This window comes from Monodelphis domestica, chromosome 4 (genome assembly GCF_027887165.1).
Source record: "Monodelphis domestica isolate mMonDom1 chromosome 4, mMonDom1.pri, whole genome shotgun sequence".
Lineage (NCBI taxonomy): Eukaryota > Metazoa > Chordata > Mammalia > Didelphimorphia > Didelphidae > Monodelphis > Monodelphis domestica.
Window position 1 is genome coordinate 399,917,250 of NC_077230.1, and position 69,741 is coordinate 399,986,990.

General features: G+C 46.4%; 4 protein-coding genes across 5 annotated transcripts in view; 1 reads left to right on the forward strand and 3 right to left on the reverse strand.

The window, feature by feature from the left end:
* The window catches only part of PEX14 (peroxisomal biogenesis factor 14), a 152,781-nt gene extending 147,751 nt beyond the window's left edge, over window positions 1–5,030 (reverse strand). Inside the window, exon 1 of one of the 2 annotated variants that reach the window (XM_056795781.1) lies at window positions 4,912–5,030. In XM_056795781.1, coding sequence (XP_056651759.1) covers window positions 4,912–4,947 — 36 coding nt within the window. In that variant the 5' untranslated portion in view covers window positions 4,948–5,030. The remainder of the gene's footprint in view (window positions 1–4,911) is intronic. The other variant, XM_056795782.1, reaches the window with a different exon arrangement.
* A 5,383-nt stretch (window positions 5,031–10,413) lies between these two features.
* On the forward strand, window positions 10,414–19,703 carry DFFA (DNA fragmentation factor subunit alpha). The gene is made up of 6 exons (XM_007491586.2): window positions 10,414–10,693; window positions 12,986–13,147; window positions 14,713–14,858; window positions 16,928–17,117; window positions 17,507–17,646; window positions 18,770–19,703. The coding sequence occupies exons 1-6, from the start codon at window positions 10,579–10,581 to the stop codon at window positions 18,968–18,970; spliced, it is 954 nt and encodes a 317-aa protein (XP_007491648.1). The 5' UTR covers window positions 10,414–10,578; the 3' UTR covers window positions 18,971–19,703.
* Window positions 19,704–39,844: 20,141 nt separating this feature from the next.
* On the reverse strand, window positions 39,845–43,134 carry CORT (cortistatin). Its single transcript, XM_007491587.2, has 2 exons — window positions 42,828–43,134; window positions 39,845–40,266 (listed from the first exon to the last, which is right to left on the reverse strand). The coding sequence occupies exons 1-2, from the start codon at window positions 42,942–42,944 to the stop codon at window positions 40,051–40,053; spliced, it is 333 nt and encodes a 110-aa protein (XP_007491649.1). The 5' UTR covers window positions 42,945–43,134; the 3' UTR covers window positions 39,845–40,050.
* Window positions 43,135–55,607: 12,473 nt separating this feature from the next.
* On the reverse strand, window positions 55,608–67,113 carry CENPS (centromere protein S). The gene is made up of 5 exons (XM_056795798.1): window positions 66,959–67,113; window positions 60,854–60,977; window positions 60,443–60,476; window positions 57,764–57,830; window positions 55,608–56,051 (listed from the first exon to the last, which is right to left on the reverse strand). Exons 1-5 carry the CDS (start codon window positions 67,019–67,021, stop codon window positions 55,914–55,916), a joined length of 426 nt encoding a protein of 141 aa, XP_056651776.1. The 5' UTR covers window positions 67,022–67,113; the 3' UTR covers window positions 55,608–55,913.
* Window positions 67,114–69,741: the final 2,628 nt, after the last annotated feature.

Genomic DNA, 69,741 nt, shown 5'->3' on the forward strand with positions numbered 1-69,741 from the left:
TATACTTTGTATGTACCCCACTGTTTACATGTTGCATCTCTCATCAGAATGCAGCTGCTTGAGGGCAAAGCCCATTTGTGCCTTTTCTTAGATTCTCAGCGTAATAGCTGGTACAGTTGTCAGGTACTGGCTGCCTGATATACCCACCCAGACAATGGGCCCTCAAATCAATTCTCCTATGTTTGAGGAAAGACAGCATTCCTCCTTCCTATGAGCCATGACATTTTAGGGGGAAAAAGGCTTTGGCACAGACTGCCCAAGCTGACTGGGTCAAATAAAGAACAAAATGCTGAAGCAGTAACCTTAATAACTCAAGCAAATTATTGTAATGAGAGACCAAAAAGATCTCTGATTTTCAGTCCTGAAGAAGAAACAAAGTCTACAAAAGCCCTATGAACAGGAGTGACAACTAGAAAGAGAGGTAACATACTTAGAAGCATCCTTTAAGAGAATCATTCTAAGACACATAAAAGGAAGAAGTTTATTATAGAGAATGGAGCTAGGTGATGTAGCAGATAGAGAGCCAGACCTGGAGTCAGGAAGTCTCATCTTTCTGAATTCAAATCCAGGCTCAGACACTTACTGTGTGACCCTGGACATGTCACTTCACCTTGTTTGCCTCAGTTTCCTCATCTGTCAAATGAGCTGGAGAAGGAAATGGAAATCTATTTCCTATATATGCCAAGAAAATCCCAAACAGGGTCACAAAAGGTAGGACATGACAGAACAACAAGTAGATAAAGAAAATTCTTTATTCCCAAATGTGCAATGTACAGAAAACATCAAGAGGCTTTGGAGGAATTTTAATCCATTTAATGTGTAAAAGATCCATAATTTGTTAGTTATTAAAGAAAAAAAGAGATAATTCTAGCTTGAGACATGATTCTTAGCCTGGGTCATTTCAAGCTGTCCCACAAATCTCCTTAACTGTCACTGTCAGAAATAAGACCATAGATAAGACAACTAATAATAATCACAGCAAATATCTCTATGGTGTTTTAATGTTCATTAGACCTCTTACCTGGTTTTCTTCATGTCTCACCTAAAATCTCAACTTCTGTATGAAGTCTTTTCCCATCCCCTGTAATTCTAGAGCCTTTCCTATATTCATTGTCTTCAATTTTATCCTGCAATTAGCTTGATTGTACACAATTATTTGCATGTCATCTCCCCCCCCAAACAGATTGTGAGTTCCTTGAGAACAGAGATTTACTTTTCCATGCATCCTCAGCACCTAGCAACAATGCCTGACACATAGTGGGGGCTTAAAAAACATTCGCTAATTGACTGCTTGACCTATATTTATAGATCCTCAGAACAAATTATGGTCTTGGTTGAGCTATGCTGGAAAGAGGAAAAGTGATTTAATGCCTAAGGGCAGTGATGGCAAACTTTTCTGAGACTATGTGCCATGTCCCCCCCTCCAGACTGAGTTCCCCCCTCCCTTACCCCAGAGAGGGGAGGGAGAAAAGGAGAGAGGTGGACCCAGTGCTCTGCTCGGGGCAGGAGGTGCAGTAGAGAGGGGAAAGGGAGCAGCATCCCCCAAGTACCTCTGCTTTTCTAGTAATTAACTCTGGCCAGGGAGAGCGCATGTACCCACAGAGTGGTCTCTGCACACCATCTTTGAACGCATGCATAGGTTCACCATCACGGGCCTTAGGGTCTCTTACCCAACAAGCATTGAGGTAGGCGTCAGCCTACCATTAAGTCATCCTACTGTCAACTATTCTGACCCTCAACAGCAATGTCTCAAGTCCAAAAGAAGACTGATGTCCAAAAAACCTTACTGTATTTTAACTGGGAAGACCAGGTCAGATCATCCAGTTCCAGACGTGGGCTATGATTTTTTTCTTAAACCCTTACCTTCTATCTTAAAAATCAATACTAAGTATTAGTTTCAAGGCCAAAGAGTGGTAAGGCTAGGCGATGAGAGTTGAATGACTTGCCTAAGATCACTCATCTAGATCTTGATTTTCCAAAGTGAGACCTCATCACTTCTCCATAGCAAGGAGATGCCTAAGGATTGGGAAAACAACAAGTTAAAGGGACTTTGAGGCACAGCCTGAGGACAAAGGCTACAGAAAGCACTTCTCTCTCAGCACCTCCAATGCGGGAACCTATCCATAGAAGCGCACCTTTACTAGCGGCTCCCCACCCCCCAGGCAGCCTGCTATGATGCAATCCCACCTCCATCATCTGTGGAAAGAAGGCCAAAGGAGAAGTAGGTTTTCACAAAAGCAATCAAGGGCATGTATTTCTTATATGGCAAAGAGAAGAGGTAAAATGCTTGAACTCAATGGATTCTACAAAGGCTTCCAGTGCCAAGATTCTCAGATATCTCCCAAGATACTTAATATCAATTGCACTGCTGTCTAAAGTAGCCAAGAGTTAAAGGCCCAGCCTGTGACATTCCAAGGCCACAGACATTGGAAAAGGCTGGACTCCAGGAATCTTAGCCCTTCAAAGAACTCCAAGGGCGGGGTGTCAGGGAGCCCTGCCTTCAGACCACTCCTCAAACTCCAGAAATTCTGGCTAAAGCAGGCTTGAAACTGCTCTAAGGAAACAGTTATTTCCCACTTTGTCCAACTGTCCATTTCCCTCCTTCCTGAACATTCAGCACTATTGCTACAGTGACATTTCTAGTGAACAAGCCTAGTCTAGTGATAACCAGGCCTTGTGCTTTTAGAGGAGTAAACAGGGTCCAGGGACTGCACTTACAAAATATAGTAGCCCATGAATGAAGAATGGTTTTTGCATGTTTAAATAAATTTAAACTTGAAAATGTAAAAACCATCCTGAGCTCCCTGAGTTACAAAAACAGGTAGAGGCTGTCCTCAAGCTGTTTTCTGTTCACCCCCATCTTAGGAGATTGGGAAGAAAGTCCTTGCATTACCAGAGCAATTCACTTAGCCTCTCCTCAGCTATTTCTTCATCCATAAAATAAGGGCACTGAACTACATGATCATTCTGGTTCTTATTTCTTAGCCCTTTTGAGTCTATGTTCTCTCTGATCTTTGGTTTCTCCTATCAATAAGTGGAGGGCTTGTATTGGATGGTCTCTAGGAATCATACTGGTACAATAAAAGAGCTGGATTTTGCACCAGAGGGCCAGGGTTCGAGGCCAGGTGTACAACTTTGGGCAAGTCTCTCCATCTCCTTGGGCTTCATTTCCCTCACCCGTAAAATAAGAGGGTAGATCTTAATCAACTCTGAGGTCTCTTACAGCTCCAAGTCTAGAAAGCCAAGATTCTCGATGTCCAATAACACAAAATGAACTGGAACTCTTCAGACTGAGTGAGATCCGGGAGTGTCCCCTTACCAGAGTTCTCCAACTATCCAGGAAGTTTCCTGGCCCCAGGGGTCAGGAGCAAAGGCCTCAAAATGCCTAAAACTCCAAAAGCCTAGCTGGCAAGAGTTCCTCATAGGAGGATCATAGACTCCTGGAAAGTTAAAGCTCAAAGGGCTCATTAAAATCATTTACTTCCACCCTTTTTTGGTGGCTGGACATACCATGGGACCAGAGTATTAGAAGTAGAAGGCACCTTAACTGTCACCTAATCCAACTTCCTTATTTTACAGACAGGGAAACTGAAGCCCAGAAAGACTATACAGACTTCATATTTAGGGCCAGATAAAATAAGCATGGTTCATAAGGAGCCACAAAAGAGCACTGGTTCCTAGGTTCAAATCCCACTTCAGCCTCAGGCTACTTACACAGACCACTTATTTTTCTCACCTGTAAAATGAGATCAGAGAGGTAGATGATCCTATGACCCTGAGGCCCAAAGACCTTCGGGATCTTAAGATTCAGAGCTTGGAGAAGCTTAGAAACCACCTAGCCCAAGCCCAGAGAGGCCACAGTATGGAAGAGAGCTTGGATCCTGCTGGGCTGTTCCTAAAACTGAACCTGCCATCTTCAGACTAGAGGCATTCCCTCATTTAGAATGCTCTCCTTCCTCCTCTCAGGCTCCCAGCTTCCCTCAAGTCCCAGCTAAAAGCCCACCCCCATAAGAAGTCTTTCCTGACCCACCCTAGTGCCAGGACCTTTCCTCTATAGCTCTCCAATTTCTCCTGCAGGACTCCTGTGCCTACATGGATGTTTGTCTGCAAATTGTCTCCTCAGTGAGCCTGAGTCTCTTCAAAGTTTGGCACGGTGCTTGGCACTCAGTGGGCACAGTGTTGGCTGCCTGCCTTTCTGTCATTAGCATGTTCGCTCCCAGAGACAGGAGCTGTCCCGGCCTTTCTTTGCACCCCTAAGTAGAATTCTGCACAGTACGCAGTGGGTGCACGATAAATGCTTGTGGACTTACTGAGGCCCAGGAAGGCCACAAGCACAGGGAACTGCCCGAGACCCCAAACCCATCATTTTGCAGAAGGGGAAACTGAGAGGCAAAAAGGCCCTGGAATCTGGAGCTGGAAGACAGTTTGGAGCTTATGTAGCCCGAGGCTGTGCGGTTACAGAAAGGGAAAGTGAGGCCGGGCAGAGGAAGGCAGAGGTGGTGCTGCTGGATCCCTGGGCTCCAAGAAAAACGCCTCTCCTGTACCCCGGACCCCAGTCCGGCCGCCCACGCGCCGACTCTCACAGGAGCTCAAGACCAACTCCGGGGGCGCGCGGTCGCCCTGGGCTGTGACTGACCCTTCTCGGCCCTCGTCAAGAAGCGGGAGTGCGCGGGAGGGGAGGCGGTGTGAGGGGGCGGGGCTGCGGGCTCGAGGGGCCCAGGGAGTTGGGGGGGTTCGACAAGGGGTCACTGGGGGAGGGGCAAAGGCCCCCACACACACTCCTACCCCACCCCCGGCCCCACACGCCCAGCAGCCCAGGCCCGCCGCCCTCTAGATCCCCGACCCCAGCCCCAACGCCCCCACCTGCCCTGGTGCCGGCTGCGGCGACTCGGCAGCCCGGCTCCCCCTTACCTGGCTCGTCGGCTCTGCCTGCTCCGAGGACGCCATCTTTCTGAGGCCTGACTAGTCGATAGCCGCCCCGCGAGGCTCCTCCTGAATGCCCTCACTTGCGGACACAGGCCAGAAGGAGCAAAAGCAGAGTGATCGATAGGAAGGAGTGGGCGTGGTCGGAGGTGGGGTGGTGGGGCGGGGCCATAGGAGAGTGGAAAAGTTCTACGATCCAACTTAGAAAATTAATAGTAATAATAATTATTATTATTACTATAGGTCAAAGACATTCATATAAGGCAGCACAATGGGTAATGCTCCAGGCCTGGAATCAGGAATACCTGTATTCAAATCCAACCTTTTACTAGCTGTGTGACCATGGGCAAGTCACATCACCCTGTTTGCCTCAGTTTCCTTATCTTTAAAATGAACTGGAGAAAGAAATAACAAACCATTTCAGTATCACCACATCCTTTCCTGTCCTTAATCCCTTGGCTTTTTGCCTGAAATTCCGGCACAAAGGCAGAAGGTGATTTCCCAAGTGCACAGGGGTATAAATAGCAGAGCCTTGCTAGGAACTCAGACCCTAGCAACCCCCACAAACTCCAGAACCCACTCACTACACCACATCCTGGCCTCATTCTACTAAGCTATTATTAATGATTTATACAGTGTAATTTCTTTCTACTCTGGGCTAAAATTTGGGGCAATGTTATAGCTCACCATTTTGCTGTTTTCCCAAAACAACTCTTTTCTAGCTGCCTCTTCCAGAGATGTGCAGCCTTTCTATTGGAATGTAAATTTATTGAGGGCATAGAATACCTAGATTTTATAGTTTCATTCCCAGTAATTATGCAATGCTTCACCTGGTTTCCCAAGATTCCTTCAAGTGCCAGCTAAAAATCCTCCCTTCTACAAGACTTTCTTTATCCCCCTTCCCTCTGTTGATTATTTACAATTTAACTTGTCTATATCTTAGATAGTAAGCCAGTTGAGGGCAGGAACTGCCTTCTGACTCTTTCTATTCCCAGGGTTTAGCACAGCATCTGGCACCTTTTGTTCAGTCATTTCAACTATGTGCAACTCTTCACAATCCCAGTTGAGGTTTTCTTGGAAGAGATTCTGAAGTAGTTTGTCATTTCCTTCTCCAGCTCATTTTACAGATGAGGAAACTGAGGCAAAGATAGGTAATTTGCCCAGGGTCACTCAGTGTCTGAGGTAAGATTTCCTGATTCCAGGCTGTGCTTACCTAACTGCCCCAGCCTAGCATATAGTGGGCACTTAATTAATATTTATTGAGGTGAATTGTTGTACATATGTGTTTGCTTTTCTTCCTTTCTTCTCCCATTACACCCTTGACATCAAGGATTTGACTTTTGCCTTTCTTTCTATCCCCAACATTTAGCCCAGTGACTGGCATATATACTAGGTGCTTAATAAAAGTTTATTGACTGACTGACACTGTAAGCCCTCAGTATAAGTTTTTCCATCCCTTTTATAGTGACCCCCCCATGGGAGTCCTATATTATTTATCTGTGGGTGATAACCTGAGATGGAGAAGGGAGACTAAGGAAATGAGTGAATAATAAAGACTCAAAGACAGCGATTTATAACACATGGGGAGTAACACGAACTCCGAGGAAATATGAGGAATAAGAGAATAGGTGGGAAGTACCAACTCCTTGATACTCCTATAAACAAGAGAGTCTGAGCATTAATAGGAAGCTTTGGGGGTGACAGCGTCACTAGAAAAGGGGGGAGTCACAACTCCTTGGTGCCTCCTATAGACAAGAGAGTCTGAGCATTGGTAGGAAGCACTTTGAAGATACAGGAAGTAAGAGAAGAGAAGTAAGAGAAGAGGAGTAAGAGATGAGGAGGGAAGAGAGGGAAAGGAAGAGTAAGAGTAAGAGTAAGAGAGTAAGAGAGAGTTACGTGCTGGTTCCCCACCCCAGTATTTATTGGAGGTTTTTGGAATGTGTATTGGGAGATGATCCACAAATACCATGACATAGGTTTTAACATTGGTTGAATTGACAATGATGAGATCAAAGAGGTTAATCCAACCTGCGCTTTGCAAATGAATATACTCGGAGCCAAGGCAACATGGCCGTGGCAGTCAAAGCCTAGCCCATGAATTTGCCTGTCCTATGCTAGTGCTTCAGACTGTCCCTTTCCATACAATGAACATCAAGAGGTCTGACCATGTGTCTGGTAATACAATATCAATACATCAACCATACTTTCCAGATGCTAACATGCCTGGTATGCTACACCTTCGTTTCCCTTCTCCCCACCTATTAATTCTATTCCATCCTCTAAATACTTTGTATTAACTCTCTTTTTTTAAATTTATCCGTATACCTGTTGTTTCCTGCCCAATGCAACCCCCAAGAGAAATTAATGTCCTTGGCTCAAAGACTAAATTCATTTGTGTCTTTATAACCCCAGTGTCCAACATGGCAGACTTATGGAGTAGCCATTCAATGAATGCTTGTTTGTTGGAATTGTTAAATTTTCTAAAATTTCCAGTTCTTTTACCAGAAGTTGTATTCAAACTGTGCTTCCTGAGGAAACCAAAGCAGAAACACTTTAGAACTCTTCAGTGGAGTTCACTTAGTTCTCTTCTGAATATCTTTATGGAAAACTCCACTGAAGAAGTCACCATTGGGCAGGTTTGGTTCTCATTTAGCCAATGTACTATCAACAGGTGCTTCTCCATGGTCCAACCTGGTGAAACTTTTCAGGGCTTCGGTCCCACCAGTAGAGCCTCCAAGTCTTCAGGGTCAACTCTACAACATGACATGGCATCCAAATAAGACTTTAGTGGAGGGAGCTTTCCATGATCAGAAAAATGGGATATAAGGATACATCGAGCTTCAGGGAGTATCAGTTGCCAAGTACAAGTATAAGATATCCCCTTTTCATTACCATTTCTTCTTGACTTCCCTCTATCCCCACTCCCTCCAGGCCTTATCAAATTAATTTGTATGGTTGAATTTAGGTATTGATTTCTTTGAGTCCTTGGCTTAAATACCTATAGGATTAGAAACTCCCGCCCACACTGGAAAGACCATTCTTTTTAAGGGTAGCTCTAATGAAAAAGGTTCTTCATTAGAATTAAAATCTGCCTCCTTGTGGCTTTATAAGAAAGCATACACAAATCTGGCCTCAGACACTTCCTAAATGTGTGACTCTGGGCAAGTCACTTAACCCCATTTGCCCAGCCCTTGCCCTTCTGTCTTAGAGAGTTGTAACTAAGACAGAAAGTAAGGGTTCAAAACAAAATAAGAAAGCATACAATTTAGAGCGAAAGAGTCATTGCAGGTGAGAACACTGAGTCCCACAGATGTTAAGTGATATGTCCAGTGTCATACCAGCAAGAACAGAGCAGGGACTCAATCCAGTTCTGACTCTAAAACCAGCACTTTGGCCACAGCATAATTAGTTGTAGGTATATTCTCTACAATTAACGCAGAGTACGTTTGAACCCCTCTTTTAGATGTAACCCCTTCAAAAATGTGAAGGTAGCAAATATTTCCACATTAATCAGCAAGGTGGTGCCATAATGCATAGAGTGCCAGGACTGGAGTCAGGGAGACTCATCTTTATGAGTTCAAATCCAGCCTCAGCTACTTCCTAGCTGGGTGACCTTAGGTAAGTCACTGATCCCTATAGGCCTCAGTTTCTACATCTGCAAAAATGAGCTGGAGAAGAAAATGACAGACCATTCTAGTATCTTTGCCAAGAAAACTCCAAATGGAGCCTCAAAGAATCAGACAACTAAAACAAGTGAAGAACAACAACACATCCACCTACATCTTTTTTTTTACATGAGAATATTAAAGAACTTCCTTGTTAAACTATTTGTCCTAATGCTAATGTGGCATGGCTTGAGGTTCCCTTTGTAATTGGTTCACCCTTTTGTGTCATCCCCACCTCAAAATGCCTCCATAATGCCTTTTTTTTAAATATTTACATTTTTTATTGGTGTTTTTATAGATTTTTCTGCATCTCTGCCATTAGACCCTAAGCTCTTTGTGGGAGGCATCTCCAGTCCTCCCTCATTTCTTTCTTTTTTTCATAATGCCTTAAGGAAAGATAAAAGTGAAAAATTCAGAGAAACATGGGAAGATAGATACATGGCAGGAAGCCAATGGAGAAAGAAGGACCCAAAGAGCAACTTCTAGAAGGAATACAATGCAGACAAAGTCAGCCTGTAGCCAACTGTCCAAAGATGGGTGAAAGTGTCTGTTAAAGGGACCATCCCTCCTTTATAAGAACAACCAATAAACTTTAATGGGAAATGGTAAGGGTGTTATTTAAATGTTTATTGACAAGTGTCCTGTCAAAATGTGCCAAGATATTTTGTAAGGGAAAAGAGAAAAGATGGCAGCAGGAACCAGACACATATTCCAGGTATGATCTGACCAATGGAGAATACAGTGGGACAGCTATTGCCTTTGATCTAACTGTAGGTGTCCCTGAGGGCCCTCTCCTGGGCCACCTTCTCTTCTCTTTATCTGTTTCACTTAATGATCTTATAAACCATGGATTTTATTACCATCTCTATGCTGGTGGCAACTGGCAAGAAAATGGAGGCTTAGGGAGACCAACATCTTTCCTGTTTCAGTCTTTCTTGACTTCTCATCTCCCATCTCCAACTGCCTTTCAGACATCCCTGACCAGATATCTTAAACTCAACATGTCCAAAGCAGAAGTCATTATTGAGGGCAACAACACTCTCCCAGTGCCTCAGACTCATCTCAAAGCTCCTGGACTCCTCACTAGCTCTCAGCCCTCAGTGCAATCTGTTTCCAAGGCCTGTTGATTTCACCTTTGTTACATGTACTCTCCAACATGCCCTTCTCTCCTCTGATGAGGACCCTCATCACCTCATACCTGGAGCTATTGCAACAGTTGCCGGTGGGTCTCCCTGTCCCTTGTCTCTCTCCAATCCAATCCAATCCAATCCAATCCACCCTCCCGTCCAGCCACGAATGGGATTTGTCCCCATGTTGTCTCCTCCATTAGATTGTGGGTTCCTTGAAGACAAAAACTGTCTTTTGCTTCTTTTTGAATTCCTTGCCCAGCACAGGATAGACTCTTACTAAATGTTTATTGAAACGAAGCTCAGGGAGCCTTAGTGAGACCACGAAAGTAGTAAGCATCTGCGTTGGAATTCGAACCCAAGTCCTTTCTCATTCCCACCATATCTAGAAGAGCCCTTTTCTAGTGAGGAAGAAACATAAACAAATTCCTGAATTAATCTTGGAAAAGTGTACAGGCATCCAGTAATAAGCAAATTGGAAACAACTATATTATGCAATGCATGTAGGTCTGCAAGCAGGAAGACTATTAGAATTCAAGGCGTATGATAAATAAACTTGAGACCCGAAGTGTATTTTTGAGCTCAAGGAGCAACGTGCAGACTCATGCATAGTTCGCGCTCCTGTCTCTTTAAGATGACTCTGATGGAATCCGCAGTCTTGCTCGGGAGGGGCGACTACAAGTCCCAGTGTGCTTTGGGGCCGCCTGCGTGCCCTGAGACAGCCAGAAACTACCAGTCCCGGCGTGCTTCGGTTGGGAGCCTAGGCACGTGGGTGGTGCCGGGGGGAAGCTGCTACCTCTCGCTTCCCGGACACCAGGTCCTCCCAGAGTCCTGACTCACACTGTGGCTTCCCGCGGCCGGAGATGGAGTCTTCAGAGGAGACTACGGGCACCTTGAAGCCCTGTCTGCTGCGCCGCAACCGGAGCCGGGAGCACCATGGCGCGGCGGCCTCCTGCCTGGAGGACCTGAAGCAGAAGGGTCCGAGCGGGGTCCCGGGATGGGGGAAGGAATTCCTGGAGGAGGGGTGTGAGGAGTACAGAGTTGAGAGGGAGGGAGAGCTCCGCCTGGACCCATTTCACAGAAAAGGAAACTGAGGCAAGGGGGGAGCCCCGGTCTCTGCCCTCTTGGGAGACTAATACCCACTGTATCATGCTGAGACTTTCTGAGTGCCCCGTGAGCCCTGGGGGTTGGGTAGCGGGGGATATGGGGAAGTGGGGTGAAAAAGGAGATGGTATCACTTTGGGGCTCAGCCCGGAAGGATTCCTCCGAATCCGTCCCTGACAGCGTCTCTGGAGGCCTTGGATGGCCTCACCTACACTTGGTCCCTATAGATGCCGAGCCCTGGGGAATTGGCATCCAAACCAGCGCCCAGTTTGCAGCCCTGGGACCTGGGCTTGCACCCCTGGGAGCGGTCACTTGCCTACTTTAGCTCATCCCCCTTACTTAACAAATCATCTCGATGCTGGCTGCCTTACAGTCTTGGCCCAGACCGGGCCTTTTTTTAGACCGAAGGGGAAGCCAGGCAGAGCTCATGAATGCCTCCCTAATGGAGCTTTGGCATTACTCAGATCGAAATTGCAGGTTGGCATCAGGGCTCCATAAGTTCCATTAGCATGTCCTGGCCTTGGGTGGTTGTGTAAGAGGCCTCTGCCCCCAGAGCTGGGGTCCCTCCAGCTTTTCTTCCACTTAGCCTGCCCTGGGATGTGGAAGGGCAAAGTTGGGAGAGCCCTTCAGTGGTTTTTATTTATCCAGGATTTTTTATCTTGGGTGTTGCCCTGGGGACAGCCTCTTGCCCAGGGAGAAAGGAGGTGAGAGTTACTAATACCAAGCCCTCCTCTTTCTGTTCAAGTTTTTAGAGTGCTTCACAACCAAAGATACTTCCTTGGAAATGACACGTCAGACATAAAGAAACAGATTTGGGGGCCTTTGGCTCAAATCGGGCAGACTTGCAACTTCCTCAGTCTGTGAAATGGGGATAGTTTTATGTAGACTAATCACCCTGCAGGGGTGTTACAGAGAAAGCTTTTTAATTTTAGTTGGCAGCTATTACAACCTGCAATGCCAGTGTACTTGGAGAAGCATTTATTAAGCTTCTCTGTTGTATGCTAGGATAACTAGGAGGTAGCAGTGGTGGATAGAGTCTGAGGCCTGGAGTCAGGAAGACCTGAGTTCAAATTTGGCCTCAGACAATAGCTTTGGGACCCTGGGTAAGTCATTTGACCCTGTCTGCCTCAGTTTCCTCATCTATAAAATGAGTTGGAGAAGGAAAGGGCAAACTGCTCCAGTATCTCTGCCAAAAAAAAAAACAAACCCCAAATGGGGACACAGAGACACAGCTGAAATGAGACTGAACAGCACAAATTGTATGTGAGAGACACAAATGAAACTGGCTTGCCCTAAAGAGCTTATGCTCTACATGGGGGATATATATGATAATTTGCTAGAAGGCAGAGGATGGGTGATAAGAAAAGTCTTCCCATAGTGAGGATGGCAAAAGGAGCTGAGATTTCTTAAGAGGTGACATGAAAATAGTTGTGTATTTCAAGAATAGGCAGCAGCCTTTGCAAATGTGCAGGTGTTGGAGATAAAATATATCCTGAGTTTGGGTAACAAGGAGGCCAGTCTGGCTGAAATTTAGAATTTTTTTTTTTAACCCTCACCTTCCATCTTAGAATCAACTTCTCTGTATGGGGTTCCAAGGCAGAAGAGAAGTAAGGACTAGGCAATGGGAGTTAAGTGACATGCCCAGGGTTACACAGCTAGGAAGTCTCTGAGGTCATATTTGAACCCAGGTCCTCCCATCTCTGGGGTGGACTCTCAATCCACTGAGCCACCTAAATACTCCCCAAATTTAGAGTATTTAAAGTGGAATCATACAAGGTCAGCCTGAAGCCAGACTATGGAGGGGTTTTTTAAGTGCCAGACAGAGGCTTTTGTAGTTTGTTTTAAAGGTGTTTGAGAGCCACTGAAGAATAAACAGTGTTGTTCAGTTGTGCCTGACTCATTGGGGTTTTCTTGGCAAAGACACCAGTGTGATTTATCCTTTCCTTCTCCAGCTCATTTTACAGATGAAAAAACTGAGGCAGACAGGGTGAAATGACTTGGTTAAGGTCACACAGCTCATAAGTATCTGAGACTGGATTTGAACTCAGGTCTTCTTGACTCCAGATCCAACACTCTGCTACTTAGCTGTCCTAAGGAATAATGAAAAGATGGACTTCATTCCCTTTGTAGGCCTGTATTTAAGGTGTCTTGTACTGTCTCCCTTAGCATGTGATATCCTGGAGATTGACAAGTCTTTGGAGCCCATCACTTTGGTCCTGGCAGAAGATGGCACCATAGTGGATGATGAAGATTACTTCCTGTGTTTACCTTCCAACACCAAGTTCGTGGCCCTCACTTGCAATGAGAAGTGGACATACAGCAATACAGGTGAGAAGCTCTGGCCCACATCCATTGTGATGGTGTCCATACGCGCAACCCAGACCAGTGAAGCATTTTAGGAGTGATGTATTATTTTGAGACCCCATTGGAATCATGTTTGCAAAGCATTTTGCAGACCTTCAAGCACTGATTCCTGTTGTTATTATTTGGGAGTCAGGAAGACTTCTCTTTCTGAGTTCAAATCTGGCCTCAGACACTTCCTACTGTGGGACTCTGGGCAAGTCACTGAACCCTGTTTATCTCAGCTTCCTCTTCTGTAAATTGGGCTGGAGAAGAAAATGGCAAACCATTGCAGGATCTTTGCCAAGAAAACCCTAAATGGGGTCGTGAAGAAGAGTCAGAAATGACTGAACAACAATTATTGAGTGGCTCTATCACTACCACTTGGTGGTAGGAACTTTTTGGTGTAAGAATCCTTTCTGCTGGGACAGTGGGGCACCTATCTCTAATTTAAGAGATTCTCCCATTAGCCCAGAGAGTGTCTACCCAGGATCACACAGCTAGTAAGTATCAGTCTAGGATCCAATTTCTTAAGCTCTTTGGACCTCAGTTTCCTCTTCTGTCAAGTGAGGAGGTAAGACTAGATGACCCCAAGGTCCCTTTCAGCCCTACATGATTCCAGTATGGAGCTGCTGTTGTTCATTTGTTCAGTCATGTCCAACTTGTTTGTCCATGAGGTTTTCTTGGCAAAAATAACTGGAGCAATTTGCATTTCCTTCTCCAGTGTGTCTCCATTTTATAGATGAGGAACTGAGGCAAATAGGGTTAATAACTTGCCCAGGGACACACAGCTAGTAAGTGTCTGAGGCCAGATTTGAACTCAGGAAGACTTATCTTCCTGACTCTCTCCACTGAGCCACTTATTTGCCCCTGTTGGGGTAATAGTGGGAAGCAAATATTTAGGCCACTCAAAAAGTTTGGTGATGCGAAGTCTAAGCCAAACCTACATGTATAGAGCATCTTTCTTCAGAGTAATTAAAAATAGTTTCTTGTATCAGCAATTTAAGAGCCCTTTCTGGTTTTCTCATGAATCAGTGTTTTCTTTTTTTGTTTGTTTTAAACCTCTACCTTCCGTCTTGGAATCAATACTGTGAATGGATTCCAAGGCAGAAGAGCAGTCAGGGCTAGGCAATGGGGGTCAAGTGACTTACCCAGGGTCACACAACTGGGTGTGTGCAGATTTGAAACTAGGACCTCCTGTCTCTGGGCCTGACTCTCAATCCACTGAGCTACCCAGCTGCTCCTGAATCAGTGTTTTCTATACCATAAAGAAAATACTCCCAGAAGCTCTAAGTGAGTCCCCTGTACAGTGTCCCACCAAGGGGCCCTCTAGACTCTGCCTGGAGCCCTCTAGAGGGGAGCTCACCCCTCAGCCCCTTCTCTTGGACAGCTCCCACTGAAGAGAGATTTTCCTGCTGTCAAGCCTTCAGCTTCCAGCCAGGGGACTGTTGTCTCTTCCACAGTTTGGGGCTGTCTCTTGTTTTGGGGTGTATCAAGCCCCCCCCCCCCCCGCTGTTCTGACAAGTCCAGCCTTTTCTCTTCCTATGGGTCAGATGGGGGCACAGCGTGGCTCTCCCAGGAGTCCTTCGAGAGCAGAGACGAAGTGGACAGCAGTGGGGGGTGCAGGTGGAAAAACCTGGCCCGACAGCTCAAAGGAGATTTCTCCAGCATCGTCCTTCTGGCTGAGGAAGATCTGCAGGTAAGGCTCCTTCCTCAACCCACCCACAGCCCTCACCCTCCCTCTGCCAGCCCAATACACCCAAGGCTTTCCCTGCCTCTTCTGTTGGCTGTCAAAAACCATGACGTCATCTATGTCGAGAACCATGACGTCATCTATGGAAGAAATGTCTCACACCAACCCAGGGGAGGAGTCAGAGGCAGGAGCCAGGCTTTCCGGCCTCCAACACTGCTGTTTCTCTGGGGTCCGTTTTTTAGAAATAGGGACCAATAGGTTTTGTCATTCATTTAGAAATCCTTCCTTTACCAGAGGCAAACCTGCTCAGGTCTTCCCTTTGCATCCACCTCATCCTCCTTTTCTTTTCTTCTGTTTTTTACACTTTTACCTTCTGTCTCAGCATCACTTCAAAGATAGAAGAATGGCAAGGGCTAAGCCGTGGGATTAAGTGACTCTCCCAGGGTCACACAGCTAGGAAGTGTCTGGTGCCAGATTTGAACCCACTGAGCCGAGAAGCTGCCCCCCCTTCCTTTCCCCAGCCTTTTACACACAAGAGACCCTCAGTAAATGTTCTCTGAGTGAATTAGTACTGCTGTGCCTCCTTTTAAGTGTAAAACTGAAAATATCCTTGACTGGTTATCTTTTCAGCACTCAGACCACAAGTGGGAAGAAGTCTCCCCCGCTGAGTGCACTCAGACTTCTTCTGAAAAATGGGGTGTAGATCCTTCTTCCCTGGACCATTTAAAGTGTATTAGGTGGGGGGTCCCAGAGCACTGGCCTTGGAGCCGGGAAGCCTGGCTCCTGCCTCTGACTCCTCCCCTGGGTTGGTGTGAGACATTTCTTCCATAGATGACGTCATGGTTCTCGACATAGATGACGTCATGGTTCTCGACAGCCATCAGAAGAGGCAGGGAAAGGCTCCCTCATGAGCCCATTCACAGATCTTTTAGTCATCGGAGAGTGACTCATCCATCACCCACTTGTTTTTCTGTTTGGTTTGATCTGTGTAACTACAGATTTGTGGGCATCCCGCTTTGGGTTTGTGCTCTCGTGGAGTACACTGATGTTGCTATTGGCCTTGGAATGTTTTCCTTTGGGCGGGGTGGGGGATTAGACCAAAGTGAATTTAGGGACTTCCCAGCGTGGAAGCCCCCTTTACCGACACAGACTGGTAGGGGTCAGAAGCAAGACTTAGCCGCGGGTCCTCCTGACTCAAAGGACAAACCTTCATCCACTCTGCTAGGGGGCTCTTCTCTTCCTTTATTCCAGACCTGTGATCTCGAGCAGGATGAGGGAGAAACTCCCAAGGAGGAAACTACGTCAGCCGATAAAAAGTAGGGAGGGAGAGCAGGGGCTCATCTCTCGGGGGCAGTGTGGGACCGGCACCCGGGGCACGGAGAGATGCGCTGGCTTGCCCACAACCCCACCCCTACAATCAGAATGAGAATTTGGATCAAGGCCTGCCTACCTCGAAGGCTGGCCTTCTCCCTGCTCTCCCACCCGGCCTCTCCCTGGCATTATTAGTTACTCCTTTTTTTTCATCAAAGGGAAAATGGGCAAAGATTAATTTTTTTCTTTAATTTTTAAATTCTAAAATAGAAAAATTAAATTCTTTGTATAGCTGGGTCTGAGGGCAACTGGGTGGCACAATAGAGAGAGCATCAGTAAGATCTGAGTTGAAATGTGACCCTGGACAAGTCACTTCACTCGTTTCCCTCAGTTTCCTCATCTGTAAAATGAGCTGGAGAAGGAAATGGCCAGGAACACCCCAAATGGGATCCCGGAGTCAGAAACAACTGAACAGTGTTTACTGGTGTGGTGTACATTTTTCTCCCTCTCTTACCCAGCCTCTCCCTGGCATGATTCCTTTTCTTTTTCCTCAGTCAGGCTCGGACAAATTAAATCCACCGTAGAGCAGGCTTACTCGTCTCATACTTTCTCTTCCCTAGCCAGAATGCTTCCCACGGTCGTTCATTAGCTCCTGGAAAAGGTTCAGGTGACTCACTGAAGCTGGGGAAATTGTAGTTGATTTGATAAGACCTTTTCCCTATAACCTTATTTGCCTCTCGTTTCTCCCTTCTGTTCTGTGCCAGGTGCTCATTGACGTTCCCTGCCCAGACTTGGCTCAGGAACTCTCCCAGAGCCCGGAAAAAACTCAGGACCTCCAGAATACACTCCAGCAGGTGCTAGACCAGAGAGAAGAAGCCCGGCAGTCCAGGCAGCTCCTGCAGCTCTATCTCCAGGCCTTGGAGAAAGAGGGTGGCATCCTGGCCAAGCAGGCAGGTGAGGCTTCCTGGCTGGAGAGAAGAGCCCCCAAAGAGAAGCCACACACACACAGGGCCACCAGCCACATCTGAGCTGCTGTGAGGTGGGACTTCCCTGTTGGTGGCAACCTCCCCCCTGACCCAGGTCTAGGCCTGTACTGGGCCAGCTGTCAATCACTGTCTTGGGGGCAGCTGGGTAGCTCAGTGGATAGAGAGCCCGGCCTAGAGACTGGGTTCAAATGTGGCCTCAGACACTTCCCAGCTGTGTGACCCTGGGCAAGTCCCATGACCGCCATTGCCCAGCCCTTCTCTTCTGCCTTGGAACCAATGTACAGTACTGATTCTAAGGCAAAAGATGAGGGTTAATAAATATATCTATCTATCACTATCTGATGGGCTGCCTTGCAGAGTCTGAGGCTACTTTGGATGAAAAGATGGACGAAGTGGACTCAAGGGGTGCCGGCCACATCACACTGTCCAGTCACGTCTTAACAGTGCTCAAGGAAAAGTCCTTCCCAGAGCTGAGCTTGTCCAGCCAGGATTTAGAGGTAGGTGGGCAGATATCTGTTTAAGGCATCCTGTCAGGCCTGGGAGGGGGACAGGACTTGGCACTTGCAAGTCCATGGCACGTTGTCCTTAGGAATGGCTGGGCTTTTTTCCCTCTTAAAGGCCTGGTTGAAGATTGAGTGTGGCTAGTTGTGTGACCCTGGGCAAGTCACTTCACCCTCATTGCCTGGCTCTTCTGCCTTGGAACCAATACACAGTATTGATTCTAAGATGGAAGGTAAGGCTTTAAAAAAAAAAGATTGCGTGTGGGAGACATGTCTTTTAAATTAAAAACAATCTTGAGGGCAGTTAGGTAGCTTAATTAAAGATGGCCAGGTCTGGAGACAGGAGGTCCTGGGTTCAAATTTGGCCTCAAACATTTCCTAGCGCTGTGACCCTGGGAAAGTCACTTAACCCCCATTGCCTAGCCCTGACACTCTTCTGCCTTGGCACCAATACACAGTATTGATTCTAAGATGGAAGGTGAGGGCTTAAAAAAAGACTTTTTTTTTTTTTAAGATACATTTTGAGTATCAGTGGAATTGTTTGTCCACTCTTGGAGAGGAAAGGGAGACAACATGCACGAATCATATAACTTTGGAAAACTTATTTATAAATTTGTTATTGGAATATAATAAAGATTAAAAAAGAAAGAAAAAGTATAATTGTAGATCATAGGAGCAGAGCATAAAAGCTGGAAGGGATGTTGGAAGCCATCAAGTCTTTTTTTCCAAAAGAGAAACTGAGTCAAGTGATTTGCCCAGAAGCCAAAGCCAGGACTTGAAAACGGGTCTTCTGACTCCAAATCCAGCATTCTTTCCACTGTAGGACTCTTGCTTCCCCTAAAAACCTCTACCACCGTCTCCCACGGTTGTTGTGAGGCTCACGGGAGGAGATAAGGCCCAGGAAGCGCTTGGGAGGCGTTACAACATGTTGGCAATGTAAATCAGGAAAGATCAGATGAAATCCTATGTGAAGCGCTGAGCTCGGGGCCTGGCACAGCAGCGCTCTCTTCCCTTGCTTTCCCAATCATCATTTGGGCTCCTGATAAACCACGGATCCTCAAGGCAGAGCGGAGCCGGAGGCAGAGCCAAAGTCCTGATTTTTTCCCCCTTCTGCTTGCAGTTGGTGACCAAGGAGCCCCCAGAGGCGCTGGCCCGTGCGTTAAGCTGGGACCTCGAGAAGGCCGAGGCAGTCCAAGGAGCCTGTGAGCAGCAGCTCAGCCTGCGCCTCCAGCAGGTCCAGAGCCTGAACTCCCTGCACAGTCTTTCGGCCAGGAAGAATTCTCTGACCGAAGAGCCCGGGAGCCTCAAACGGGCCAAGTGAGCTCCTTCCCGCCCCCGGCTCGTGGCCGAACAAGGGCGGGCATTGGGCACTTCCTCAGAGACTCGGAAGGGCAGGACCTGGGACGCCCCTCATTCTCCCTGTCCACCCCTGTCTCGGGGCGGCTGCCGAACAGGCGACCACGTCTTGTATCCCTTTCAGAAAGCGGTCCTCCTGGGCCCCCGAGAGCACTGTCGGAATCTGGCTACACAGACAAGAATACTCCTCAAACTCCTGCTTTGGTGGGGATGCTTTGGAGGGTCTCTTCTGTGGCCAGACCTGAAAAGACTGGGGGGGGGGGGGAGGGGAGCTTTGAACCTTGAGTCTGGAATCACTGGAGGCAGCAGGGGGCTGCGTAGCTCCCTCCTGAGGTCTCAGAGAGGCAGCGGGGTTTGGCAGGAGTGGACACCCACTGGCCGCTGCGGTCCTGGACGAGAGAGAAGGTGGTGTTGGATGAGAGACCCGAAGTGTATAAATAAGAGTTCTGTAGAGGTCATCTCCCTGGCTTCCCACATGCACTCTGCCAGGCAGGTGCTAATCTTATTCCCATTTTATAGAGGACATAATTAAGGCTCAGAGGAGATGGTTCGCCTGTGGGTAGAGAGCTGGGAAGCAAGAGACGGGCTTGGACCTCGGTCTCACTACCTGCGAGTCCGGTGCCGAGCCCCTCCTCTAATCGCATCGACAGAATGCTCCCATGTGCGTGTGTATATAATAAAAGATTCTCGTTGTGAAATTGGCCGGGTGTCCCTGGGAACCGCGGGGTGTCCACGCTCCCCTGCTCGCCTCTGCCTGGCGCGGGCCGGCGTGGCCCCTCAGAGGGAGAATGTTGCCGAGCCACAACATCAGGGCCTGGGCTCCTGGGGGGGAGGGAGGGAGGGGGACGGAGAGCGTCTTTCGTGTTTGCTCCCATTCCACCCGAGGGAGGGGAAGCCTCTCACACACTCGCACACTGTGCTGATAACATTCCAGCCAGCCTACATCTGATAAAAGGCCGCACAGACTCTGAAGCAATAGCAGTATGCAGCATGTGTGCGCCTAATGGTACAGCGTTCAGATCAAACTAGGAACCGAAGGAGGAAATAAGCCTTACAACCATACTAGGCTGATCCACACCCCTATTTCTTTCCTACCTCTTTCAAAGTTTCCTGTTTCTGTTTCTTCTTTGGGGACAAACTTACTGAACTTGTTAAAACCTTTACCTTCTATCATAGAACCAATACTAAGTGTCATTTCTAAGAGAAAGGAGCAATCAGGGCTAATTGGGGTTAAGTGACTTGTCCAGGGTCACACAGCTAAGAAGTATCTAAAGCCAGATTGAAATTCAGGACCTCCTCTCTCTAGGCCTGGCTCTCCATCTGCTGAGCTCTGTAGCTGCCCCTACCAAATTCATTTTTTTTAATGTTTTGATCCCTTCTGATTTTATATTGCACTCATACATTGTCACCCTTTCCCTAAATGAGCCTCCTCTTATGAAAAAACAAACACATAAATAATATATATATTTAATATATAAATAAATATGTAATATATGTTTAACATACACAAGTAAATGCTTAATGTGTATATATTTAATATACAAACACTTAATATTTATGTTAACATAAATACCTAATATATTTAATATATGTAAGTAAATGCTTAATGAGCATATATTTAATAGAAAAATAAATACTTAATATTTATATATTATATAAAATAAATAATAGTCAATATATACTCAAGTATTTATATTAATATATTAATATATGAACAAATTAATATTAATTATATTAATACATGAACAAATATTTGATACATATTTAATATATACAAGTAAATGCTTAAAGTGTATATAATATATAAATACTAAGGTATTTCTATTAATTATATAAACAATTACTTCATATTTATATATTAACATATAATAAATACTTAATGTGTATATAAAATATAGAAATACATACTTAATAAGTATATACTCAATATAAACATTTTTATATATAAATTCTTAAGACCAACCAATATGGAACCCATTTCTGACCATGTATACAGTGCCCCACTTCTGCTAAGAGCAGGAAGGTACCTTCTTAGTTCTTCTTTTTTCATTAAATTGTAAGCTTTTAAATAATATTTAATTTAATTTTTTATTTTAATAAGTTTTCACACGCGTTTTCCAGAGTTATATGGTCCCAATTGTCTCCCTTCTCTCCATTCTCCCAGAGTTGACAAGCAATTCAATCTGGGTTATACATGTATTATCACACAACACATATTTTCATATTATTCGTTTTTGTAAGTGCATGTAGATTGTCAGCTTTTTGAGGGCAGGGACTGTCTTTTGCCTTCTTTTGTATCATTGTGCCTGACTCTTGTTCACTTGTGTCAGACTCTTCATGACCCCACTGACCATAATACACCAGATCTTCTCCATGGACTTTTCTTGGCAAATTAATACTAGAGTGGTTCACCATTTTCTTCTTCAATGGATCGCTTTTTTGTCAAAAACTCTTTGCTCTGAGCTGTCTTGGAGTAACCCTGCATGGCCTAGCTCATAGTTTCATTGAACTACACAAACCCCTTTGCCATGTGTAAGGGGGAAAAGGGGTTAATTTTTAAAGGGTTGGACTTGATTATTTAAGAGGGTGGTCACCAGGAATTTAATTCCAAAGAGATTTTATTTACAATGTAATACAAAATGCTGAAAGAGTGAAGCAAAAAATCAGAGAGAGGATAAGGTAAGATATCTAGCCTGAGCACTAAGTAATTTACTCCTGCCCCCCTCGAGCAGGGAGAGTTAGTTTCAGCCAGCCTTGGCAAAGCAGAAGACCCGGGAAGTTTCTCAAGGGGATAGGTCTTTCCTGAGGTCGATCTCTTCAGAGAAAAAGCCAGCAGTTAAAGAGTCAGCTTTTTCGCTCACCACATGTCAGTCCAGTCAGCAGATCCTTCTGCCCCTCTTTACCAGCCTCAACTCAAAAGCATGAAGAATTGACCTCTCACAGGAAGTAACAGCTCCTTTTAAAGACTCTTCCTTCATGTCACTTCCTGTGTCTTCCCTTAATTTTACATCTACCAATCACAGTTGACACTCTGCTCTAGGACTGCCCAGAAGGCAGTCAGTCGATTCTGATTCATCACCCACTATTGCACAGGTGGGTAACAGACCTCCCCCACTCAGGTGTGAATGGGGTGCTTGCACCCTTGGTGATTAAATCTAAAAATGGGCAGATCTCCCCATTACTGTAAGTAGGGTGTTTACGCTTTCAGTGATTAAATTTAAAAATAGGCAGATCTCCTACTCAACTTTAAGTGCCATGTTCTAAAAGTAGGCAGGGGTTACAATTTAATCTTCACAATCAAGGGAGAGTTAAGTATTTTCATTGTTTTAGTCAGGGGAGAGTTAGTTTTAATCTTCACACATGACAAGGCAGTGATCCTAATATACATTCAAGGATTGATTGATTCTTCTGGGCCCAGATAAGTCATTGCAAGTATTCTGCATTTGGCTTCTGGTATTGACTTCCTGGTATGTGGTGGTTTCCTGGGGAATTCAATTAGCTCTTTCTTGGACCTGGTCCCCAGGACTCCAGAATTAAGGGTCCTGAACATTTTCCGTGTCAAGGACTCTTCCCCCTCCTCACAGTCTAGGGAAGGCCTTATATGAATCTCTTCTCAGAGTAAAGCTTCTAAATAACTCAAGGAAATGTTCCATTTCACTTAGAAATAAATGAACAACAACAAAATGTTAATACCATTATTCTGTTGGTTTCACCCTGCATCAGTTGATACAAATTTTCCCAAGTTTCCATCCATTCTTTCTAATGGTTGTTCCAGATATCAGACTGACAGCCTTTATGTATCTCAATCTGTTCAGTCTACCTTCTTTTCTCTAATGGATGGGCATCCTCTGTTTCTACAACTTTTGTTACCACCAGAAGTGAAATATTTTTGGGATACCCCTTGATGAACTGCTCCAGAGTGGGACGGAAGAGTCAGAGGATCTGGAGAGTCAGTGACTTTCCTGGATTTGCCCTTGTAAAGGCTCTTGGTTCTGGGGGTCACCTCTGTCCTTTTTATTCCTGGCATTCATCGAACTGATTCCATTTCACCCTCGTTCCTGGCCTGGAGCCCAGGTCTAGCTGGAGAAAACCTGACATCGGCAGGCTAAGACTGCCTTAAAGCAAACATCAGAGCTGTTTTCTCTTTTGATGATGATCCCCAGAAACTGACCCCCATCCGTTAATATGGCAGGACATTATGGTTAATTTTTTTTTAAAGCGTACCTGTTGCAAAGAGCCTCGAGTCTTGGGTCTGCATAGAAAGATGGGACTGTCTCATAGGCCTTGCTGTCATCTTAGTAGCTTCCAGGAAATCTAATCAGTTCCTTGAAACTGGTCCAGAGGACCCCTGTTCCTTGGCCTAAGAAAGAAGTTTTTAACCTTTTAGAGGGTTGTGGACTCCTCCTGTTGGCAGTGTGGTAAAGTCATTGGACCCCTTCTCAGAATAATATTTTTAAAATAATATTTTAAAATGAAATTTTAAATAATATTTTTAAAATAAATATTTTAAATAATTGGAGGATAGGCGGATTTTTAGCTAGAGATTAAAGATTCATTTTTACCCCATCCACAATCACAAACACCCTGAAATCTATCCCAGGTGTGAATTTTAAGTCTCCATCTTGGTCTAGCACCCAAAAATTGTGCACACCCACACTACACGGGCATGTGCTAGTCAATGACAAATCAGAAATAACTAACTGCCCACCTGGGCTGTCCTAAGCCAAGCTAGAGCCAACCATTGGCATTTGTGAGACACAGGAAGTGAGGTAAGGAACAGCCTCTGGAATTCGCTCACTTCCTGTGGAGAGAGCTAGATGGGAGTTGGGGTTAGGAGCTTGGACAGGGAGGATGCCCGCAGACAGCTTTCCTTCAGATCACTCACGTGAGTTAAGGACTGATTCTTTCCACCTTGGCCCTTTGGGCCTAAAACTCCCTCTGCCTTGGTCAGAGGTTGAGTAGCCCTTTCCCTTATCTCTTCTCTCCTTCTCTCCCTCTCCTTTCCCTACTCCCAGTGTGATTAAACCTCCATAAACTCCATTCTGACTTGAGTGTTTCATTTTAGGAATTTCATAAGTAAATTCCTTGGCGGCCATTGTTCAATATTACATAAATCCTGTAGCCACATTTTTAACCATTACAGGTGCTCATAACCTCTCCCAGAAGCCTAAAATTTCTACCATTACACAGGTTAAAAAAAACTATGTCCTAGAGGTGCTTCATTCTCTCTTTTTTTATATACTCTCTGAGAAATTTTCTTTAGAGCCTTTTTCTTTTAAAAGTTTTATTGATTGATACATGTATAATCCAGTGGAATTTCTCGATGGTTATGGGAGCGGGGAGGGAGGAGGGAAGGGAAAGAACATGAATCATGTAACCATGGAAAAATATTCTAAATTAATTAAATAAATGAAATTTTTAAATGTATTGGCAGGCCAGCACAGAAGATAGAGCACTCGGTATGGTATCAGAAGGACCTGGATTCAAATTTGGCCTCAGGTCACTTAGCCCCAATTGCCTAGTCCTTGCCACTCTTCTTTCTTAGAATTGATACTAAGACAAGGTTAGGGTTTTAAAAAAATGTTATTGGCTTGCTTTTTTTTTTTTAATATATATCAGTTACTTTCAGAATACACTTCTGCTACCTTGAATCCACCATTATAAAGGGGAAGTCACATCAACACACATTTCTTAAGTGCCTCCTGTGTGCCAGGTACTGTAATAAATGCTGGGGTATGAAAGAATTGAGGGGATTAGATCAATAAGTGGCTAATTATGGGAATGGAGCGAACCATACTCTATCTTGTGACTCAGTTCTGGAGCTAGCTCACTTCTCTTTCTATTCAATTATGGGTCTAGTCCAATTTCTGTCTTGTGACAGATTTTGAGAATTAGGAGAAAACGTTATTGCATTATTTGAACCCAGCCCTGTGTGCCTGGGAAACTGGGCCACCCCTACCTGCTGCTTAGAGACCCTCAATGAGGGACATACAATCTGCTTGGATCCAAAGATTGACACAAGGAGTTTTCTCACAATTATTGTCTCAAACCACCCTTATATTTTATTCAAAAACTGGCCCTGTATGGATAGACAAATCAGTTGTTGTTTCCACATTCCTTTGGTTGTTTACAGAGGTTGGGAGGAGTGGAACCCTTTTTCAGGCTCTCCCAACTTGGAAAATCCCTAATCCAATTAGAAATCAAATTACCTAATGTTGTGTTGTTTCCTTTTAAATAATCGGCCTTATTTATTGTTTTTAATGTATAAACATCTGTTTCCCCCTGCATTTGGGGTCCAGCCCTAAGTTGAGGAAGTGGCCTGGTCCCGATTTGTTAGGCAATTGGCATGCATTGCTTCATAAATCAAAACGCCCAGAAGTCAAAACCTTTGTTTCCTCATTCATTGCTCTTTCACCCAACACAGATACAAAGAAAGATTAAAAATAACCCCTGTCCTTGAGGAGACTGGTGGGTGTTTTTATTCTCAAAGCCTGCATAATACAGTGCCTAGCACCGAGGAGGGATTGATTCAGGGGGAGGGAAAAGAAGGAATCACTTCTTGTTGGAGATAGACTTCGAAGGAAGGAAACCCAAGATCCAAAGACCGGGGAGAAGGTGAGGAGCAGAGCAATCCAGGCAGGGGGATCGCGGTGCCGAGGGAGATCATTGGAAAGTGTTAGCACAGAGCCTGGCATAGAGCAAGCACAATGTAACGTTAGCTATTGTGATTATTATCAACTGAGCTAATACTTGTTTTTTAGCATTTAGCATTTAGCACAGTGCTTAAATGTTAGTTATTATTATCATTTTTACAAACTGAGATAATAATTGTAAAGTGCTTAGCACAGTGCCTAGCGCATGGTGATTGCTATATAAATATTAGCTATTATTATTTATTATTATTTTAGGCTTCACCAGTGGGAGAGAGGTTTATGAAAGGAATTAACTCTCCTAATAATAAGACAAAAATAGGATGTGGAGGGCAGCACCTTGTCAAGACGGATGATAGCTTTCCATTGGTCATGTTTAAACCTTAGAACCCATGTCAAATGTCAGCCTCTATTAAATAGTTGCCTTCTTCCTTCCTTTCTTCCTTCCTTTCTTCCTTCCTTCCTTCCTTCCTTCCTTCCTTCCTTCCTTCCTTCCTTCCTTCCTTCCTTCCTTCCTTCCTTCCTTCCTTCCTTCCTTCCTTCCTTCCTTCCTTCCTCCCCCATCTCTCTCTCTCTCTCTCTCTCCCTCCCTCTCTCTCTCTGTCTCTCTCTGTCTCTGTCTCTGTCTCTCTGTCTCTCCCTCTCTCTGTCTCTCTCTCTGTCTCTTTCTCTCCCTCTCTCCCCCCCCTCTCTCTTTCTCTCTCTCTCTTTCTCCCTCCCTCCCTCCCTCCCTCCTTCCTTTGACCCTTCTTTTTTGCTTTCTTTCCCCTTTTTAAAAAACACTCACCTTCTTTCTGGTATCAATTCTATAGTCATAAGAGTGGCAAAGGCTAGTTAGTAAGGAAAGAGAGAGAGAGAGAAAGTCTCTCTTTCTCTGCTACTCTTATGTATTAGAATTGATACTAATAAAGTAAGCGTTTTTTTAAAAAGGGAAAAGAAAGAGAAACAAAGAAAGAGAGAGAGAAATAAAGAGAGAAAGAGAGAAAGAAAGAGAGAGACAGAAAGAGAGAAAAAAGAAAAGAAAGAAAAAGAAAGGAAGGAAGGAAGGAAGGAAGGAAGAAAGAAAGAAAGAGAGAAAGAAAGAGAGAGAGAAATAAAGAGAGAAAGAAAGAAAGAAAGAAAGAAAGAAAGAAAGAAAGAAAGAAAGAAAGAAAGAAAGAAAGAAAGAAAGAAAGAAAGAGAGAGAGAAAGGGAGAAAGAAAGAAAGAAAGAAAGAAAGAAAGAAAGAAAGAAAGAAAGAGAGAGAGAAAGGGAGAAAGGGAGAAAGAAAGAAAGAAAGAAAGAAAGAAAGAAAGAAAGAAAGAAAGAAAGAAAGAAAGAAAGAAAGAAAGAAAGAAAGAAAGAAAGGAAGGAAGGAAGGAAGGAAGGAAGGAAGGAAGGAAGGGAGAGAGAGAGAGAGAGAGAAAGGAAGGAAGGAAGGAAGGAAGGAAGGAAGAGAGGAAGGAAGGAAGGAAGAAAGAAAGGGAGGGAGGGAGGGAGGGAGGGAGGGGAGAGAAAATGAAGAAAGAAAGGAAGGAAAGAGGAGAGATGGGAGAGAGGAAGGAACAAAGGAAGAAAAGAAAGAAGGAAAAAAGGGAGGAAGGAAAGAAAAAAAAGGGAAAAAAATTTCCAAGATGAGCAATGTGTTTGTTTTAATTGTTTCTGTTTCTTTTTATAAAGGAGTATTTTTAATTTGTGATGTGGGGCTACAGATATTTAGATCACTGGGTAACAAGAGCCTCAACTTCAGAATCAGGAAGGCTTGGCTTGTGACAAGTTCTGCCTCCAGCACCTACAGACCATGTGGCCCTGGGAGAGGTCACTGCAGCTCTCAGTGCCCTAACCAACCTCCAAGGCTAAATTGCAGAGAGGATGCCAACCTACATTGGGAGAGGGGAGAGGGAGCTTCCTCCCAAGGGAATTCCCTAAACCAATGAAGGAGGTCACAAGTCTGGACCAAAAAAATCAGGGGGAAACAATTAACTTATAAGAAAGGTTGAGGGCAGCTGGGTAGCCCAGTGGATAGAAAGCCAGGCTTGGAAATGGGTCCAAATCTGGTCTCCTATACTTCCTAGCTGTGTGACCTTGGACAAGTCACAACCCCAATTCCCAAGCTTACCACTCTTCTGCCTTAAAACAGATAAGACATGATAAGGGTTAAAAAAAAAATAAAGACCAACTCAAAGAGGCCAACCAGGGTGATAAAGTCATGCCATAGAAAGATCAGTTAGAAGAACTAGGGAAAAGGTACGACTGTTATTATTAAGTATTCCAAGGGTCATTAGTCAGTCATCTGAGCAGCTGCTGCGTGTCAAACCCTGGGGATACAAAGGAAAGGTGACAGCTGGTCCCTGCCATCAAGGAGCTCATTGACTCTCCGGAGGGATGATGTCCAAAGAAGCTACGGATGGACGGGGCGAGCACTGAGAGGGATGGGGAAGGGCTTCTTCCCCTGAGCTGCCCAGCTGCCCCAATAATGTATATTCTACATATTATATTAATATGGCAATAATAAATTATAAAATATTAATAAATAATTCATATTAATGACATCAACTAGTAACAGCCTGTTGGTAGATATGCTGTAATATGTTCATAATAGCATATATTAATATTAATAAAGTTTATGAATAACATGTTAGGTATATTATCTCATTTGTTAATAATATTTTTTGTTAGCATTAATCAATTAATATGAATACTTTTAATTGAAAATAGTTTAAAGGTAGATTATTATATAAAATAATAATAGCATTATGATATTAATATTAGCACATTAGTATTATATAACATAATAATTATATATGACATTGTTGTTACTAATTAGTTCCTAGCTATTAATAATACCAACATAATAATAAAGGCAATAAAACATTCTAGATAGATGGCCAGCTTTATATTAATAATAATAATAATGGTGAGCATTCATACCATACTTTAAGGTTTGCAACGCACTTCACAAATATTGTCTCATTTGATCCTTGAAACAAATCCAGATGTTGGATACTATTATTATCCCCATTTTGCAAAGGAGAAAACCAAGGCACAAAACAGTTAAGTGACTAGCCCAGAGTTGCCTAAGTAGTAAGGATCCAAGACAGAATATGAGCCCAGGAGGGGGCAGCTGGGTGGCTCAGTGGATTGAGAGCCACGCCTAGAGATAAGAGGTTCTGGGTTCAAGTCTATCCTCAGACCCTTCCTAGCTGTGTGACCCTGGGCAAGTCACTTCACCTCCATTGCCTAGCCCTCACCACTCTTTTGTCTTGGAACCAGTATATAGTATTAATTCTAAGATGGAATTAATATACTATATATACAGTATATGGTATTAATTCTAAGATGGAAGGTGAGAGTTTAAAAGAAGGCAATAACCTATCCAGTGGTTAGATACTTCCTAGCTGTGTGACCCTGGGCAAGTCACTTGACCCCCATTGCCTAGCTCTTACCACTCTTCTGCCTTGGAACCCATACACAGTATTGACTCCAAGACGGAAGGTCAGGGTTTAAAAAAAAAAAGAATTTGAGCTCAGGAGTTCCTGACTCTTAAGTCCAGTGCATCAAGCCAAGGAGCCACCTCGTTGAAGACCTGGGTTCATGTTTTGCTTCCGACCCATAATGTCGGTGGGACCCTGGGCAGACCTTTTAGGGCTCTGCTTGGCGCAGCACAGGGGCCTCTCTGTATTGATGGAAGGAGCTTCCTCACCCGGGAGTTGCCCACCCTGATGAATTTCTGTGCCCAGAAAAGAAGAATCAATTCTAGAAGGTTCATTGATCGCTGCAGTTCTCAGCTATTACAAGGAAACAGTGCGGTCCGTGGCCTGGTCGTATTGCAGGCTGCAAAAATCTGGCAGCTACTGAATATCTAGGCAGGAGGTGTGGGAGCCCCAGACCCCTCTGAAGGAGCGAAGCCTGCTGGAGCCTCTGGAATCCTTTTTGTTGCTTCCATTCATATTCAGATTTCCATTTTTTCCCATTCTGTTTCACTTCCAATTCTATATTTCCTTTAGAAGTTAGTCAAAATACAGACGGAGTCTTTTTCCCGTCTGAGTTCACAGGCCTCCTGCAATCTATCCACAGACCCTTAAAGGATCCTTCGGCCCGTATGAAGAACTTTGACCTAGAAAGGCACAATCGAGCATCTGTACCCAGGAGGCAGCGATGGGGCACATTTGGATAGAGCATCCGGTCTGGAGTCCAGTGTGTGACCCTGGGCAAGTCACTTAAGCCTGTTTGCCCAGCTCTTGCCCCAATTCTGTCTTAGAACCGATGCTGATGAAGGGAAACCTCAGACACTTCCTAGCTGTGTGACCCTGGGCAAGTCACTTAAGCCCGTTTGCCCAGCTCTTGCCCCAATTCTGTCTTAGAACCGATGCTGATGAAGGGAAACCTCAGACACTTCCTAGCTGTGTGACCCTGGGCAAGTCACTTAAGCCCGTTTGCCCAGCTCTCACCCCTCTTCTGTCTTAGAAGGGATGCTGATGAAGGAAAACCTTAGACACTTCCTAGCTGTGTGACCCTGGACAAGTCACTTAAGCCCGTTTGCCCAGCTCTCACCCCTCTTCTGTCTTAGAAGGGATGCTGATGAAGGGAAACCTCAGACACTTCCTAGATGTGTGACCCTGGGCAAGTCACTTAAGCCCGTTTGCCCAGCTCTCACCCCTCTTCTGTCTTAGAAGGGATGCTGATGAAGGGAAACCTCAGACACTTCCTAGCTGTGTGACCCTGGGCAAGTCACTTAAGCCCGTTTGCCCAGCTCTCACCCCTCTTCTGTCTTAGAACCGATGCTGATGAAGGGAAACCTCAGACACTTCCTAACTGTGTGACCCTGGACAAGTCACTTAAGCCCGTTTGCCCAGCTCTTGCCCCTCTTCTGTCTTAGAAGGGATGCTGATGAAGGGAAACCTCAGACACTTCCTAGCTGTGTGACCCTGGGCAAGTCACTTAACCTCCACTGCCCAGCTCTCGCCCCTCTTCTGTCTTAAAACCGATGCTGATGAAGGGAAAAGCCCACTAAAAAAATTAAAAACTCCATTCCACAGAGACAACCACCTGAATGCAAAGCAGCAGAAACTCGGACCCTGGATGAAGAAGGCGAGTCTTAGCGGTGTTACTAAAAACAAAAAAACCCCTATTCACCCAAAGCTCAACATCCTTCATCAAACATCACAGCAAAGCCCCATCCTACCATGTCCCCGAGAACTCGGTAACGGAACGTAAGTGCAGACAGACAGACAGACAGACAGACAGACAGAACTGTGGCCCGCCGTCGCTCAGACAGGACACTGACCCAAAGGAATGGAGGAAGGGCTTTCCTCGGGGGCCAGTCGGGAAAGGCAGAGGGGCCAAATGAGCTGCAAGAAGGGCTCTCAAACCAGAGGCGGGGGGAGAACTCCAGATTGTGGAGGAATCGAGCGAAACCCGCCATCCTCGTCCCCGGCATCCTTCCTGCGGCTGCAGGCGTCCCTGGCACGCTCTTAGGGAGCGGACTGACCCGAGCTTCCCTCTCCCCCCTTTTATTCAATTACACAAAGCCATCATTTTATCCACCTGGGCAATCATCCGGAAAACGCTCACTCTAGAAGAGCATTAGAAGGGAAGCAACTCGTCCCCGGACCATTTGGAGCTGAACTCCGTCTCCTGGAAGAGGAAAAGAATGAGAATAATCGGCGGGATAAATGTGGTAGCGGGCGGGCTGCTTCATTAGCTTACAATGCCCAGGCTTCGGTGTAATCGTTCTTTTCTATATTAAAAAAGGGATTACCGGCTGATGATCTTACTTAATGCGTACTTTTCACAGGTAAGCGAGAGCTGCAGCTCTCCTTTTCGGAAGGTACACGCTGTGCATTTTAATGGACGGTCTGATTAAGTTACAGCTACATTAGGAGACCCAGTGGCCATCGGCTTCTCTACCAGTGCCAATTTCAAGGGTAGATTTCAAAGCCACTGGGAGGTAGGCCAGTGCCCCAAAGGTCGATCCCGTCCATTAAGGACTCTTCCTGACAAGGTGCCTGGAGATAAAAAATAAAAAATAAAAAAATCAAGAAAAAATCAAGGAAAGAAGCATTTCGCATCCTTTTCCCCACACGATTTCTTTCAATAAATAAATAAAAATATACCCACAAATTTGCAAACACTCAATAACTTTTAGTTACAAATAGGAGTTGTTCGGGGCTGCTTAAGCAGGAATCAATTAGACTTGAGGCAGAGAGGTCCCTGGGAAGGAGTGGATGGTCCATTGGGCAGCTGGACCACCTTCCTCTTCCTGTTTATTCAATTGAGGGGAAAAAACGAATTTTTCTGCGTTTTCCATTCCCAGATGATTTCTCAATTTGGAGTGAATTGATCCAGAGAATGAAAATGTGCTTTCTTTCATCCACAAAGGGAGTGAGTGCTATTAAACCGGAGATGATCACTTCAATGCTCTCTGATGAATCCAGGTGTTGGAGACAATTCCACTCGATACTTTGACTCGGGTGATTTTCTTAAACCCTCATCAGCCAACATACAATTCTTCAAAGGCTCATTCATAACCCTGAAATGTAATCGGGTTTCTGTGACTGATTCTGTGGCATTCTGAGGGGATGATTGCTGGCTGCCTGCGTCACAGCCAGCTCTTCAACAGACAAGGATTGACATTAGTACTGAGCACTTTCTTTATTGGAGAGAAAATGAGCTGAAAATGCATTTCAATAGACTCTACAGCACAGTGAGTCCTTGGCATTTTGCTATCTCCCAAAGCCAAACTTTACATGCGTTGGTTTTAGCACCAAAAAGTCCAATTTTAATTAATTTATTTTTAAATTTTTTATAACTTTTTTTTAAACCCTTACCTTCCGTCTTGGAGTCAATGGGCAGAAGAGTGGTAAAGGCTAGGCAATGGGGGTCAAGTGACTTGCCTAGGGTCACACAGCTGGGAAGTGTCTGAGGCTAGATTTGAACCCAGGACCTCTCATCTCTAGGCCTGACTCTCAATCCACTGAGCCACCCAGCTGCCCCCCAATTTTATTTTTTTAATCCAACTAAACATATTTTATACACATTAACTTATATCAGTAATTTTCTTTATGTCTTATTTTTACATAACATTCATTTCTGGGAATATCTCCCTTCCCTCTATGAAACAGAACCCTCCTTTATAAGAAATGAAAAGTGAAGAAAAACATCTGATACAATGATTGTGTCTGAAACTGTATATAGCATTCTGCCCTAGTGGTCTTCCACCTCTTTGCCAAGAAGAGGGATGCATTTCATCATCTGCTCTCTAGGACCATTGATAGATGATAGAGTAAAAGATTTGGAGAAAGGAAGGCCAACTTTTTTTTTTAGCAGATGAAGAATGTTAAGTGACTTTTAGCTCGTGGCTGGGCTGAAATTTGAACCAAGACCCTTTCCTTGTCTCTAACTCCAGCACTACTTCCATTGTACTACCAATAGTTTATTGATTGGAGTTTAATTTCCTTTTATTAGTTTAGAAAATATTGATTTTTTTCCTACTCTTTTTTTTTAAACCCTTATTTTCTCTCTTAGTAACATCTCTAAGACAGAAGGACAAGGGCTAGGCAAACAGGACTAAGTGACTTGCCCAGGGTCACACAGCTAGGAGGTATCTGAGTCCAGATGTGAACTCAGTTCTTCTGACTCCAGGTCTGGTGCTCTATCCACTGTGCCACATTAGCTGGCTTCTTTTTCCAACTCTTTTAAGGTAGGATAAACTGATGGGCAGCTCGTGTGGTCTACTGGTATCCCAGTGAATTGGAGGAAGGGATCCAGGACACCTACCGAATCTCTTGGGGTGGCTTGATGGGAGGACCTAGAGAAAGTCACCCAGAAGCGGAAGACAATGATGGGCAACATCGATGGGTCCATCAGTGTCTTCTGATTCTGGGTGGCTCTCTCTAGTGAGAGGAAATGTCTGCATGGATGAGATGACAGACCCATTGGAGCATCTTAAAGCCGAGGATCAAATAAATAGCTATTTTCACACTGTAATTTCAGTCAATAGTTATTAACAGAATTGCTCATTGAATCAACTGCAGGACGTGGAGCAAATAGAAGTGCCTCTTTTTAATTACAGAATTTCTGGGTTGGAAGAGAGCACCGTAGCCAGCTAAAATCTACCCTGTGCCTGAAAATACATTTTCATTATAATGACCAACAAGGGCCCATCCATACCCCCTCCTACATGAGGCTTGTCTAGTTCCCTCCCCACCTGAAACTGTCGTTCGATCGTTTTTCAGTTATGCCTGACTCGGTGGCTCCATTTAGGCTCTTCTTGGCAAAGATACCGCAGCGGTTCAACATTTCTTTCTCCAGTTCGAGGAAACCAAGGTTGAGTGACTTGCCTGGGGGTCTCATAGCTAGTAAGTGTCTGAGGCTGGATTTGAACTTAGGTCTCCCTCCCTCCGTCCACTGGGTCAACTAGCTGCCTCTTTAGGCTGGAAGGTATTCCTAGGAGCTATGGCTCTCAGCTCCTAGATCCCACAAGCCAAACGGGAAAAGGATTGCGCAGATTCAAGGAGATGGCATGTCAATCCTTCTCTTCTCCTGTACTTATTATAAAGTCCGTGACCTTAAGGGCTATTAACGACCGCATGGTCCATTGACATCAAACAGCCGTCATAATGGCCTCCGGCGCAGCAAAATCTTCAGATGAGGAAGTTCTGAAGGTTAGCTGTCCTTTCAAGTAAGCATCTTCCACTGGTGCCCTGACCCAATTACTATTCTGCGAAACTTGCTGGGTATGGAAATGTGGGCGTTGTTAATGCTCTTCAGTCATATTATGACTTTATTCAGCTCAGTAAGTAATTAAGAAGAGTACAAGTTCAGCTCTGCTGAAACCAATGGAACGGAATGGTCAGCAGAGCCCAATTCTTTGAGTCTGCTCCCTTGGTATCCAGCAAAGTGGATCAAATGGCATTGCCCCCTCCCTTGGCCTTGGCCAGTTTTCCCACTATTCAACTTTACCGTCCACAAAGTGCTGTAATTCTGGATTACAAAGTCACTCGTTGCTAAAATTTGTCAACTCGAGCCCTCTGTATCCATTTAAAGCAGAAGATTCAAGGATTCAAGCTTAGCGTGCAGAATCGAATCAATTAATAGTTTGGAAATCACTTCATTTCTCTCAGCCTCAGTTTCCCTGTCTGTAAAAATGAAGATAATAACAGCATCTATCTCCCAGGGTTGTCATAAGGATCGAATGAGATATTTGTAAAGCACATCATAAGTCCTTAATAAAATCTTCCTTCCTTTTCTCCTCTTCCTTCTTCTTTCCTTCCTTCTTTCTCTTTCCTTCCTTCTCTTCTTCATCCTTTTCTTCCTCTCCTTTCTTCCATCTTTCTTTCCCTTCTTTCCTTCCTTCCTTCCCCCTCTTCTTTTCCTTTCTTCTGTGTGGCATGGAATTCTGGGGAGGGGGGCTCGTTCCCCTCATAAATCACTCTAATGAGCAGACAGGAGGCTTGATAAGATGCTGGCAGTGAAAAGCTGCTTTATTTGGAGAAAACAGTGGGCAGAAGGGAGGAGAAGGGAAGGAAAAGGGATTTTGCCTACACAAGTGGCTTGCTTGGGGCAAAAATGTCCTCTCTTCTTCCAGGTACAATCACAGACTTTTATAATAATCCTGACAAGATTCTCCTCTTCCCCTCTGTCCAATCCCACAGAAGGGGTGGGGTTGGGGGGGGGTTGTGATGTTCGCAGCCTTGAGTGTGTGATTTTCAACATTACATATCCCTAAAGACCCCCAAAGATCTAGAAAGCCTGTGACTATCATGGGGTTCCCAGGCTGGGACCATAATGATACTTTTGAAACTCAGTACTTTCCCTCCTTCAGCTTATCTTACAGTTTGGTTTTCTTCCCAGGGTACAGATAAACTCTTCTCAAGGTTTTTGAAAATAGGTCAGGAAAACTAAATGTTTCATGGGGTTGGGGGGCAGTTTCAGTCTAAAGAATTGTAACACTAAGGGGTCTTGAAAATTGGGGTTACAACAAGCCAAATACTACTCTGAGAATCACACACTGAATCTCATCCTACATCCTTCCTTCCTTTCTTCCTTCCTTCCTTTCCTCCCTTATTTCCTTTCCATTCCTCCCTTCTTTCCTTTCCATTCCTTCCTTCCTTCTTTCCTTTTCTTTCCTTCCTTCTTTCCTTCCTTCTTTCCTTCCTTCTTTCCTTCCTTCCTTCCTTCCTTCCTTCCTTCCTTCCTTCCTTCCTTCCTTCCTTCCTTCCTTCCTTCCTTCTTTCCTTCCTTCCTCCCTCCCTCCCTCCCTCCCTCCCTCCCTTCCTTCCTTCCTTCCTTCCTTCCTTCCTTCCTTCCTTCCTTCCTTCCTTCCTTCCTTCCTTCCTTCCTTCCTTCCTTCCTTCCTTCCTTCCTTCCTTCCTTCCTTCCTTCCTTCCTTCCTTCCTTCCCTAAAATTATCTTCTGTGAGGAAATGCTGCAGATAAACATGTCAAGAATGGGTCAGAGATCAAGGGAAAGATGGTGCTTGCCCTCTGGCTATAGCCTTGTATCCTTGCCTTTTCACTTGCCACCCAACTGGGGAGACAGAAGGTACCAAAAATCTCTTAATCATCCACTCCAAAGGCTTTTTCTCAGTCCAAATTCTTGACCTCTCTGAAGCCTGAAAGACAGCTGGCCACCCTCTCTTCTCTGCTCTTGGTTTTTTGGACATTCCGTTCATCCATGTCACACTCGGTGGCTCTGGGTGTCTTCCAGGTGTTCAGTCCTGAGTCTTTTCCCTTTATGATCATTACTAAATACTATATTGCTTGGCAATCTCCAGAGCTGTCATGGGTTCAGTGATCATGTCTATGTGGATGATTCTCAGATCTATATATCCAGATCAGTCAATAAATGCTTATTAAACACGTACTCTGTGCCAGGCACTGTGCTAAGTCTGGGGACATGACAAAGACACAAAGACCAAGGACAAACCCTGCCCTTGAGGAGCTGCCAATCTAATGGGAGAGACAACATATGCATAAACACACAATCGAGAGGATAGATTTGAAGTTATCCAGAGAAGGAAAGCACTAGCACTAAGGAGAATGAGGGAAGGCATCTTCTACACATCTCAAACTGGATAGCCATAGGCTCTTCATAACTCAGAACCTCTTTGTCTTTCTGGATGTGTAAAGTCAGGAAGACCTAGGTTCAAATTTGGCTTCAGACACTTACTAGCTGTGTGACCCTATGCAAGTCACTTAACCTCTACTTGCCTCAGTTTCCTTGTCTATAAAATGACAAAGGTGATAATAGCATCTACCTGCCAGGGTTGTTGTGAAGATCAAATGAGATACCATTTATAAAGCACTTTGCAAGCCCTAAAACACTATACATAAATGCTAGTTATTATTATTGTTATTACACTTTTCTCCTTTCCACCTGCTTTAGGTTTCCCCAGCTTCCTTCAAGATTCGGTCAAATGCCACCTTCTACGACAGGTCTTCCATCTTCCCTAATTTCTCCCTGCTCCTTCCCGATCAGGTTACCTTCCATCTTCTTTGTATACGTCATATGAATGTAGTTATTTCCATATTGTGTGTCCCCAATTAGAATGTAAACTCCTTGAAGGCAAAGAGTTGGGGCAGAGGAGTCCAAGATCAGGAAGAGGAGGAAGAGACCAAGCTAGAGGCAATTAGTTACTTGGGGGGAACCTTGCTTTTTTGTTTCAAAGAGCCACGGTCCCCTTGTAGGGATGCCAGATGTTTTAGAAGCCAAAACTCTGAGTGGAGGCAGGCTTTTTGCTGCTCTTTGATGAGAGTCTGTGCTTTTTTCCTAAAAGAGCTGAGAAGGGCAACTAAGTGGCTCACTGAATTAAAAGCCAGGTCCTGGGTTAAAATCGTGACCCTGGGCAAGTCACCTAACCTCTTACTGGTCTTCTGTCTTAGAACCAATATTCATTATCAATTCAATTTAATCAATCAATTTAATTCAAATTTAAATTCAAAATTCAGTCAATTTAATTCAAATTTAAATTCAAAATTCAATTCAATTTAATCAATGAAATCAATCCAATCAATTTTTAAAAAAGGTAAACATTGGTGGGGGGCTTGTAAGCCATGGTTTGGGGAGGCATAGACTCACAGAGTACCCTGAGATTGTTAGGGAATGCCTTCAGAACTCCACATAGGAAACAAGCAGACTGACAACCTTTGAGTATTTTCTACCCTATTAAAAGCAATATTCTAGAAAGTCAACTACAATGATTTGTAGGCGAGGCTTTAGTCTAGATTCTCCAATAACATGTCTGCTACTTTCAAAGAGAGGGAGACCTTCTTTGAAACAATAAACCACAACTTCCAAGTCCTACCGATCAGGTCTATTGTGTTAGGTGAAAGGATGGGGAGGAAAAACTGAAGAATAAAATATGTGGGTGTCTCGACCCTCCCACATGCATATATTTAAATATATATATATATATATAAATACATGTATGCATATGGATAGACATAGATACACACGTGTATGTAGGTATATATTATTTATATGTATATCTATATTATATAGAGATGGATTATTTTTATACCTAGTTTTGTGTTAATAACATCATCTTAATATTTTTTGTTGTTTTTCAGTCATTTTGACTCTTCAATAACCTCATTTAGGAATTTCTTATACTGGAATGGTTTGCCATTTCATTTTCTATCTCATTTTACAGATGAGGACACTGAGGCAAACAGGGTTAAAGTGGTATGCCCAGGATCACCGAGCTAGTAAATGTCTGAGGCTGGATTTGAATTTAGGTCTTCCTGACTTCAGACCTGGCACCACCTAGTTTGCTACTAAGACAGAAATATATGTCTAGCTTTCTTCAAAGTTCCAAAATGATTTTTGTGAGATAGTGTGGTAGAGGCATGGTTTCCCATAAGTTTATTCTCTATTTCAATAGGGAGCCTGTTTATAGTGGAACCTGTGATTTCACTGATACCTGGAATTCCCAAGAAGAAAACTCCCTCCCCCAAGGCAGATCTCTGCCCGAATAGTAACTTGTGGTATTTAGAGAGTTTCATGGAACACTGAAGGGCTCAGGGTCCAGGGTCACATAGAAAGTGTCAGAGGGGGGCAGCTGGGTAGCTCAGTGGATTGAGAGTCAGGCCTAGAGATGGGAGGTCCTAGGTTCAAATCTGACCTCAGACACTTCTCAGCTGTGTGACCCTGGGCAAGTCACTTGACCCCCATTGCCTAGCCCTTACCACTCTTCTGCCTTGGAGCCATATATATATATATTATTATTATTATATACATATATATATACACACATATATATAATATATATACATAGTATTGACTCCAAGATGGAAGGTAAGGGGAAAGAAAAAGAAAGAAAGAAAGAAAGAAAGAAAGAAAGAAAGAAAGAAAGAAAGAAAGAAAGAAAGAAAGAAAGAAAGAAAGAAAGAAAGAAAGAAAGAAAGAAAGAAAGAAAGAAAGAAAGAAAGAAAGAAAGAAAGAAAGAAAGAAAGAAAGAAAGAAAGAAAGAAAGAAAGAAAGAAAGAAAGAAAGAAAGAAAGAAAGAAAGTGTCAGAGGTAGGACTTAAACTTGAGTCTTCCTAACACTGAGGCCAGTTCTCTATTCACTACACCTGGCACCTTAAAGTAGGGTCTGTGGGTATTATTATTCCCAAGTTATAGATTAAGAAACTGAGGCTGTTATGCAATGACCCAGAACAATTCTGAGGGACTTATGAATAAGAAGCTATCCACATCCAGAGAAAGAACTGTGGGAGCGGAAACACAGAAGAAAAACAACTGCTTGATCACATGGGTCAATGGGGATATGATTGGGGATGACCCTAGTGCAAATAATAATAGGTCTTGATCAATGACACATGTAAAACCCAGTGGAATTGGGTATCAGCTACAGGAGGGGGTTGGGGTAGGGGAGGGAAAGAACATGAATCTTGTAACCAGGGGAAAATATTCTAAATTAAGTAATTAAACATTTTTTTAATTAAAAAGGGGGGGGGGAACTGGCTGTTCAAGGCTACTAAACTTATCTGGATCAGAATTTGAACTCAGCTCCCTTCCTGCGCTCTTCCCACGACCCCCACCAAAGACCATGTTACCAAACCACGTTCTTACAAACTGGACGGTGCCCTGTCCTGTAATGGAAAGTAAAAGGCTGCCTCAAATGGTCTTAGTATGCCAGGGAACTCCCAAGAACCCTTTGAAACATTCCATTTGGACCTGAAATTCACCGAAGGACCAGCAGTAGGTTCAGTCCATATGCTTTATTGGAAGAGAAACAAACAAGGGTTTACATCCTGGTGGGGGGGGGGAAGGGAGGGGGGGATGACAACATTCACAAGGAAGGGAAATCATTAATCATTGGCCCGTATTAATTACATTTGTGTTCCTGCTGCTCATTGGACCAGCGGCCCATCCCAGGAGGGGAAAGGGAGAGGGGGTGGGGAGGGGGACCTCAGCAGGAGGAGAACGTCTTCCAGAAGAAGTTCTTGCAGGGGATCTTATCCCGGGGGGGTACGTGGTGGGGAAGGGCCCTTTCTTCTCGCTTTGAGAACTCCATGTCCTCAGCCCCCACCAGAGGCACTTCCCCGCCGTGGGAAGTCCAGGCGTACAAAGAAGAGAGGAAGGTCAGGAAGTCGCTCTTCCTTCCGTCTGCCATTTCCTTCGGGGGCTTTGGAGAAGAAGCAGAAAGGCATTACTTGGTATTACAAGGAATTTTTATGTCAGCTAAACTCAGTGGAGGCTACCCGGGAGTAGCGGAGAGGCAGGGCATTTGGCACCTGTCCGCCCTGGAGGTTTCCTAACGTTTCCAAAGTTGCATTTTGTCTTCCCCTAAGAAGTGGGTCAGTTTTGCTGCCCCCGAGCAACTTCTAAGACTCTGAGCTGCTAATTGATGGTCTCTGTGGATAGTCTAAAATAAAAGAACCTCTTAGCTGTGTGACCCTGGGCAAGTCACTTAACCCCCATTGCCCAGCCCTTTACCGCTCTTCTTTCTACTTTGGAACCAATATACAGTATTGATTCTAAAACAGAAGGTAAGAGTTTTCAAATAACTAAATTAATTAAACCAACCAACAAATAAATAAACAACATTTAAAAAAAACCAAATAAATAAAAGAACCTCGACATGAAGAAAATCTGAGAAAATCCCAAAGAGGCTCTGGAATAAAAAAGCACAGGGGAGCCTGGTCCATCAGCTATTGAAAACAGGAGAAATAGTTAGGAGAAATGATATTTTGCCCTTTTAAATTGCTCCTTTGAGAATCAAAGGAGGGATTTACTTGTATCAAGAAAAGAAACAGTTTCAGTTAGATCATCTGAGGTCTGTGAACTTGGTTTTTTTTTTTAATTAGATAACTATTCCAATAGAATCCATTTCCCTGGTCCTCCTCTGTCTTTCAATTTTTGTAGGAAGCATTATTGTGAGGAGGACTCTTGGGTTTCAAGGGATCCAAGACATATCCGAAAGGTTAAGAACCGCAGGGAAGTTCTAGAGGAAAAGATTTCCCCAGCCCGTCCCTTATTGACAGTTTCTCTAATCGGGACCCAATATTGGAGATAAAGAGAAGGGAGAGAAAAGAGAATACTCTGGGATCACCCAAGATTGTTCTCTCATTTACTGAGCACAAAAACTCCCTTTGAATGGAAGCTTTAATCCCCACATTTTAATAAGTACTACGTTCAATGCTTGTCATGAATTCTGGGGATCTTAATAGACAAAAGAACATCCATAAAAGAGAGAGAAACGCTTCTAAGGGGTGAGTGTGAGGGAATCTTCAGCTGGAGAAAACCTCTCACTGAATAGAATGTAAAGAAAAGCTTCCTAACCCATAGAAATACCCCAAATTGGATGAGCTGGCTGGGAAGGCAGAGAGCTCTCCATCCCTGGAAGTGTGCAAGGATGAGCACCTGTAGGAAGGCTGGAGAAGGGCTTCTTGGTCAAGCCTGGGGGATCAGGTGTTTTCTGAGGACCCTTCCTACTCAGAGATTCTGTGACATTTTTCAAACTTCCACGGTCCCCACTGATTCTGATGTCTAAACATTCCGTTTGAGCCTTTTCTCCAGATTCCTTAGGAAAGCCGATTTGCTGCCAGGATGCTGAAATGATAAATGGGCGGCCTGAAGTACTGCGTGTGATTTTAGAGAAAAATCCATTTTTAATGGTCAAGTTTATGTACTCTCTCTTGGAACTTTTTCAAAAAGGAAAAATAGGGGGAAAATGAAAAATAAATCACCGTGTAAATTTTCCCATCCTCGGTGGGGAATTTAATGATGTCAGTTTCCACCAGAGAGGACATTTACTCTATAAATTAACATTTCCGAAGCCTGTGTGATTCCTACCCAGAGCCGATCGGCAGCCTGAGAAAAGGCTGGGCTCTTCTCCTGGAGCATTTCAGAGCCCCCCAGAGAGAAGTTTCAGCAGACGGGCGCTCTTCCTGGGGTTTTAGAAGAAGAGACTGACCCTGCACGTTTGCTCCATTTAAGGTTGGTTATCCCAGGAGCCCAGAGCCAGAAGGTCCTTCAGGTGCCATCTAACTCAGACCAAGCATCACATCCACAGCGCACCCAACAAGTGGTTGGGCATTCGGCTTTTGCTTAAAGACCTCCGGTTGACAGGGAGCTCACTACCCACAAGGCAGCTTATTTGACCTTTGAACAGTTCTCATCAGGAAGTTTCAGAATTGTTCAGAGGAAGAAGCTGCCTGGAGGATGTTCTGCAGATGCTACTCAAGCCTCTTTTAATCTTTGCCTCGGCTTCCATCACAGGCTGGGGGGCCACATTGGCTGGGCTATGCCAGGACCCTTCAGCAGGCAGGGACACCACTTCCTCGTGGTGTTGGGGACTAGGAAGGCTGGACACTGGGGTCTTGGCAGGACACAGGCAGAAGGGGTGGAGGAATGACCAACTTCTCCCACCTTCCAGGGGAAGAGCAGGCTTCTAGGGCCAAGTGTAAGAAGGCACAGAGTTTGGGGTGGTAGACCTAGACAGTACTTCAGAAACCCTCTAGAATCTGGATCAGCCCCTCTGCCTTTACAGATGAGGAAACTGAGGCCTGGGGAGGTGTGACCATTTACTTACATACTCAGGGATGGAGAGGCTGCTGAGATCACAGTTTGGGCCAAATAGAACCAAAGGAATTAAGAGTGGAAAATGTGTGTGTGTGTGTGTGTGTGTGTGTGTGTGTGTGTGAAAGACACAGGGAAGAGGGTTTCGCATCTGCCTTCACTTACCTGACTGTCTTTCAAGGCAAAGCTGTCCTCCAAGGGAAGGGATGCTGTGGCCACAGCCCAGGAGACCAGGAGGAGGAAGCAAAGTGGCAGTGAGCGATGCATCTTCTTGCTTCTCATGCTGCTGCTGCTGTTGCTGCTGCTGTTACTCCTGCTGCCACCTCTGACTTGATTCAACTGCTCTAAAATCTGTCTCTGCTTTTGATGGAAGGGTGTGTGTGTGTGTGTGTGTGTGTGTGTGTGTGTGTGTGTGTGTGTGTGTGTGTGTGTTACTGTAAGCTCAGCCTCCAGCTGGTTTGTTTTCTTGTCATTTTTCTCTTCCAAACACTCCCACCCCCTTTTTCTTGCTCAAGGAGTGACGCAGGAGAGAGGGAGAAATTAGGGGCCCCCAAATGCTTCTCTGGTTTAGGTTGAACCCACGGTTTAAAATCTGCAGGAGAAGCTGCCTCCTTCCCTTGCTCTGGGTTTTCTAATGGGGGAGTTGATTTGGTACATTGAGTTCCTGACCCCCCAATACCTACTAGTATGCTCTTTAGCCTCACCCCCAAAAGTGCCTCCCTTCTGTAGAGCCCCATCCATCTCCATCTGTCTTTATCTTGTAGGACCCTTTGTTGCTGTTATTTTTTCAGTCCTGTCTGACTCTTGGTGACCCCATTTTGGATTTTTCTTGGAAGATCCTGAAGTGGTTTGCCATTTCCTTCTTCAGCTCAGTTTACAGATGAAGAAACTGAGGCAAATAGGGTTAAGTGACTTGCTCAGGGGTCACACAGCTAATCCATGCCATTTCCTTCTCCGGCTCATTTTACAGATAAAGAAACTGAGGCAAACAGGGTTGAGTGACTTGCTCAGGGGTCACACAGTTAATCTTGGCATGGTTTGCCATTTCCTTCTCCAGCTCATTTTACAGATAAAGAAATTGAGGCAAACAGGGTTGAGTGACTTGCCCGGGGACACATAGCTAGGAACTGTCTAAGACCAGATTTGAACTCATGAAGACGAGTCTTCCAGATTCCAAACCCAGTGTTACGTCCCTTGTGCCACCTAGCTGCCTGTAGCTAGTGTGTATGTTGTCTCCTCCATGAGAATGGAAGCTCCTTGAGGGAAGGGACTATTTCCTATATTTTTCTTGGCTTTCCATTCCCCTCTCCCTTCACTCTCCAGCAATACAGTACCTAGCACCTGGCTTGTGAATTGTTTTGTTTTGCTTTGTTGTTTGTTTTTAAACAAAACTATTTCCTCATCTGTTCCTTCAGTCACTGGAACAGGAAAGCTTGGATCCAAAATAATGTGGGCTTAGTGTAAATAAGCTCAGCTTTGAGTTAGAGCCTCAGAATTCAAAGATAAAGGCTGAGGAGGCAGCTGGGTAACTCAGTGGATTGAGAGTCAGTCTCAGTGGATGAGAGGCCCTGGGTTCAAATCTGACCTCAGACACTTCCTAGCTATGTGACCCTGGTCAAGTCACTTCACCCCCATTGCCTAGCCCTTTACTGATCTACTATCTTGGAACCAATACACAATATTGATTATAAGATGAAAGGTGAGGGTTTAAAAAAAAAAAGAGAAGTCCAAGGCAGAACTTTGGGGGCCACAGATAGGATGGAAATAGAGGACTGAATTTCAAGTGGGCAAGACCTGCGTGGTTCTCCTCTTACTCCTGAAACTAGCTTTGTGGAAATGGACGGAATCATTTCCTCTCTGAGCCTCAGTTTATTCATCTGTAAAATGGGAATAACACCTCTATAATAACCTTCTCACAGGTTGTCGGGAAGCTGAAACGAGATACTGCCTATGAAGGTGTGTAATTAGAAAATCTTCTACCCTTGGACTTCCTCTCCCAGCATCCCTTTCCCTTTCGTCTTCACGTTTTCGTTTGTTACATGTGTATAGTTGGATGCTTTTCCCTGCCCTCTCTCTCTGGGTGAGCTCTCTCCATTTCTCTAGACTTTTATTTTCCTTTTGCTTCAAGATATTAACAAATCTTATTCAATATAATACTTGGAGTATTTGGGATATTAATTTTTAATCTACATAAAGGACTTTGTCTACTCGAAAGCCTTCCATCGACGTCAAAGATGATCATTATCGGTATTATTATTAACAGAAGCAAGGCTGGCTGATGAAGGATACGGAGGAAGAGCAATCGAAGAACTAGGAAGAGAACGGGGAGGACACATACAGTGTCCTATGAGAGACCTTGAGAAAGCCACCTCCTCCCTGGGACTCAGTTTACCCATCTGTAAAATAAATGCATCAGCCTGGCTGATGACTTGTAGCTCTGCCATGTGGGGTAGATACGGAGAGGATGGGGAAAGAGGGGTTCAAGGGGCAAATAAGGATGCATTCAAGGAGGATGAGGCTTGGGAAAAGAGCCACTGCCGGGATGAGCCATTAAGACGTTGTTAGTGACCTTGGGAGAGGAGTTTCAGCGATGGCAATTCTTTGTCATGGACGTGCCGGATGGGGCAAGGCTGGCTCCGTTGGGGGTGTCCCAGAAGGGTCTCCCAGGAAGGGAGGAGGCTCAGAGAAATGGCGCTGTCTGACTTTGAGGGACCCTTCTGAAAGCTGTAGGATTTTATGGTTCTGCAAAGTGAAGAATCTTCCCCCAATTAACCTTTTTAGTAAATCTGGATTTTAATAGATCAGGCTTGTTCCGTCCCAGCAGCTCCCCTTCTGTAGGGAGAATAAAAGCCTCTTTGCCGGAGCTCCAGTTAATGTGGGTAATTAAAAGCTAGCAGGGCTGATTTATGGAAAGCCTCTTCAGCAATTGCCGTAATTAGGAAAACGATAGATATGTATTATTTTAAGGGTATTTTATTGATGCCTTTTGTCCTTATATCATCGCTTATTTCTGCCTCCCCCCCTCCCCTGTCCCAGGCTGAACCCTTCTTTGAGACAAAGAAAAATAATGTGCGAAAATGTTCAATTCAGAGACAGCAACTGAAGATGTCTGCAGTGTTCCGTCCAAGTAGTCTCCCACTTCTCAGCTGTGAAGGAGATACGGATGTGTTCAACGCTCATTACACTGGACAAGCTGTGTGAAACCGGGCCATCATTATTCAAAAATGTCTGCTTTAAAAAGTAACAAATCAGGGGGCAGCTGGGTGGCTCAGTGGATGGAGAGCCAGGGCTAGAGACAGGAGGTCCTGGGTTCAAATCTGACCTCAGACACTTCCCAGCTGTGTGACCCTGGGCAAGTCACTTAATCCCCATTGCCTAGCCCTGACCGTACTTCTGCTGCCTTGGATCCAATACACAGTATTGATTCTAAGACAAGAAAAGAGTTTAAAAAAATGTTTTTTTTTAAGCTGGGCATGATAGTGCATGCCTGAAATCCCTGCTTCTGGGGAGGATGAGTCTGGGGGATCAATTGAGCTTGGGAGTTCTGAGCTTCGGAGGGCTGGCCCAGTCCAGTGACCACACTAAGTCTGGTACCAATTTGGGGAGTCTAAGGGGTTAACTGAGTCAGCTCAGAAATGGAGAAGGTCAAAGCTTCCACCTTGGTCAATTTTGGAATCTGGCCTGTGAATGGCCAATGCATTTGCAGCCTGGGTGAGATGGGGGGCTCAGTCTTTGAAAAAAAGGCATTGGTTTTTAATATAGTTGATTCTTTGGAATAAATTGTCCGTGTCCTTTGATCCAGATTATCTCTAGGGAGGTTCAAGGCAGTCTAAGATCCAACATGTACCAAAAAATCCCTAGTGACCCTTCACATAGTAGCAAAGAACTGGAAACAAAATGGGAGCCAATTGATTGGAGCATGGCTGAAGAAAGTGGACAGATAGATGGAGTGTTATTGTTTGGTTTAGAGATCTCTCTCTCTGTCTCTCTCCCTCTCTCTCCTTCTCTCTATCTGTCTCTGTCTGTCTCTCTCTCTCTGTCTCTCTCCCTCTCTCCTTCTCTCTCTCTGTCTCTGTCTGTCTCTCTCTATCTGTCTCTGTCTGTATCTCTGTCTCTCTCCTCTCTCTCTGTCTCTCTCTCTCTGTCTCTTTCCCTCTCTCCTTCTCTATCTCTGTCTCTCTGTCTGTCTCTATCTCTGTCTCTCTCCTTCTCTCTCTCTGTCTCTCTGTCTCTCTCTTTCTCTCCCTCCCCCCCTCTGTCTCCCTCTCTCCCTCCCTCCCTCTCTCTGTCTCCTCTCTTTCTCTCTCCCTCTCTCTCCTTTCACTCCCTTCCTCTCTCTCTTCCTCTCCCCCTCTCTCTTTCCCTCTCTTTCTCCCTCTCTCCCTCCCTTCCTCTTTCTTTCCCTCTCTCCCTCTCCTTCCTCTTTCTCCCTCTCTCCCTCCCTCCCTCCTTCTCTCTGTCTCTTTCTCTCTCTTTTTTCCTCTTTCTCCCTCTCTCCCTCCCTCCTTCTCTCTGTCTCTGTCTCTTTCTCTCTCTTTTTTCCTCTTTCTCCCTCCCTCCTTCCCTCTCTCCCCACTCCCCATTTTTATGTTCAGTTCCCTCCCAACCCATTTGAGAAGGCAAGAAAGCAGACTGGGCTGGGGCTCTCTCCATACCATCACAGTGGCCTCTCACTCAGTAACTCCAACAATATCAATGAAAGGGTCTCGCTAACAGGAAGATGGAATATCAGAAAGGGTTCGAGGAAAACAGATAGTGAAACATCTCTCCCTCCTTTGAATAGCAAGATGGGGACCTCCCGGGGCTGAATGGTGCATACACCATCAGAGGAAGTCGTCTGGAGTAACTTTTTCCCTTTTTATTATAGTAAAATAGGGTTTGATTTGGAAATGGAAGGAAGTATTTTTCTAGAAACAACTGTGAGAGAAAAGCAAAGGGGATCCATAAAACTTCCTTTAAAATAACTTCAATGCAAAGACTACCCCTTAAAGCGGAGCCGGGTCCGGCTCTAGGAGGACTCTGCAAGAGTCAGGCTATCTGGCAGGAGCCCTTTTCTGGGCCGGCCTTACCTTGGCTTTGTTCCTTCTGAAGAATGCAGCGGGCCCATTCAGAACTATAGTGGAACTCAGAGGGATTCCAAAGAGCCCAAGATGGAAACTGAGTGATTTAGAGGAGGAAGTTGGGTTGGGCAGCTGGGCCTTTGCCCCTGGGCAAATTAGGAGTTCTGGTATTTGAGGAAGCATCAGCAGCACCTTCTCAAAAGCGCGTCTCATCACTGTAGGTGAGCTTGCCTTCCTACTTGCTTCAGGGAAAATTTCTCCTGATATGGTAAGGTCAGAAGACCTGGGATCAGATCCCAAATGTGCCACTGACAACTTGTGCAGGGCAGTGGGGCTGTTAGGTGGCACCATATTGCATAAAGTACAGAACCTGGAGTCAGAAAGATCTGAGTTCAAATCTAGCCTCAGACATGTATTAGCTATGTGACCCTGGCCAAGTCACTTCACTCTGCCTCAGTTTTCTCATCTATCAAATGAGCTGGAGAAGGAAATGGCCAACCATTCCTGTATCTCTGCCCAGAAATTCCCATAAGGAGCGATGAAGTATAGAATACAGTTGAAAAGACTGAACAACACTTGGGCAGATCTTTTAAGATCTATAAGCCTCAGTTTCTCCATCTGTTAAAAAACCAATAAACACTTATCCAAGTGCTGTGGTTCCTTTTTTTTTTTAACCTTACCTTCCATCTTGGAATCAATACTGTGTATTGGTTCCAAGGCAGAAGAGCAGTAAGGAATAGGCAATGGGGGTCAAGTGACTTACCCCGGGTCACACAGCTGGGAAGTGTCTGAGGCCAGATTTGAACCTAGGACCTCCTGTCTCTAGGCCTGGCTCTCAATCTATTGAGCTACCCAGCTGCGCCCCAGGTGCTGTGGTTCCTGAAGATGTTTAGACATCATTAGGTGCCTTCCATCTCTAAAATTCAATGATTGAAATCTTGGAGAAATCAGTTTGAAGAAAACTTGTCCAAAATGGAAACACGAAGTGGAATAAGCAGAGAAAAGAGAAGTTGGGATTCCAGCAAAGTTGTGAAAACCAACTGTGAAAGATTGTCAAATTATTCTTCAGTATGAAGATCCCAGCCTCCTAGACAGAGCTAGAAGGGACTTTGGAAGTCATCTTCTAGGTCCAATCCCCTCACTCTGCTGAGGAGGAAACTGAGCCTCAGGTCACACAAATAGGGACCGAGTCACACTGGAATCCAACCTTCTTTCCTTTGTACCTCACTGTGAATACCAATGGAAATGCCCATATAAAGACAGTGGAATCAAAAAACAAGACTGACATAGGCTGCTCATATTGCATCACGCTCTTACTGTCTGCAATGATGTATTTTTTAATATACTTTTTTGTTTTGTTTTGTTTTTAATTGAAAAAAATTAATTAATTTAGAATATCTTTCCATGGTTACATGAATCATGTTCTTTCCCTCCCCTTCTCCCAACCCCCTCCTGTAGCCAATAAGCAATTCCACTGGGTTTTACATGTATCATTGATCAAGACCTATATCCACATTGTTGATATTTGCACCAGGGTGATTGTTTAGAGTCTACATCCCTAATCCTATCCCCATTGACCCATGTGAACAAGCAGTTGTTTTTCTTCTGCATTTCCACTCCCACAGTTCTTCCTCTGGATGTGGACAGCATCTTTCTCATGAGTCCCTCAGAATTGTCCTGGATCATTGCATTGCTACTAGTAGAGAAGTCTGTTACATTCGATTGTGCCACAATGTAACCATCTCTGTGTACAATGTTCTCTTGGTTCTGCTCTTCTCACTCTGTATCAATTCCTGGAGGTTGTTCCAGTTCACATGGAATCCCTCCAGGTCATTATTCCTTTGAGCATAATAGTATTCCATCACCAACATACACCACAATTTGTTCAGCCATTCTCCAACTGAAGGGCATCCCCTCATTTTCCAATTTTTTGCCAGCACAAAGGGTGCAGCTATGAGTATTTTTTTATATTTTAAAAAAAGTTTTATCTTTATTTTATTTTAATAACAAATTTCCACATGTTTTCCAAAGTTATAGGGTTCACGTTGTCTCCTCCCCTCTCTCAGAGAGGACAAGCAATTCAATCTGGGTTATTATAAAATATCACGCAAAACATTTCCCCATATTATTCATTTTTGTAATTGAATAATCATATCATCTTAAACCCAAATAAACAAATGATAAATCATCTGCTTTCATCTGTACTCTGACTCCCATAGTTCTTCCTCTGGAGGTGGAGAGCCTTCTTTGTCATAGGTCCTCAGAACTGTCCTGGATCATTGCATTGTTGATAGCAGCAAAGTCTATTTCCACAATATTGCAGTTACTGTGTACACTGTTCTCCAGTTCTGCTTATTTCACTCTGCATCAGTCCATGTTGGTCTTCCCAGTTCTTTCTGAAATTATCCTGCTCATCACGCAATGATGTATTTCTTAAAAACCTGTACCTTCTTTCTATCTTGGTCTCAGTTCTAAGGCAGAAGAAGGTTAAGGACGAGGCAATCGGGGTTAAGTGACTTGCCCTGGATCAAACAGCTAGGAAGTGTCTGAGGCCCCCTTTGAACCCAGATCTTCCCTCTCCTGGTGTGGCTCTCTATCCACTGTGCCAACTCTCTCATTTTTTCCCTAAAAAAGGAAGAAGGCTGTCTCTGGGAGAGGCGTGATGCAGGCGACCAGGACTCCAGCTGTGAATGGGGTTTTCCAGCCACACGAGGCCAGCCCACAAGGAGTTGGTGCCCCTCAGATCTGAACGATGTCCCGTGCCCTTGAAGTGACCACACCTCTCTGACTCAACAAACCGCTCTGGCCAGACACGTTCTCCTTTGGAGCGGAGAGGAGAGAGACCACATCACCGCGAGCTGGTGCCATCTGTTTGCTAGGAGTCTTTCCTCCCAGGAAGTCAGCAAACTGATTTTTATAGAAGTTTTGGTGACTGATGGGCATCTCGTTTCATTGTGATCCCACTAGAACTGGCTTGGGTCAGGCCTGGCCCACAACCAATCTCAACAGGCTAAAATCTTGGGTTGAATCTATTAAGATGGCATTCAATAGGGATAAAGGTAAAGTTTTACACTTGGGTTTGAAAAACCAGTTTGACAAGTTCCAGGAACAGCTGGACAAAGAAAGAAGTCTATAGAAGGAATTGGGAGATTTCAGGGTGATGAAGCAGGTCTATGTGACTCAACCCTGAGTTATGACAATGAGAAAAAGAATGAGATTTTTGGCTGCCCCAAACCAGGGTGGGGACCATCCTGCTGGATTCTGACCCCATCTGACCCACGTGGAGTAGTCAGTGTTCAGCTCTAGGAACCAGCTGTTATTTGTTTATTTTTGAAGTTTGATTATCCCCGTTTTATTTTATCTTTTTATTATCTTTCATTTTGTCCATTACCTGTAAATAGTAAATTTCCACATAAGTTTTCCCAAGTTATATGGTCCAAATTGTCTCCTCCCTCCCTTCCCTCCCCGTTCCTGGTGCTGAGTTATAAATGTATTATCACACAAAACATATTTCCATATTGTTCATTTCCATAAGTGGGTAATCTTATAAAACCCAAACCCTGAAATATAAACCCAAACATGTATTTTTTAAACCCTCACCTTCCATCTTAGAATCAACACTGTGTGTTGGTTCCAAGGCAGAAGAACAGTAAGGGCTAGGCAATGGGGGTGAAGTGACTTACCCAGGGTCACACAGCTAGGAAGTGTCTGAGGCCAGATTTGAACCCAGGACCTCCAAGGCCTGGCTCTCATTCCACTAAGCCACCTACCTGTCCCCCCTTCAATGTTGTCTCTACTTTTTTCATCAATACCCCAAATACAAGAAGGGTCTGTGATTTCATCAGTAGGAAGAACTCTCAACATGGGAATTGCCTCCATCAATGCCTAGGGCATCCCAGCTACAACATAATAGGGAAATTAAATGGTCTAGGCCCACGGAGATTAAATGACTTGTCCAGGGACCCACAGCATTGGTGGCAGGAAGAGATGAGGGCTGCACCAGGGTGCGGACAGGTCAGAGGAGAGAAGGGGCCGGCCTCAAGCGATGCTGCAAAGGCAAGATCCACAGGCTTGGCAATGGCTTGAATATTGGGGGTGGGAGATAGGAAGGGACTGAGGATGCCTCCAGGCCCTCTAGAGTGAGAGGAACTGTCAGAGGCTGGGAGGGAAAGAATCCCACTGGACCTCCAGAGGGAGATGACTAAGGGAGCAGAGGTCCAGAGAGCTGGATAGAGAGAGGACCAGCAGCCTAGCCATGGCACGTGAATCATGGGAGCTGGTGGCATCGCCAAGCAAGAGAAGAAGGTCCAGCCGGGGCAGAGCATCCCTGGGTGAGGGGCTAGCAAAGGAGGCCGAGAGACTAGGCAGGCAGACAGTACCAGAAGGGAGCAGTGTCAACACTTCGAGAAGGGAGGATCAAGGGGAAAGGGGGGATAAACAGTGTCGGAGGCTAAAGAGAGGTTGGGGAGAATAAACTTGGAGGAAAGGCCAATGGGTTTGCCAATGAAGACATCATTGTAACTTTGGAGAGAGCCGTTTTAGCAGATTGATGGGGTCAGAAGCCAGACAGTAGAGAATAGGCAGCAAATAGAGATCGCCTGGGAATCGGCTCTCTGTTGCCCAGCCATAGTGATAGATGAGACAAATGGCAGTTAGGAACTTTGTATTTACTCCATGTGAAAAATACTGCCGAGCATCACCTATAAATATATCCATAAATGAAATTTCTATTTCGTTTCTCTTTAAAATTTCATTAAATTTCAATTTCATTAAAAATGAAATTTCCAAAAACCATGTTATAGCCTAACACCCTTGCTGACTGAGTTTAGCTATATTGAGGAGGACCCTCTCAAAGGAGAAAACCTTCCTTCTTTTTTAAAAAAAAGAATGTTTTATTAACACGTTACCATTGAACTTCAATACGACCAAGTAAACCTGCTTGGTGAGTATTCATTTAATTTCTTTCTTTCTTTTTTAATCTATTATCAACATAAAGTTTCGATCCTATGACAGGAAGAGAGACAAGGGATTGGCATTTAGGATTAAGTCATTTGTTCCTCGATTACAAAAGTGAATAAAATGGAAATGGGTTCTGAGTGATAATACATGTATAACCCAGTGGAATGGCTTGTCAACTCCAGGAGGGGGGAGGGAAGAGGGGAGGGAGAGAACAAGAATCATGTAGCCATGGAAAAATATTTTATTTTAAAGGATTAAGTCATCTGCCCACAGCTAGGAAGTGTTTGAGGCCATGTTTGAACCCAGGTCTTCCCAACTCCAGCATGGCACTCTTATCCCGTGTGTCACCTAGCTTCCCCTTAATTAATTTCAAAGAGATATGAAATATCAGAACTATCTCAGGGCATAGTACATAGTAAACATTTATTAAAAGATATATTCATTCATAAATATTTTTCTCTATCTTTTACTCATCTCTAATTATCATCTACAAATCATCTGCCATTTATTTGTCTATCTTTATCATTCTCTCTTCCTCCCCTCTCCATCCCTCTTTCCCCTTCTTCCCTCTTCCTCTTTCCCTTTCTCCCTCCCTCTTTCTGCCCTATCTCTCACCTACCCCATTCTCTTTCTCCCTCCCTCCCTCTCTCTCCCCTTCCCTCCCTTTCTCCCTCTCTTCTCCCTCTCTCTCCCTCTACCCTCTCTTCTTCTCTCTCTCCTTCTCTCTTTCTCCTTCTCCCTCCTTACTCTCTCTCTTCATCTCTCTCTCTCTGGATCTGAAGACCTCTCGGATCTTTTCCATATTTAAATCCATGATCCTATGATTCTATTCCTCACCAACAGAATTGCCCAAATTGATCCATAGAGGTAAACTGGACATGTCTGCTCACTCTGCATCCATAACTTTGAGAGCCCCCCCCCCAACAGGTTTAAACTTAAAAGTCTCAATTCCTATGGTGATATGGACCAGTTCATCTTGGCCACCCAGTAATGGAAGAAGACTACAATAGAAGCCTATTAGACAAAGCTCAGGGAGAACCAGGTTGAGGCATGCCAGGATAGAATGATCACTCTTTCCAAGCATCACCACGGACAATAAGATCTTGATTCAACACAGTCAGCCTGTGACGGGGTTCAGCCCCACCTCCTGACTCCACTGTCTCTGTATGGGTGTTTCCACTGGTATTCACAGCAAGGCATGGAGGAAGCAAAGCTGGATCCAGTTAGAGGTCTGGAGTTCAGATATGACTCTTTCCCTATTTGTGTGACTTTGGTAAGTTGGAACCTCTATGAGTCTGTTTCCTCTTCTGTAGAATGAAAAGCTTGGACCAGATGCTTTCTGAGGCCTCTTCTAGCTTTTTCAATTATAAAATGGGGATAATCAGAGCACCCACCTTCCAGGACTGTTGTATGAAGAAGGAAGGAAGGAAGGAAGGAAGGAAGGAAGGAAGGAAGGAAGGAAGGAAGGAAGGAAGGAAGGAAGGAAGGAAGGAAGGAAGGAAGGAAGGAAGGAAGGAAGGAAGGAAGGAAGGAAGGAAGGAAGGAAGGAAGGAAGGGAGGGAGGGAGGGAGGGAGAGAGAAGAGAAAAGAAGGAAGGAAGGAAAGAAAGAAGGAAGGGAGGGAGAAAAGGAAGAAAGGAAGGAAGAGAGGGAGGGAGGGAGATAGAAGAGAAAAGAAGGAAGGAAAGAAAGAAGGAAGGGAGGGAGAAAGGGAAGAAAAGAAGGAAGGGAGGGAGGGAGAAAAGAAGGAAGGAAAGAGAAAAAAAAGAGATCATTGTGTATTATGGCAGAAGGAATCTGGGTCTGGAGTCCAAAAATCTAGGTTTGAATTCCAGCTCTACTTCTCCCTACATGCCTGCAGTCTTCCCAGCTTTCTGGGCTTCAGCTCCCTCATCCGTACAAATGAAAGTGTTCAGCTAAGATCCCCTTTGAGGTTTTAAGTTCTATGATCAGAAAGCAAATAGCTTTCTTATGTATTAATATTTCTATTCAACTATTTAGAGTAGGAACAGATGAGCCCCCAAAGGCCCACCCACATCTATTTTCTTTCCATTCGACCCTTCAAGGTTGGCTTTGCTAAAGAGTAGAACGTGTGGGATGGCTTTAGTGAGACAGGAAATTGGTGTGAAAATTAATCATCTGAGATCCTGAAAGAATCAGTTGCAGAAATCTGGCCTGCGAGCAACTGAATTTCAATCTCAGTGGCTTTGTTTCTTTGCTCTGTTGTTGTGGAAGACTCCATTTGGGGTGTCCCTCCCTTAAATCAGATGGCCACACCATCATCCTGCCACCAAACCTAGAAGAAAAAGACACGGCCCCAAGTCTGTCACAAACCTCCCAGAGAAGACTGACGGAATTGAGTGCCCAACTCAAAACTGGGCTGGGGGCCAAATCTTTCAAGCTCTTAGGAGAGCAACTCCCCAGGGCTGGTTTTCCTCTCCCATGGGACTTTTCACAAGGTCAGAGAACTCCTGCCAGCAGAATTGGACCCAACCGTGACCTCCCTGAGATGTGAGCAGATGGAGCCGGTCTCCTCGGGAAAGAGAAAGCCATTCCCAACCCACCATCTTTCTTCCTTTTATACATGATGGCCCTGGTGTCAGGACAACACAGTAAGGCAGTACAAGTAGGCAAACAGGCTTTAAATAGGGCCCCTTCACTGTTATTTTCTGGGTATGTCCTTTAGCCTGGAAACTAGAAAACAGATGTTTGGAGTCTGAAAAGGTTAGCTATAAAACACTGTAGGAAAGCCAGGTGGTGCAGTGGATAGAGCACTATCTCAGACACTGGACAAGTCACTTAATCCTGTTTGCCTCAGTTTCCTCATCTGTAAAATGAGCTGGAGAAAGAAATGGCAAACCACTCCAGTATCTTTGTCAAGAAAATTCCAAAAGGGGTCCCAAAGAGTTGGACAAGATAAAAACAACTGAACAACAAAGCAAAAACATTTTATTAATTCCAAAATGAAGAAAAGAATTCAAATCCACCCTGCTCCCACACTCCCTTCTCAGGGTTCCAATAAAGGCGCTGGAGTATCTGGCTTAAGCATTTCCAGCTTTCTTATGTATTGATATTATTAGTCAACTATTTAAAGTAAAAACAGATGGGCACAGAAACACCCACCAGCATCCATTTTCTCTCCATTCATGCCTTCAAAGTTGGCTTTGCTAAAGAGTAGTACTTGGGGGGCGGCTGTCGCTGCTGTAAGTGTCCAGTGTGGGCAGGAGGCCGTCTCAGTCATCGACGTCCATTTCAACTGCCGCCTGTTTGCTGGTTTTTTTGCTTCCTCCTTCTGTCTTCTTTTTCTTCTTCCCCTTCTGTTCCTGGTTAAGCCGAGCGATCTCATCGCTTTTCTCTGTGATGTAATTCAGCTAAAATAAAGTTTGGGGATAACATGTTCAGAGTGCCTCTCCTCCGACCAGACACACAAGAGCCCTACCCGCGGGGTGATAAATGCTTACGGACTGAACCCTGACTAGAGTCCCCAAAGTACTGACGTGTGGATTTCTAAGACACGCTCCCTTCTCTTGAAGATCCAATAGGGTTCTAGATCTTCTTTAGAGGGGTTCTTGACCTTATTTGTGTTCTAGACCACTTTGGCAACAGACTGGTGAAGCCTGTGAACCCCTCCTTAGAATAACATTCTTAAAGGCCGACAATACACAGCATTACAAAAGGAGCCAATTATACTGAAACACAGTTAGTCTAGACAAAGTTCACAGATCCCCAAGATTAAGAACCCCAGTCTAAAAGCTCTCTTAAAAAATGTATCAAGAAAGAAAGGATGGTTTAATAGTGAATGCAAAGCCAGCCTCACTCTGTGTCACGAAGACTTAAGGTTGACTGCTATCTCTGGCACACTCTGGGTGGCTCTCTCCAGAGCTGCTATGCCTCTCAGTGCCGAAGATAACAGTAAAGGAAGAAATCAGGGGAGAGGGGAAGGGAGGAAAGAAGGGGAGGGGGGTAAGGAAGGGAAGAAGGAAGGAAGGAGGGGAGGGAGGAAGGAAGGGAGGGAAGGAGTGAGGAAAGGAGGAAGGATGGAAGGAAAGGGAGGAAGGAAGGAAGGAAAGAGGGGGAAGGAAGGAAGGGAGGGAGAAAGGAAGGAAGGAAAGGGGGAAGGAAGAAAGGAAGGAGAGGGGGAAGAAGAAAGGAAGGAGGGGGGAAGGAAGGGGGAAAGAAGAAGGGAAGGAAAGGGGGGAAGGAAGAAAGGAAGGGAGGAAGGAGAGGGGGGAAGGAAGGAAGGAAAGAGGGGGAAGGAAAGAAAGAAAAGAAAGGAAGGAAAGAAGGAAGAAAGGAAGGAAGGGATGGAAAGAAGGAAGGGAGGGAGGGAAGGAGGAAGGAAGGGATGGAAAGAAGGAGGAAGGGAAGGAAGGAAGGAGAGAGAGAGAGGAAGGAGGAAGAGATGGAAGAAGGAAGGGAAGGGAAGGGAAGGGAAGGGAAGGAAAAGGAAGGGAAGGAAAAGCCTTTGTCCAGGCTGCCCCATATGAGCAGGGGGTTGTGTCCTCGGCTCCCTTCCACTTGGGCACCATTTCCTTGGGTGAGCCCTTCCCCCTTCTCTGATGGTTCACACTCTCCCCCTCCCCAAATCATCCCGTCTCACTGCTCTGTAAATGGCGTCTCCCTTTCCCATCCCGAGCTCTTGGAGGGCAAGGCATAAATAGGTAGCCCTTAATGCTTGCTGGACTGGATCCGGGTTGGGCGTCCTTCAGGGATGCTCTAAGGGTGTCTCAGCTCTGAATGAGCACCCAGAAGCCTCGCTGTGTCTTCAGCTGATCCAGGAGTTAGAGAAAAGTAAACAGGGCCCAGTCTGGGACCACTGGGGGTGGCGGGTAGCGGTGACGCTGCAGTCCCAGTGGGAGCTCCCCCAGGCGTCATGGGGATGCTCCAGGGGCTCTGAGGGTCCAGCGTTTAGAGGCCGGGCAGCGGTGACGGCGGGGTGCACCCATGATCAGCCCCGGAGAGTGCGGATCGGGCGGGCAGGATCCATCACCCTGAAGAAGGCCCGCAGAGGACGGGAGGCTCCGAGGGATTCCTGGGGATGGTGTGGGGGGGCAAGGGGAGGAGGGAAGGCATCGTCTCTCACCAGGGAGCTGCTCCTCCGGGCTAGGAGCTTCACGTCGTCCGTGGTAATGGTGCTTCTCTTTGCGTGTCTAGAGAAAGGGCAGAAACAAGTCACGGATGCTGGCCGTCCTGAGTGCCAGCGCCCAGAGAAAGGAGGACATGAGGATGAAGGGGGAGCCCGCGTCCAACCTCAGGCGAGCGAGAAGCCGGGCACGGGAGCAAGGAGAGGGGAGAGGCCAGATGGGAAGGAGATGCCTTCCTGGCTGGGTTTGGGGCTGTCATAACAAGGCTACGTCTGTCTGTTGGCTGGTCAGAGGGCGGGATGGGGCGTGGAGCCAGGAATGCCAGAATTCAAACCCAGCTGGGAGACCCTGGGCGAGTCACTTAACCTGTTTGCCTCCATTTTTTTCATCGGTAAAAATGGGAATTATAACAGCGTTTATCCCCCAGGGTTTTGGGGTGGGTGAGATGAGATGAGAATTGTAAAAGTGCTTGGCATCTAGTAAATCCCACCGCCCTTCCCCATCTTCTAGGCCACTTTCCCACTGCTACCCTTCCTGATAAACTGCTCTGATCCAGGCACCCCAGAGTCCTGAAAACCCTCCAACAGCTTCATATCGGCTCCTGAATAAAAAGCGCTTCTCTCGGCATTCGAGACCTTCCCTCTGGTTCTATCCCACCATTTGCAGCTTTCTCCTATTATTCTACACTGTGACATACTTGATGTTTTAGAAAAAAGGACAATCCTCGGTCCTCCTTCTGACGTTCCTTTCCAGCCTCCAAGTCCTCTGGCCCCGTCCCTGTCTGCTGTGGCCTCCCCACTGTTCTCTCTGCTGAAAGACCAGGTTGTTTCCCCAGGACCCTCCGCCACCACTCTGGGCTGAAATCTTCTACGTACCCTGGGAGAACGGGAGCTGCTGGCCACAGGGGCTGCCCTACAGCTCAGCCAGTCAATAAACATCTGCTAAGCACCTACTATGTGCACTGACGGCAAAAGTCAGATCTTGATCAAGGAGCTCGGGCTAACGGGAGAGAGAACCAGCTCTAGGGAGGAGAAATGGGAAGCAACCAGCGGGGGACGAGGGGCGTAGCGGAGATCTGAAGGACTCTGTTTTCTGCTCCTTAGCACAGGGACTGGCCCCCCAGAAGTGCTAAGAATGCCTCTAGAAAGCAAAAAACAAATCCTTACCTTCTGTCTTAGAATCAGTATTGTATATTGGTTCTAAGGCAGAAGAATGGTATAGGCTAGGCAACAGGGGTGAAGTGACTTGCCTAGGACCAGATTTTAATCCAAAACTTCCCATTAATATGAGAGTGGCTCTCAATCCACTGAGCCACCTAGCTGCCCCTAAAACTGTCTTTTCATTCATTCATTCATTCATTCATTCATTCGTTTGCTCAAGGCCCTAAACAAGTGTCACCCTTCTAGGAAGCTTTTTTTTCTGACCCTCTAGTCCAGCTAAAAGTCATTTTTGTCCCCCCCTTCCCTTCCTCTTCTTTCCCTCTCCTCTCTTCCTTCCTTTCTCCCTCCTCTCTCCCCTCTTCCTTCCTCTCTCCCTTCTTCTCCTCTCTTCCTCCCTTCTCCTCTCTTCCTCCCTCTCTCCCTTCTTCTCCCCTCTCTCTTCTTCCTCCTCCTCCTCCCCTTTCTTCCTCCCTCCTTCTTCCTCCTCCTCCCCTCTCTCTCTTCTTCCTCCTCCTCCTCCCCTCTCTTCCTCCCTCCTTCCTCCTCCTCCCCTCTCTCTCTTCTTCCTCCTCCTCCTCCCCTCTCTTCCTCCCTCCTTCTTCCTCCTCCTCCCCTCTCCTCTCTTCATCCCTCTCTTCCTCCCTCCCTTCTTCTCCCCTCTCTTCTTCCTCCTCCTCCTCCTCCCCTCTCTTCCTCCCTCCTTCTTCTTCCTCCTCCCCTCTCCTCTCTTCATCCCTCTCTCTCTCCCTTCTCCCCTCTCCTCCCTCCTTCTCTTCTCTCGTCCCTCTCTCTCTCCTCTCTGCCGCTCTCTCCTTCCCCCTCTCCCTGGCACTGACACTTTTCTCCCCCAGACTCTGGTGCCCCTCCGTTGCTTCCCTCCAGACCAGAGACTGTCACTGCTCTTTTGGCACTCCTGGCTCTCCGCTGCGCACAGTAGGCCCTGGAGAAAGGTCTGCTGAGTGAACTCCTGGCGGAGTCCGAGGCTGCGGGCATTTCGGAGGGGGAGGGCCCAGGATGGGCAGGAAGGGCAGTGTGCCCTCTGGAAAGCCACTGCTTTCACGCATTCAAACGATTCCTCACTGAAACAAAGAGGGAAGGGGAGGGAGGGCGGCACAAAACCGGGAGGGATGGCAAGCGAGAGAGCTTGAGCCCTTTCAGGCCTTAGTCATGAGAAGGGCTTCATAAAAGCAATTCCGGGCCATTGTGCTCCATCACCAGAGGTGCTAATGGGAGAGCCGAGCATCAATCACCTGTAAAAGGCGAAGCTCTTCAGATGAACGTGGGCCGCTTTTCACTCTTGACAAATGGGGGATGAAGAGCCTCTGACGTCCCCCACAGCTGCAGGCAATTACCCCCCCCATCCTTGGCCCAGGCTGAAGCCCTCCTGCTGAGAGGCAGCGGCGGCCCCATCCCTGAATCCGCAATCAGCCGACTTCTGTTCTGACACTGGCAGAGGGAAGACAAGCAGCGCTGATTGCCGAGGGCGCCCGCCAGCTGCATGGCCGCCGCCCCACCTACCTGGCAAACATCTCGAGGTCTCTGGCGAAGTGTTCTGCGGAGGAAAGAGGTGCGTCAGCGGCTCTCCTCCACCTCGCCCACGGCTCTCCCCGCAGATCTCCCATTCATTCTCCTCACCCTTCTGTCCCTTCAGACAAGCCCGGGGCAGGGCGTCACTGGACCCCTGGGGGCCCGCCCTGGGCCGGGGAGCTGTGGGGGAGCCGAGGAGGCGAGGGGCCTCGAGGCCTGGGCTGGGGAGCTGAGAGGGAAGGAGAGGCCGCTGGCTTCCCAGAGGAGGAGGGGGCCTGGGGGGCAGACAGGGCCGCCTTTGCCTCGCTGGCCTCCTCTGAACAAAGGGCAACCCTGAAACTGATTTAAAAACCCAGCCCAGCCCACACAGAAGGGCCCGAGACCCAAGCTGGGGCCACCTACCGCACTGCCGAAAGGTGACCTCGGAAATGGCCGCGATGGTCGGCTTGCTGAACTTGACCCCTTTGGCGTCGGCCGCTTCCTGGCACAGGGAGCCCACCGTGTAGTGGACGGCCGCCTTGAGGCTCTGAAACACAAGACCCCATGGGGGGGCGTCCATGCGGCGGCGCCCGAGGGCTCTGACCCAGCGAAGGCCAAACCTTGGGGCTGCGCCTCCTCCCGCGCCCAGGCCTAGGCACAAGCCCTCCCCGGGGGAGCAGGGAGGCTGGGCAGGAGGGGCGCCGAGCCCTGGGGAGGGCAGGCCCCGGCACTGTATCCTGGGGAGCCGGGGACGGTTCTGCCTTTTCCTTCCGGCCGGGTGGAGGACGGATTCAGGAGGGCAGAGCAGGGGCAGACGGAGCCCGTGGGAGCCTCCTGGGCAGAAGGAGATGGGGAGGAAGCAGGGGGAGGCTGGAGAGTTGGGCCGTTTAGGGGCTGCGAGTGGGAGCCAGCCGAGGCCTCGGAGCGCAGCGGCAAGCAGTGGGTGTGCTCTGCCGGCCGCTTCCCCCACGGTCTGGCCTTTCCTGCTGTTTCAGAGCCAGCGCGGCGTCGACCCCAGGACACGAGGCGGGAGGGCGCAGACAGGCCACCTGGGGACGCTTGGCCGCCCGCCCGCAGGCTTTACAAACGCTCCTCTTCCCAGCGGAGCTCGGGCCGGCCAGGGTCCGAGCGCAGCCTCGGCAGACTTTCTGAGAAGGATCCCCGAAGGCAGACGACAGCCTGATGGCAGAAGATGTTCCCCCAGGAGGCCCGGATCGGGCCCTCTGCCTGGCACCCACGTCTGTGCCCCGAGGAGCTGAGAGTGCCCGGGAGGGCCCGAGGGCGTCTGTCCCAAAGACAGGCACGCGGAAGGCCCCGAGGGCGGAATGAGGAGCACCGGCCAAAGCCTCCAAAGGGGAGTGGGGAGGGGCGGGCTCCCCCAGAAGCCTTCTAGCTGCCCGACAGGCAGAGCTGTTCAAGGGCTGCTGGGCTTCGAGGCCGGCCGTCACTGGCTCTCGGACGGGGCCCTGGTCAGAGGGGAGCCCCAAGGGCCCTTCCTCCAGAGTGCTGGTGCTTGCGGAGCTCAGAGCGCCGAGAAGGCTGGTTTTTCTCTCCCTCCTAAACTTCAACGTCGCCTTTACTTTGCCCTCCAAGCGCGTGCCTGAAGCCTGTGACCGGCCACCGTGAGACCCGCAGCCGAGCCCAGACGCCGGGGACACCCCGTCGGAATCCTAGTTGGTCTCGAGTGCTTCCTGGCTCTGCTTTCCGGCGGCACCAGCTGCCTCCTGGACGCTCCCCAAACGAGGCCCCGCGGCCACCCCCAGCCTGGAGACTCTCCGCTCCTCCAGGCCCCCCTCCGGCTCGGCCTGCCCAGCACAGCTCTCCCTCCAGCCCGCGGTGCTGCCCCCGGGGCGGGCGGGCGCTCGTGGCCTCACTGCCTGCCAGGGCCGCCGGGATGAAGCGCCGCACAAGCCGCCCACCTCTGAGGTGCCATTTACACGGGAGCCGCCTCGGCCGGCCGAAGCACAGGACGCAGCAGGGGGAGACCTCGGTGCCCCGGGGCTGGCGCTCCCCCGGTCAGGAGGGGAAGGAAGGACCAGCGGCAGCTCCAGGCTGGCTCTGACTGTCACCGGGGAGGAAACGAGGGAAACTCGGGGAGAGGGCCCGTGCGCTCCCCCTGAGAGTGCGCCAGGACCACGAGGAAAGGCCCAGCGCGGAGACGGCCAGAGGGAGCCGCACTGTAATGAACAAGGGCCCCGTGGAGACGTCCTGAGGAGGCCTCGGGCCAGGACAGAAATGGAGAGCCAACCGACTCCCATCGGGCCTTCCCTGCAGCCATGTCAGCAAGGGCCAGAGGGTGCGGGCAGAGCGGACGGTGGGGCTTCTGGGGACAGGACGGCAGGGAGCAGCCCCGGAGACCCCAAAAGAACGAGACCCACCCGGCACGGACATCCGGGAGAAGTCGCGGGGCCCTTGGGATGCCCCCTGCGCGGCCTCCTCTAGAGACGGGAAGAATTCTGTGTTCCAAGCCTTTGGGGCCAGATGTGGAGATCAGGACAGCCCACTGTGAGAGCCGTGGGGCAGTGCGGGGGTCTCAGCTCAGACGCTGAACGTTCTAAGCTCTCCAGCTCTGACATTCTGGGTTCTAAGGTCTCTCCCAGCTCTGACATTCCCTGTTCTAAGGTCTCTCCCAGCTCTGACATTCTCTGTTCTAAGCTCTCTCCCAGCTCTGACATTCTGTGTTCTAAGCTCTCTCCCAGCTCTGACATTCTGTGTTCTAAGCTCTCTCCCAGCTCTGACATTCTCTGTTCTAAAGTCTCTCCCAGCTCTGACATTCTCTGTTCTAAGCTCTCTCCCAGCTCTGACATTCTGTGTTCTAAGCTCTCTCCCAGCTCTGACATTCTGTGTTCTAAGCTCTCTCCCAGCTCTGACATTCTCTGTTCTAAGGTCTCTCCCAGCTCTGACATTCTCTGTTCTAAGGTCTCTCCCAGCTCTGACATCCTCTGTTCTAAGGTCTCTCCCAGCTCTGACATTCTCTGTTCTAAGCTCTCTCCCAGCTCTGACATTCTGTTCTAAGGTCTCTCCCAGCTCTGACATTCTCTGTTCTAAGGTCTCTCCCAGCTCTGACATTCTCTGTTCTAAGGTCTCTCCCAGCTCTGACATTCTGTTCTAAGGTCTCTCCCAGCTCTGACATTCTCTGTTCTAAGGTCTCTCCCAGCTCTGACATTCTGTTCTAAGGTCTCTCCCAGCTCTGACATTCTGTTCTAAGGTCTCTCCCAGCTCTGACACTCTCTGTTCTAAGGTCTCTCCCAGCTCTGACATTCTCTGTTCTAAGCTCTCTCCCAGCTCTGACATCCTCTGTTCTAAGGTCTCTCCCAGCTCTGACATTCTGTTCTAAGATCTCTCCCAGCTCTGACATTCTGTTCTAAGCTCTCTCCCAGCTCTGACATCCTCTGTTCTAAGGTCTCTCCCAGCTCTGACATTCTGTTCTAAGATCTCTCCCAGCTCTGACATTCTGTTCTAAGCTCTCTCCCAGCTCTGACATCCTCTGTTCTAAGGTCTCTCCCAGCTCTGACATTCTGTTCTAAGATCTCTCCCAGCTCTGACATTCTCTGTTCTAAGATCTCTCCCAGCTCTGACATTCTGTTCTAAGCTCTCTCCCAGCTCTGACATCCTCTGTTCTAAGGTCTCTCCCAGCTCTGACATTCTGTTCTAAGCTCTCTCCCAGCTCTGACATTCTCTGTTCTAAGGTCTCTCCCAGCTCTGACATTCTGTTCTAAGGTCTCTCCCAGCTCTGACATTCTGTTCTAAGGTCTCTCCCAGCTCTGACACTCTCTGTTCTAAGGTCTCTCCCAGCTCTGACATTCTCTGTTCTAAGCTCTCTCCCAGCTCTGACATTCTGTTCTAAGGTCTCTCCCAGCTCTGACATTCTCTGTTCTAAGGTCTCTCCCAGCTCTGACATTCTCTGTTCTAAGATCTCTCCCAGCTCTGACAGTCTCTGTTCTAAGCTCTCTCCCAGCTCTGACATTCTCTGTTCTAAGCTCTCTCCCAGCTCTGACATTCTCTGTTCTAAGGTCTCTCCCAGCTCTGACATTTTCTGTTCTAAGGCCTCTCCCAGCTCTGACATTCTCTGTTCTAAGCTCTCTCCCAGCTCTGACATTTCCTGTTCTAAGCTCTCTCCCAGCTCTGACATTCTCTGTTCTAAGCTCTCTCCCAGCTCTGACATTCTCTGTTCTAAGGACTCTCCCAGCTCTGACATTCTCTGTTCTAAGGACTCTCCCAGCTCTGACATTCTCTGTTCTAAGGACTCTCCCAGCTCTGACATTCTCTGTTCTAAGCTCTCTCCCAGCTCTGACATTCTCTGTTCTAAGGTCTCTCCCAGCTCTGACATTCTCTGTTCTAAGCTCTCTCCCAGCTCTGACATTCTCTGTTCTAAGGTCTCTCCCAGCTCTGACATTCTCTGTTCTAAGCTCTCTCCCAGCTCTGACATTCTCTGTTCTAAGGACTCTCCCAGCTCTGACATTCTCTGTTCTAAGGACTCTCCCAGCTCTGACATTCTCTGTTCTAAGGACTCTCCCAGCTCTGACATTCTCTGTTCTAAGCTCTCTCCCAACTCTGACATTCTCTGTTCTAAGCTCTCTCCCAGCTCTGACATTCTCTGTTCTAAGCTCTCTCCCAGCTCTGACATTCTCTGTTCTAAGGTCTCTGTTCTAAGGTGTTTTGGTCCTGGCTCCCTGGGGCAGAAGGGGTGAGTGAAGAAGGGGCCGAGGCAACTTAGGCCTGACATTAGGAAAACTTCCTCAGCCCCGGAGCTTCTGTGGAGCACTCAAACGGTCATTTTAAAACTCAGCCTTGTGAGCCCCTCATCAGAGACCTACTGGGTGTGTTGAATGGAGTCCAGCCTCATCATCCTTGTAAAGGGGAAAGTCCTTCGGGAAAAGCTCCCAGAGGGAGCCCAGAAAGGGGTGTCCCAAGGAAATCCTACAAGCAAGGAAGGTGTTTCCTGGTCATTCCAGGCCCTGACGCAGAGCCCTGAGGGATGTGGGAATATTGCAAGCATCACGGGTATCTGGGTACTCCGACCCACTCTCTGGCTCCCTGGGTGCCCCCTCCCTGTGCCCAGCACTTTCCCCTGGGGATGGCCAAACTCCAATTGTGCCCTGACTCTGTAGGAATCTCAGGGCAAGCACACGCTCTGCAGAACTGTCTCCAAAGTGACTTTTATTCTTGTATCTCTCCCCTTTCTGCACAATTGTAACCACTTTACCTTGGAGTCACAGGACCTGGGTTCAAATTCTATCTCTAACTACATGACTGTAAGCAAGTAAGGGAACCTTGCTGGGCCTCAGTTTCCTCATATGTAAAACATAAAAAGGGGGCTGGCCTGCATCTAGCCTCTGAGGCCCCTTCCAGCTCTCAATCTCTGGCTCTGGGAGGCCCAGTGTGTGCTAAGAAACACCTGGGCTTGCATGTGGGAGGGGGTAGTCATCTCCTGCCTGACTTTATTTTCTATTTATTTTCCCCCTTTATTATAATATGATAATTACTACAATATTATCATAATTATGTTATAACATAATTATTAGAATATTACCATAATTATATCATTATATTATATAGTTATAATAATATTACTCCCTTATCTTTTGTCTTAGAATCAATACTGTATGTTGGTTCCAAGGCAGAAGAGTGGTAAGGGTCAGGCAATGAGGGTGAATGACTTGCCCAGAGTCACATTGCCAGGAAATGTTCGAGGTTGGATTTGAACCCAGGGCTAGCTCTCTCTCCACTGAGTACTCTAGCTGCCCCCTCATGCCTGACTTTACAATCCCCTTAGGGATGGGTCTACCTTGTATTTCTGGCTTGGCCACAGCAGGATTTGAAGATTTAGGGTTAGAAGTGAACAGAGATAGACGCCTGGTCCAACCCTCTTGGGTTATAGATGAGGAAACTGAGGCCCAACGTGGGGAAATGCCTGAGATTATATAACAGCTTGGATTTAAACCCCGGTCTTGACCCCAAATCCTGGGGCTTTTTTCAAGAGCTCTCATTCCAAGACAAGTTTTTAATTTTTAATTAAAATTTAATAAAAAATTAAAAAAGTTAAAATTTTTAATTAAAATTTAATAAAAATTTTAAAATGTACATTTTTTTCATTTAAAATTAAAATGTAATTAAAATTAAAAGGGAGCCAAAAACACAGCTTCCTTTCAGTAGCCCGGTTAACCCAGAAATTTCCGAATAACAGAAAAGGCGGTCCTTGTTCTTTGCCAGCTCAATGACTGAATAATTATTTTCTTGGAAAAGTCTAGAATGTGAGAGCGGGTAGAAATGTCAGTACAGAGAAAGACGGAGCGGGGAGACTCCTTAGAACTGGGAATGTCAGAACTGGAACAAGTCCGGGCCGCTAAGGCTTAGAGCACTGTGTCAGGGCCAGGCGGGGCCGTGGCGATGACGTCACCACCGATGATGTCACCGCCAACACATCAGCCCCAGGAGAGACCCCTCTAGGCCCCAGGGACTGGGCACCCGGGGCCTGAGACATTAAGATGAGGGTCGGCCGGCCTCTGGGGCCCCGCGCTCCCATACCTGAACGAACGTGAACTGCCGCTGATCCTCCTCCTCGCCTTCCTCCCGCTGCCCTAGATCCATGGCGGCCACCCCAACACGGGAAATCTTTTTTTCTTTCCCGCCCTGGAAATTCCTCTGCTACGGAACGCGGAAGAGGGCAGAAAGGGCTGGAGAGCGAAGCGCTTCCCCCTGCCGCGCCGCGCTGCGTCCTCTAGCGGTGGTTCTGTGGAAAGGCAGGGAGCCTGGCGGGAGAAGGGAAAGGCGACATTGAGCCCAGAGGTTGGACTGCGGGAGCAAACTGACAAACTAATTAGCATAAGTGAAATTGCAAAGTCAGGGTTGTGAATGGATAATGAAAAAAAGTAAGATAAGATTCCGAGCGCCGGGAAGCCCGGAGAACTCGAATCTGAGGAAATCGCCTCTCTCCAGGCAAGTCCAAAGGCTTTGGCTCCATTTTTCTCTTCATCCCTGCAGCCTCGGACCCTGTCAACCACTCTCCTCCTTGATATACTCGTGGGTTCAGTCGTTTCAGTCCCATCTGACTCTTCATCACACCAGTTGGAGTTTTCTTGGCAAAGATACTGAAGTGCTTTGCCATGTCATTTTTTCATCTCATTTTACAGGTGAGGAAACTGAGGCAAATGGGGAAAATGACTTTCCCAGGATAACACAGTTAACAGTGTCTGAGGTCGGATTTTACCCCAAGTCCTCCTGACTACAAACCTATTGAAGACCTTCTGTCTTAGAATAAATACTGCATATTGGTTCCAAGGCAGAAGAGTGGTAAGGGTTGGGCAATGGGGTTAAGTGACTTGCCCAGGGTCACCCAGCTAGGAAGGGTCTGAGGTCACATTTGAACCCAGGACCTCCTATTTCTCAGCCTGACTCTCAATCCACTGATCTACCCAGCTACCCCCCAGCCATTTCCAAACTGCTCCCTTCCTTCCTTTTCCAATCATTTTTGATGACTTTCTTCCTATTTCTCTCCCATGATATTCCATCTCTTGACTCCATGCAGCTTCATTAGCTGACCTCCGTGCTGGAGCATCCTCCCTCCTCATCTCTGCTTCCTGGCTTCCTTCAAGTACAGCTAAACCCCTAAAATCTATATGAAGTCTTTTCCAGATCTCCTGGTGCCTTTCTTTTGTTGATTATCTCTAATGGATCCTGTGTCCCTCTTGTTTGTTTGCAAGGTGTCTCCCCACCTGGACTGGGAGCTCCTTGAGGGCCGGACCTGTTTCCCCCTTTTGTTGGGTCCTCCGAGTTGGCCCATAGGAAGCCATCGACAAATGCTTGTTGGGGATGGCCGGTATAATGGCTGATTGTGTCAACTTGATTTTTTCCCCCTTTTACTTTGTTGCAGGGTATCAGATGATGAAGGATCTATTTGGGAACAGCTGAGTGGCTCAGTGGCTCAGTGAATAGAAAGACAGGACTAGAGATGGGAGGTATTGAGTTCAAATCTGGCCTCAGAGCCTTCCCAGCTGTGTGATCCTGGACAAGTCACTTAACCCTCCATTGCTGAATCCTTACAGCTCTTCTGCCTTGGAACAAATATGCAGTATTGATTTAAGGCGGAAAATAAGGGTTTAATGGGTGTGTGTGTGTGTAAGAATACAGTGAATTGTAGGGTACTGGAGGACTTCATAATTTCTCCACTGAAATCTTTATATCAGATATTGATGCATAAACTCCATTTGTTCATTGGTAGTGTTTGCTTGTGTTCACCATGAGCACTCTAAGTCAGACAGGTAAGAATCCCATGAAATGATCATTCTTGTTCCATCTATATACCTAGGAAGAAGTTCAGTTCTTCCAGCTCTATTATTTAGTTATCTAAATGGCGACATCCACTTAATTTCTGGCTTTATACTTTCATTTACAAGAAAAATCTTAATGTTATATGGGTCAGTTGTGTCTAGAGATGCAAATCTGGACTCAGATATGTGCTAGCTGTGTGACCCTGAGCAAGTCACTTAGCCCTGTTGGCCTCAGTTTCCTCATCTGTAAAATGCACTGGAAAAGAAAACAGGAAACCACTTTATTATCTTTCCCAAGAAAAAAGGAATCAATGAAGAGTTGTTGGACCCAATTGAAATCACAAAACAAAGAATGGGCTGCTGGGAAAGGTGGTGGGTTCCCCATCTCCGGGGGGTCTTCAGGCAGAGACTGGAGGATCACTTATTGGGTGTATTCCTAGGCTGAACTGGCCCGGATGAAACGATGAGGTTCAGAGTTGGCCACTAGGGGTCACCCTCACACCGTGCCACAGTAGAGCTTTGGGGACCATCCATCAGCCTCCCTTTCTGCAGCTCAGGGATGGAAGAAGCCACTGACTTGTAGCTGGTCCAGCCCATACCCGAACAAGAATTCTGCATCATCTTTGTCATCGTCATCGTCCCTCTCCCCCTGGTCTCCATCCTCATCACAATCACGATGGAAAGCTCACAAAGTCCTCCGTCTCTCTCTTTTTTGAAAACTCTCATCTTCCATCTTAGAATCAATACTATGGATGGGTTCCAAGGAAGTAGAGCAGTAAGGGCTAGGCAATGGGGGTCAAATGACTTATCCAGGGTCACACAGCTAGGATGTGTCTGAGGCTACATTGGAACCCAGGATTCCCCATATTTTAGACCTGCCACTTCTGCCCCCCATCCAGTCTTTTTTTGAAGACATCCAGGATTCATCACTTTTCCCAGATGTTCATTCCCCCTTTGGACAACTGTGGTTGTTAGGAAGCTTTTCCTGGCATTAAGTCTAAACTACCCTTTCTAAAACTGCCAGGGTAGCTAAGTGGCACC

Bases quoted from the DNA above. Each gene is read 5' to 3' on its own strand.
- DFFA (XM_007491586.2), top strand. From the start codon at position 10,579: ATGGAGTCTTCAGAGGAGACTACGGGCACCTTGAAGCCCTGTCTGCTG. The intron at 17,118-17,506 runs GTGAGGCTTCCT...GCTGCCTTGCAG, and splicing joins CATCCTGGCCAAGCAGGCAG to AGTCTGAGGCTACTTTGGAT. The intron at 17,647-18,769 runs GTAGGTGGGCAG...TTCTGCTTGCAG, and splicing joins TGTCCAGCCAGGATTTAGAG to TTGGTGACCAAGGAGCCCCC.
- CORT (XM_007491587.2), bottom strand. From the start codon at position 42,944: ATGAGAAGCAAGAAGATGCATCGCTCACTGCCACTTTGCTTCCTCCTC. The intron at 40,267-42,827 runs GTAAGTGAAGGC...TCTTCTCCAAAG, and splicing joins TTGCCTTGAAAGACAGTCAG to CCCCCGAAGGAAATGGCAGA.
- CENPS (XM_056795798.1), bottom strand. From the start codon at position 67,021: ATGGATCTAGGGCAGCGGGAGGAAGGCGAGGAGGAGGATCAGCGGCAG. The intron at 60,978-66,958 runs GTATGGGAGCGC...CTTGTGTTTCAG, and splicing joins GGCAGTTCACGTTCGTTCAG to AGCCTCAAGGCGGCCGTCCA. The intron at 56,052-57,763 runs GTGAGAGACGAT...ACTTTATTTTAG, and splicing joins CCCGGAGGAGCAGCTCCCTG to CTGAATTACATCACAGAGAA.